The sequence below is a fragment of the Corvus moneduloides genome, chromosome 1 (genome assembly GCF_009650955.1).
Source record: "Corvus moneduloides isolate bCorMon1 chromosome 1, bCorMon1.pri, whole genome shotgun sequence".
In the NCBI taxonomy this organism is placed as follows: domain Eukaryota; kingdom Metazoa; phylum Chordata; class Aves; order Passeriformes; family Corvidae; genus Corvus; species Corvus moneduloides.
The window spans coordinates 104287495-104359583 of record NC_045476.1 but is presented as its reverse complement, the minus strand read 5'-3'; the positions used below and the strand labels follow the sequence as shown (position 1 = coordinate 104359583).

The 72089-nt window shown below is 38.3% G+C and overlaps 1 protein-coding gene and 1 long non-coding RNA gene across 3 annotated transcripts; both read right to left on the bottom strand.

The window, feature by feature from the left end:
* Positions 1-24368: 24368 nt before the first annotated feature.
* CBLN2 (cerebellin 2 precursor) lies at positions 24369-29862 on the bottom strand. 2 transcript variants are annotated; one of them, XM_032120963.1, is made up of 3 exons: positions 29542-29862; positions 27116-27235; positions 24369-26832 (listed from the first exon to the last, which is right to left on the bottom strand). In XM_032120963.1, exons 1-3 carry the CDS (start codon positions 29860-29862, stop codon positions 26635-26637), a joined length of 639 nt encoding a protein of 212 aa, XP_031976854.1. In that variant the 3' UTR covers positions 24369-26634. The 2 variants fall into 2 exon arrangements, with proteins under 2 accessions (XP_031976854.1, XP_031976860.1); XM_032120969.1 differs by lacking the exon at positions 27116-27235.
* Positions 29863-35163: 5301 nt separating this feature from the next.
* On the bottom strand, positions 35164-71098 carry LOC116449433. Its single transcript, XR_004242382.1, has 4 exons — positions 70900-71098; positions 43033-43142; positions 42558-42693; positions 35164-35417 (listed from the first exon to the last, which is right to left on the bottom strand). It is a non-coding gene; the product is annotated as an uncharacterized LOC116449433 (long non-coding RNA).
* Positions 71099-72089: the final 991 nt, after the last annotated feature.

The following is a 72089-nucleotide window of genomic DNA, read 5'->3' as shown; positions in this document are numbered from 1 at the left end:
CCCAAATACAGCAAATAAGCCTGAAGCAAACTTAACCAAGAGAGCTTTGTATCCCAACTTCTCACCTGATGATTGTTTTCCTTGTTCATCATACTTCTGAAGAATTTCACCTCTGCTCTTGATTTTAGAGTAGGAACATTTTAGAGTAGGAAAGACTCACTATTAGCATTTCCCTTACTTCCCAAAGAGAAAGAAGTGGAAAGGTCTGTATTAAAGTAACCAAACTCTTATAGAGGATACAAAGTGACTTAGATAAAGCCTGAAATCAGAAGAGTTTACTTAATTCCAATGGGAATCTGTAATAATAATCTTGCTCATATCCCCAACATTTTTTTAAATAAATGCCTTGCATGAAAAATTAATTCTCCTTTCTACCTGTCCCCTCAAATATGCAAGCATTTGATTTTTTGACTAAGATTTAGCTACATACTTTCTGATTGTTAAAAAAAAAAAACCAAACACAAACCCTGATTATGTGGCTCATAGCTTTTTATTTTGTAAATTGAGGACAGAGACACAAATGTGTCAGAGTGTATTACTGATTGAAGTCAGTAACTTCAAAATTCAGCAAGTAATTGATGGTAGATAGCATGTTAAAGAAGAGTCTACTCATAACAGATTTCAGCAAACACTAGTTATCATCTGGGAATGGGGTTGTATGTGTATTTGCCAAGACATAAACCCACAGACATATTTACTCATTCTGCACATGTGAATATTATAAATTATTCCAAAAACAATACAGACACTCCCCAAAATAACCACGAGGGATTTTGGGGAGACTTTTCTCTCTTACGTCTAACAGGATAATTGAAAAGTTTCATATTATTAAGTAAAGTTGTGTACCATTAAAATACTCCACAGTGTTTAATATTTTACAGCTTGTTTAGAATCTTAAAAAAAAAAAATAGAAAAAGAAAAAAAGCCTAACAACAAACACAAAAAAGCCCGACCCACAAAACCACACCCAAAACTACACAGTCTTTCTAGGCTCTTAATAAATGAGACAACCAGTATCAAACTCTCCTTGAAACTTGCAGAATGAAAACAATAGGATTTGGTCTTTTCTGTGTAGTTCAATACTAATGATGTGCTAAAGCCAGATTCATCTTGATATTTTTAATTTTGGAAGTACTTTCATAATGAGGTCAGGTAACCTTAAAGAGTGTGTCTTAAAACACAGTTTATATTCATATTGAACCCTTTGGAATATCAGGGATTTGGTTCTGTATTATATTTAATTCTACTCAGGCATGTATTTCTGTGTGCATGCATGGATGCTGCAGAATCTTCATGTCTTACCAGTTTGTGTCAGGAGATTCTTTCAGCCTACCTTTCTCCACACCTTTCCTAATTTCTCCCTTTCCCAAACTGAATCAACTTAGATAACTTTGAATAATGTTTGTTTAATTCCAGGGTATAATGAAGGGAGCAAGTTACCGCCATTGACTGAAGTATCTTCAACCCCACAATTCCTTATCCAATAGTAATATTCTAAGACTTTATTGAGATATTGAGAACACAGGTGACAGAAAGCTTTAGATAGTTGGCTTACTGTCTGCAGTCATTTGGTGAGATGTACTTTACTTTGTAACTGACCTGAGAGCCAAGATTTGTTCTCTCATGTTTCATATAATGATATTATTATTAAAGCTTAAGTAATAACTTTTCAAATTTGAGGGCACCCACCGGGTTAGATATAATTTTAAGTTCATTAGCATCCTATTCTCATTTTTTCCTGAACTTTAGCATTAACTTGAGAAAGTAATTTAGACTTAGTTAGCCTTGGTTCACTGCAAAATTACAATACTAATGCCAACCTCTCTTGACCATTCTAAGATTATACAATTCATATGAAACACGGGGAGACGTCATAATGAATTTCATTTTAAAAATGAAAAGTATTATTCCCTTGAATCATCACTGAAGAACAGTTTTCTTAAATACTCTTTAGTATTGACCTGGTAATAATCTTGATTACTCAAAAATTCAATCATAACCCCACAACAATATTTCTCTGCAAGCAGATGAGATTTTTCTAAGTTCTGTTTCAAAGAAAGTGACCTCCAACATGACCAGAAATATAAATAGAGGAGAAAAAATATAAACAAAGGAAAGGCTTGTTAATTTGGGAGAAAAAAAATCTTCAAACCTCCAAAATGTTTCAGCAAGCCTAAAACCTACTTTTTTTATATATTTCTGTTTACACGTAAAAATATATGCCAATTAGAAGTGCTCAGCCAAGATGAAGGCCAGCACACATGTGATTTTCCACTGGCAAAGAACATTAGAAGCACCTTCCACCCGCAGAGCGCCAGAAGCAGCAAAAGCAAAGACATGGTTGGACATAAGTAAAAACAATTTAGAAACAAGAAGCACAAGTTATTCTTTTGAGAGTGTCTAAGAGGAAGACCATCCTCTAGAATACTGAGATTTTAATTTGGGCTTTTGAGGTAATCTATTATTTGTTTCTCCCATTTACAATAGCTCTAAGTCCAAGTCCGGCACCTCCTTTTTTTTAGGGTTGAAAAATCTGGTTTGGTAATAACATGCAATGTTTGACACAATTTTGTGACTGTGCAAAGATGAAGCCTTTCATCTTTGAAGTCTTTGCACTGTCACAAAACGATACTGAGACAGTAGAAAGAAAAGGGGACAAAAAAAAAAAGAGGAAAAGTAAAACAAACAAGGAAAACATGGAAAAGAGCAAGGAAAGATGGAAATGGATTGGCTGAATAACAACAGAATGAGGAAGGGAATTTCAGTGCTTTAGAGTTAAAAAGATAGAAAAATATTGCTGTTATCATTGTGGGAACCTGTCAGTCAGAGATCAGAAATGTTTGTTGTTATGACTACAAAAGAGCAAGCATTCAGGCAGGAACTTCAGCACAATAAAATCTAGAGAGATGCTGTATTCAAAACAATCTGTAACATATAAAGGCTTAGGAAAGTTTGCAAACATGAAGAGCTAGATTTATTAATAAAGTATGTGAAAGTTTATTTCAAGTAATATATTACAATGAAAATATATTACTGATTAATTCTTGGCCTACATTTTGAAAATTAATATCTTGTTCTTTAGAACTCCAAAGTTTAATTAAATACCCTGATGAGTTTACAGTAGAGTTTTACATTACTTTTTTAGTGTTGAGGTAATAAACCACACTAGTTTTAAAAAGTGGAATGTATAAATAAAACATGGATCCAGAAAATAAAATTGTCCCCTTTAATGTCTAGAAGAAAGGCTTCAAAGATCAATATTTGAATCCTTTGAATAGTGACACAGTTGCCATCTGAGCAACGTAATATTGGAAGCCAGATTAACTTGTGCAAACTGATTCAGCATCTTCTAACTAATACAGGGTAAACAAGATTGAAGGGATTAAATCCTTTGTACATAAAATTCTCTCCTCCTCTACCAGCCATGCTTTAAAAAAGAAAAAATCATCTACTCAGTAAAGAAAGAGGTCTATCTATATGCATCTAACTAATCAAAGGTGAGTGAAGTCAGTTACACTAAGCTTTTGACAGGGACATCAGCTGGAAAAGACAATAGCATGTCTCAAACAGAAACAATAGCCCAGCTGGGATATGCTTTACCCTGCATTGGGAACAATTTTAGTTAACCAGTACATCTAAACCATCTGTATAATGAATAGTTGATGGCATATAAATGGAGATTGAGTGGACAGCTTGGTAAAATAAATTAGAGCTAGAGCATCTATAGTATTTTGTCTAATTTTGAAAAGATGACAGTGAAGTTGCTTTTGATCAAACTGTAAATGTAAATTCCCCTAGAGCTTTCTGGAGAAGGCAAAAGAAACTCCTTATGATCCAATCCATCACCCTGTTATCATAAATATCTATTGAAAAATTAAAATGTTAACTGTTACAAACATTCATCAGCAGAAGGTTAATACCTTCTTTCATTGATATTTCTCAATTTAATTATAAACTAAAAGTCTTATTAGGCATACCCAGCAGTAAACTGATAATACCACCTAAATGCTCAACAGCTGTCTCTAACTGGAAGCATAAAATTTTAATAGTCACTTTCTTCAGTATTTAAAGACTATATTGTTATCAACATATTTTTCATAAAGGAAGTCATGCACTTCTGTCAGTTATATTTATTACACCAAGGAACACTTTATTACAATAATGCAGATGTCTTCATTCCACAAACCCCAATGGTACTTAAAGCTAGGATTTTATTACTTGTGCCTGAGGCCAAACAAAGCTATAAACCTGCTACATTCTAATTCAAATACTGCTGGTGGGGTTTGCATTTTTGTTCCATAAATTACAGTACAATGTAATCAAATACATGCAGAAATGGTAGTCATAGAAACAGTCTTTCCAATTCACAAAATTTTAAGATAAATGAAAAAAACCACCCTGATTTATGAACAATTATTTTTACTCTGGTTTAACTTATTTCCCCTCAAGAGGAATATATGTTAATATTATTCCAGCAGTATGGGATATTGAATGCCCTTGAAGTGCCACTCTGAGCTGTTCACACTATTTACCATTATAACACCTACTCTGTTCCAGTCTAACAAGGTGCACCAACAGTTGCATCAGCTCTCTGTTTTGAACCACTGACCAAGTGTTTCATGCAGTAGCGATATATTCAGACATTAAATGGATCACAATTGATGTCTCTTGTGATATTGCTTTGTTTAAAATGAGAGCACATGTTGCACTTGGAAAGCCTTGCTAGTAAAAAGTATCACAAGAACAGAAAGCTCTCCAGTGCATTATGATACTTGAAGCCATAAGAATTTTTAAATCACAGGCAGTGGAACTCCCAGAGTATTACATAAAGTCCACAAGTTTTTATATCCCCACGACTTTTTATATCTAACAAGACTTTATCTTTTTCTTGAGAGTTCAGTTTAAGTTTGAAGTATTTGTTAGCACTCGTAAGTGAAAAATTTATAGCTTGCTTTACTGTCATGTTATTTCTAGAAATATTTTCGCAGTTTTTAATTCATTTGAACATACTTTTGAAAAATCTTATTATTTAATATTTATCTTGATAAGGCACCAGGGGGTCAGGACTTTTCTACACCTGTCATAGAGATACCAGTTGTTCTTCCTGTAAGTTATCAGGATGCCTAAACTGCTTTATAAACTTTCCTAGTCATGTTCACAGTTTCCAAAAGAATAGAAAAAAGGGGATATGGCCATGTTGATGGGGAGGACTTCTCTGACATGTTTTCTGTTACTAAAGCAACTGGGAATGGACAAAAGATGGAATGCAGAGGACAAGTACTCTTCAGAGTGCTTTATACAGTCAAGTTTTAACGTAGAAAAAAGGCAAACCAGATGTCAAGAGAGGGCATAAATCAATGTTTATTCCTAAATGCAGAAGTAGGTACTTTTGAGTAAAGTATCAGGTTTGCACATGATCTCAGAACAAGTGAACAGAGACAAGTTTCTAGCACTTAACTTTTTTCCAAAGCAGGAACTATTCTTCATTCATGTGTTCCAGTTTAGTGTTCCTGGAACTCTAAAATGCAGGCTTACAATAGAATCAACAGCTATTAATAAGAAACAGCATACAAACCGAGATAATCCATTCCCAAACACTAAACACTTCCTCAGAAGGGAATTTGACTTAGATTCAGCATATTATAAGAAAGAAAACATAGAACAGAGCATGTGCCACCTGTCAGTTAGAAGTTGTGCCAACTCTCTAAAGACAAATGTGCAGCAATTCTATACATACACACAAATGCTTAAAGTTACAGAACAAAAGCTGACAAGTCCCAAGAAATAACATGCATACACATGTGCAAAAATTCCCTTCTCCAGCTCTACAAAATAGGTTCAATGAGTTCACACAGCACAGCAGGGTCAGAGTAAGCAAAGTGGTTTCCTTTAAAGCATATAAGAAGGCATAGAATCTGGAATTCAGACTAGACAGAAATAAACATTCCACAGAATACTCTTAAATCCTAATCCCTGCTATCAGCCAGATCATCTGTTTCTCTGGATCACAGGTCTCCTCTAGTTCACATGCCCAGGTTTCCTTCTGAGAGAAACCAGAACACCAGTAGCTATAAATGAGATATGACTAGTTTTTATTTCTACGTGGAGCTGGAAATCAGCTAATACTACTAACCCCAGAGTTGAGGATTTTGGTCATCAATGCCATAGTTAAGAAATAGAAACCTCAGTTGAATCTTAATTTCTGAATTCCCCTTCAGGCATAGAACAGCTGACAAGTAAAGAATGTTACATGTAACATGTTAGGGATGCTTTGTCAACTTATTATAGAATAGGAAGTTAAAGATTAATCTTTCTGTGTTCTATTCTTGCCTTGGCAAGGTGCAGCAGCTAACAAATATTCCCAGATTGGGATCCTATGGTTTCTCATGTTAGTAATGCTGATAAGATTGCTAGTAGACCCTTTTGATCACTCTGACACTATTGTTCTTTGTGTACTATGATTTTCTCTTACATTTCCTTATTGCTCACCACTACCAGTACTATATATAAGGACACCAGGGATTATCTTCAGAACTGGAGGTAGTTAGGCAGTGTCTTAGATTCCCTTTTTTTTTTTTTTTTTTTCTTAGCTCCACGCATTTTTTCCAGCACATGCATTATTTTGTGCCAGCATTATGCCAAGGTATTTCTTAGAGTAAAAATTGCTTTTAGGTAATACGCCCTCCTGTGTAATGAGATTTTTATGAACATATCATTAGTTCTGAATCTAATATAGGCAGACTAAGTTATAATTCAGGAAGATAAGTTTATGTCCTTAAGGAAAGGAAAGAGTTTACAAAATTAACACTGGCTTACTAGCATTTGAAAACAGTTCTAATTATGCCAAATATTTTGAAAACATCAAAACTGTTGTTTTGTTTAAAAAAATCAAACATAAAGAAGAGAAATTCCTTGTCAATTCACTTTTTAATTTTCTGAAAAATAATTTCTGACTAAATACAAACTATTAAAAAGCATTTGGAAAAAATGTAGCAGGCAGAACACAATAATTCACCTTTCTAAGACTACAATCATTGTAAGTATTTGTATAGGAAACTATCATTACAAATATCATCATTCTTACCTTCCCCTGCTTCTAACTGCAGCATGCAAAACAATTTCATAGAAAAAGCCACACAGTAATAACATTGTCATAACAATTTCAAGTCTATTTAAATTTTTGTGGTTTTTTAGTTTTATTTTTTTTAATATCATTCTTTTTTTCTACTGAATCTCAAGGAGTCATTTATTCAGACTTATAACCTTTTGTCTGACTTTTTCATTGGGCCTTCCCCACAGCTTCATTATTTAGCTATTCACAGCTGCAATCTAGCTAGCTGAGAACAGCATTAACTCATTACTGGCCAGCAGCTCAGAGCAGGCTCCTGCCTGTTGTCACAAATGTATACTATCATCTTTTCTAGTGTTCTGGTGCGTTTAAGAGCAAATGCTGGTATCTCAATAACAAAAGCAGGTATTATGTATTCTTATGACTGTGCTGTGCATGCCTTTCAGATATAAGAACTTTATTATCTACAGTTTATTGATCAAGTGAAAAAAGTTGCAGTGGCTGGCAGCACCTTTTTGCTATTCGACCTTTTGGATTTGACAGTGGCACATTTTGATGATCTACTTCACTGCAGCTAACAAGCAGGAAAATATGACTACAATCAAATCCAACAACTTAGTCAAATTTAACAAAAATAGAAATTGGTACATATTTCCAGATATTGTTAAAAATTATATTTATGCTGCTTTTTGACAATAGGTGTTAAGTAACTTATGTTCTTATCATTTTCTGCATTAGGACATGCAGTATCCCTATGTATGTTATCCTTTGGCTGGCTTGGGGTTTTCCTCTTTATAAAGGACTACATATTTCACAGCTGACACAAGTTCACACTAGCATCCTGGCATAGAATAAGGGAGCACCAATCTCGTCTGGAAATTTGAACTGGTATATTAGCTGGTACCTATTCCTATATGAAATAGTGTTCCCTGTTGTTTTAATATTCAGTTCAAAGGCTGTGTAGCTCATGCAGGCTCTGCAGAGAGATGATGTACATTAAAGTTAATGTTGAGATTTGGGTATTTAAGAGCCAAAAGAATATATGTCTATATATCTGCATTTTGATTTTCAGTATTTCCCAAAGGCCTGCAAAACCAGACAATCTATAACCACACAAATACACAGCAAAACTTTTCTGAGAATCCTTACTGATAACATTGAAGAACATTCTTTCTATTCTTTGCAGTGTACCTCATCTGTATGTTACAGAATATATGAGATTTAATGAAGTCAAGTAATCAGAAAGGACAATGTCCTCTTTCACTATGTTAACTATCAGGTTTGTAATTTCCAAGGGCCCTACATTTTTTCTTGTAAGATTTTGTTTCTAGGATCTTCCTGTGGCAGTGCATGGCCCAAAATTTGGCTGCCACAGCTTAAGAAAGAGCAAACCACATTTCTCTTCTAGGATATGTTCTCAGTCACAACTGAATTTCCAGATACAAGCAAGAATAAAGTAAACAATAGATCAAAACTAGTTCCCCAAACAGACCATGATCCACAGTCATTTTTTGCTGTATCTGCCTAATCCAAAATGCCATTCAAAACAGAACAAAGGACACAACAAATTTCAGTTTCTCTCCTGAAATTTACTTCTGAAGAGGCTCTGCATGATTTGAATCTCATTTGATTCACACCAGCTGGTGCCACAAGTGAGCAAGCGTGCCTGACCTTCAGCCTCCTGCCCCCCAAGGCAAAATCCTTCCTGCTACAGTGTGCTTCATACAATTGTCAGTGTGGGTTACCTGTTACCTCTGCCAGGTAACCTCTTACACTGTATACTATTAGTTTAAAATGTCATCATCAAAAAAAAAAAAATCTCTTACCTATATTCACATATTACCCTAAACATTGGAGTTAACTACAGAAACCACTCCCACCATTACCATCAAAAAGTGTATCAGGCATGAGAATTAGGCTTCATGAGACAGGTTAAATTTTCATCAAGGCATACTCAATTTTACGTTCTGCTGTGGTTTGTTTTGTTGCTTTGGGTTTTTTCTTAAAAAGTTGTTTAGCAGCAAAATATAAAAATAATTAAGAAAACCAATGCCTTCGTGACTATTATAGATACTACTTTTAAAAGGACCCTTGCACAGAGATGCAATTCTTTCATTTAAGATGTTTTGGCAGTGATAACATGGAAATTAAGCATCCTTGAGTTATAAAGGCTTCAGTAGTCTGCAGAGCTACTTGCTCCATATTACCTGTATGGATTTACTTCAGAGAATTTCACAGGGTAAAATAGTTTCAGCTGAGATTTCAGCTCCTAGTCTGCCCCCAAGTCACCTCCAAACAGCACAACAAGCAATATCATTCTATGATACAGTTATGGTTTTAAAATAATGCAGTTCCTTTAGGCAAGGAATGTATCACAGATTTTGGTTAAAGTGGTTTTGGCATTTGACTTATAAAACTATACTGACTAGCTGGAGACTGTTTGAGAGTAAAAACTTCCTAAGAGAGTAGAACATTGCCCTTTTGAATTTATGAAAATAACACCGGGAAATAAAGATCTTAGACTTTTCATTAGTGTTATTTAGGAATACAACTGAGATCAAAATAGACACAGGTGCCTGTGGGATTGTCAATTCAATAAACTACATCATTCTTTTGGCACATTCTCTTAATAAGAAGACAGGAAAGAAAGTTTGAAAGAAATTTTAAATCTGAAAAAGACAAAGCCATATGGAAAAGGAATCTTTAAAATAATTCTCAATCTTTTCAAGCTGATGCTCAATTCAAAGATTTCTCTTTTGGTCCCCTTTGACAATGATCTAGTCAGTGAAGCAGGGTGGAAAAAGAGAACAAAACTGTGTTTGAAGGTTTTCTATGCAAATATGTGCCTATTTAGGAAAAGAGAGATTTTTTTTTCCCCCAGAAACTTGAAAATTCGTGGGGTTATCCTGCTGCTAAATTGATGTTGACAAACTCAGCACTAACATGCACAGGCTCATTTTCTCTGGTTTCAGGAGGCCCTAGAGAATGGAGTTAGGCAGAATCACTGTGGCCAATGGCTTCTGGGGAGGCGGAGTTGCCATTAGGACAAGATGTTTAAGGGATGCTGCAGAGAAGCTGTAACTCGACAATGGTGTCTATTTCTCTAAAGACCTCAGGTCATCCATGAGTTAGGAGAGACATATGCTTGCTAGAAGGAAAAACTTATCCCCTCACTGCATGACACAGTAAAAATTCAAGAGCTTAAAAAGCATCAGGTTTTTCTTCTTACTCTTTAGTCTGCTGGAGCAGTAGGCAGCTGACCTATGTACCAGCAGATCTGAAATCACTACTTATATTGAAGAGAACAAGACTTTATTCCAGCCAATGGAAACTCTTTTAGCAACTTCTTTTCATTTTACAAATAGGATTTAGATGGCTATTTTTTTTTCTTTTGAGAGAATTCTAATACCTTTTGGGTTCAAAGTGACATCTCTTGTCTTAGGAAAGGTTAGCATATTTCTTGCAAGAGTTCTCTCTTCCATTGCTTTGTGGTTTATACAATTGTTTGCAGAATGTGAGTATAAAGTAGATAGTAAATTCCCTTGTTTCCATTACTTTAATATATCTTCCAGTAAGCTAAAATGAAGCTCCTTAGACTAATTTAGGTATGAGATTACATAGTTTGGAATAAGTTTCAGAGAGATTAATTACGAATCTTGCATGTAGTGAATGCAGTCAAATGCAGTCAAAGGTAGCGGTACAATTTTCTTCTCTTACTATATAAAAAGTGATTTTCTGTGTATCTATTTACTAATTATAAACAGTAAGTCATCACACTCATGTTTTTGTGTTTAGTTTCTGACAGTAAAATCTCAGGTAAAACAAAACTGATTCTGAGCCAGTGTAAGCAAACGCAGCTACTCTGCACAGACTGAAACACTCTTAGTTTCATAAAAATGGTTACTGTGTCCTTGCTGTGAAATCTGAAATATCTGTGGACTTAGAGGTCTAGTAGACACCACAGCGCCATACATATGTTATAAACTGGTTTATTGATTCTGGGGACTGGACTCCTGACACCCTGTGTGAGAGAAAGTCACCTCTGTAGTACATCCAGGAGTCTGGATCATCTTGGAGGGTCTTAGGTCTTCAGTCTTCCTAAACAGAGCAGGAGTCTGGGGTCCCTTTGCCCATTTAGGTTCAACATTTTCAAAACACAGATTTCACTTACTCCCAAATATAAATTTTCTAAACATTTCTAAACTTTTCCTAAACTTCATTGTCGTTGAACATATTTCAATTCTCTTTGGAAATGCTTTAACTACAAGTAGAATATTTTTTTCAGATTTTTTGGAAAATAAGCCACTCTAAATGTCAATATTGTTTTATTTTTTTAAATTATAAAATATTTTTCATTTTCAAAAGAATTCACAAGTTATCTTTTACTCATCTAGAAGAAGTGAATTCCATTTTCTTACTGTTGAAAAGTGCTAGTAGGTTTTCTTCTTGTTTTGTTCTTTTTCCCTTTGTTGTGATAATTATATTTTTTCCCCATTGGAAAGAATCAATCCAGATCTCCCACAGACATTTTACTATTAATGAAAATTACCAAACTCCTCTTCTTTGGGGCTGTGTTTAAAGAGAAGGTGCTTTCTCCATAGATGCTGTCTCCATAGCCTCCCTGAAGTACTCAGGCTATACGAGTCGTCAGCAGCAAGATAACTGAGAATTCCTAGCTGCTCGTAGATTTAATATCACTACTTCCAGTGTGTGATCTGGAATACATTACTTAGCACTGCTCTCCCTGTAGCTGTGAGATTCCTCTCTATCCTGCTTTCCCAATGGACAAACAATAATATGCAGCCACCACACATTTTAATTGCCACAATAAACCATCCTTTGTTGTCCACATAGGTGCAGTCCAGCTCTAATCCAAGAGAAGTCTTCCTTCTCTCTCAAAGCCCCAGTAATATGGGGAATTACTGCTATTTATTGTGTATTCCTGAGCAGTATTCCGCATGGACTACCTAATGTGTGCCATTAAGATGTATGACCTTTAAAGAGATTCCTGACAAAACACCTTCTGAGAAATTATACTGTTTGTAAAAAACTTTGTGTTGCAACAAAAATCTCTATTTTAGACCTTATCAGGAATCCAAACGTCCTAATTTGTATATTCCATCATCGTAGAAAAATGTTCATCATGATTTAAGGAATGGATTATGAAGTCACAAGAACCAGTAATGGAGTCCTTTATGGTGCCATATATAGAGAAGTCCTCCACAATGTAAGGATACCACAGTAATTCTGATAAAGTTTAATACATGCAAAATTAAAATCTGAATAGAGATTCAGATTTCTGAATATTTGTTTATTCAGACTCTATAACATTTTGTCTAGCTGAATTTTACTGAGAGCAATTAAAATGGATTATGTCATGCGCAGTGGAGAAACTATTACTTCTGGAGCTTTACAGGTACATGTTTTCCATGGCTTCAGCTTGTTCGTGCATATCTCTGGAGCCAGCTGACGGCACTTGTGGTACTTGATCTATTTTTCTATACTTTCTCAGCCAGCAGAAATAAATCTCCCCACAGTTTCAGCATTCTAAGAAAACTAGAGCCCAAATTTAAGATGAGAATGCCCTGCAAACCTTTTTAGAGCTAAATCCCAACAGGCACAGGAATTTGCATATTAGTCAAGCAACAACAGTTTTAATCCCAGCACTGCCACCTACTGAAGAGATCATTATAATAATGTTTTTTTCTGAAAGATGCACTTTAATACATAGACAAATTATTATCTCAGGAATTGGATTACTGGATAAATGGAGTTCCCGACCCAATAAGATATACTATACAGTCTGGCAAGAGGATCAAATGACCTTAAAATATATATAAATCCAATTACAGGAATGGTGACATTTCAGCAATAGTGAACAGAAAAATACCAATTCACTGTGCCTAGGCCTGACTTGCTCCAATTAAAAGCAAATAAATCCCATCTGAACAGAATAATAACAGAATCCAATGCTGTTTCAAGTTAGTTGATATTAATCAATTAATTGTTTTAAAAGCACCCAAAATTAATAAATCAATGTTCCAAATTCTGGAAGGATGAATGCAAATTGTAGCCAAGAAATATTCCATGGGGGGAAAAAAAATCCCATTTCCCTAAATAAGAAAATCTAAACAATAACTTACGAGTGAATAAAGCTTGATCACTCATGGAAAGCCTCATCCCTGAGGTACCTGCCAATTCCCCATATTTTAATGACGGATAACTCACTGTAGACACCTTGTTCCCTTGCTGCATCTCCTCCTGCATGAAACACCTCTTTCTGATGTTGGTGAACAGGTTAGGCCACACCCCAGACAGATGCACCAGATGGTTTATTGTGATACCCAACACCTCCAAAATTTCTTCTTGAGGAAATGAGCTGCAATTTCCAGTGAAAAAATATGGGTAGCCAAGTGCTGGCAACAGAGGTGGGAAAGTGGTTTGTTCTGTGTGGGTTGAAACAAGCATTATAAAAACAACACCTGAGATTATTTTGGCATTTTTCCTAAACCCAAGAGTATGGCAGGACACTGAGGGGGCTGACGGCTCCCAGGGCCTGGAGGACTCCAGGATTGGGTGGGTACCCATGTGGTTCACCAGGAGCAGGCAGATGGGAGAAAGCAGGAGCACCTTTAGCCCCAAGAATAAGACACCTCCCTGGGGACAGGAACGGGACAAGGCAGGACCAGGACATGTACCTGCAGGTAGGCCTGGTTGGCAGGGTCCATGGCCAGGCAGGGTCAGGCTGTGGGGAGCTGGAGACCAGCCCTGCTGTGGCACTGCTGGGGCAGGAGCTGATGGCCCTGGGGCTGAGAGGGGGTCCTGAGCCGTGGGCAGGTGGAGGGGTCCCAAGGGGTGGGCAGGGGCAGGCAGTGCTGGCAGTGACTCAGTGCCATGGCAGGATGTTAGGATGGCTTTTAGTAAGCCCATCTTTCTTTAGAAGTGTTTATATTCACTGTGTTTTCTGATCACCAAATTCACAGATTATAACCCAAAAAGTTGTAAACCGCCCAAAAAAACTATGAAAAAGTGTTTAAATATATCATTCATTCTTTCATATGCCCCCCTCACCTCAAATTGAAAATTGAAATATTTCAACTAAATCTACAGGAGAAAAAAGTATAAAATCAAAATATGCATCATCTATTTTTCCATTGTTTTCAGTCAGCCTTTGGAAGCCAAAAGAATTGCAGCTAGCCAGATGGATCCCTGCCCTCGGCCAGGTCTGGACAAGCTGCAGCACAGAATGACCATCTCTCAAGAAGAGATGGTCTTACAAGGAGGTGTAGAGCACACCAGAGGGAAACAAGAGAAAAGGGGCACTCTAGCTGGCCCAAAACAAGTTGGATGGCGTCTTTTGATGGGTCAGGGAAAGAAACTTATTCTTAGGAAGCAATGTTCACTTGCCACTGGCATTGTTAGAAGGGAATTGCTTATGCTGGATATATTTTCAACAGCTGGTAGGACTAGTGAGACATTTGCAGAGAATGAGAGGAACTAGCATAAATGGAAAGGCTGTTAGATAAAAAAAAGTGGATACAAAAGCCCTTGAAATAAATAGAAACAAGAAAAGAAAAATAAGGAGGTGCTCAGAATTCTGTCCAGTCCATGCATTTTTGAGATAAACACACAAAACCTCACCTTTATTTTCTGAATTTATTTTTTTCTCCCAACTTGGAAACCATCAGTAGAAGCTATCTCCCTTTTGCCATGGGCCTCCACTGTCACATCAGACTGTATTTGACATCTCTATGTTTCTCCTGTCTTACCAGGTAGTTTTTATACTCTATGATTTCACAGCTTCTTTCCCTCTCTTTCTCTATACCTGCTTCTTACTGTAGTCTGACCAGATGCATTACAGGCCCAAAAACCCCATTTATTTGTTCCCTTGTTTTCTCTGGATTTTTTTTTTTTTCCCTCTTTCTCTACATTTTGTTATAACTTTTGCCTCAAGTCTCTCATTCTGTAAATCCTTCTTTTCCACTTTGGACAAAATTCTAGTCTCTGACTCTTGTGCCAGTATTTCAAGACCTGTCCCACATTTTACATCTAATTTCTCTCCCCCATGCCCTATCTATTATTATACTAAATCATTTTCAGCCCTAATAGCACCTTCCAAAAGGATCCCTGCTTTCATTCAGTTCTGTTTTCTTGCCTCCCATGTTCTTCAATTTGTCATTTCATATAATTTCTTGTCTCTTCTGTCATATGGTTATTCCCATTTCTTCACAATTGCCTGACTTTTAGGTGCTAGAAAGATTCATGATGGTAAAAATATCAGTGAAGAAAGCACATCATTGTTTCTATTGTCAGATTAGTTGGTGCTGAAGCACTGAGATACTGTCCAAATGTCAGAGAGTATAATCATAAATTTTTCTCTCCACTCAACAAGCCTCAAAGAATTAGTAGTGGGGATGCCAGCTCTATATCTTTGCCTCTTCACCTATTACCTGTTTCTAAGCAGATTTCAAGTGCATTCTGGATCCAGGATTTTGTAGAAATATTGCAGAGGCTCAGCCAACCCCTAGGTTATAAAACCTTGCTATATGCCTGTGTGAGTACTTATAGCCAGGGGAAAACAAAGCATTTCAAGAGGGGGTGACCCTAAAAAGTCTGAGTGGTGTCTCCTCAATATTTTCTGCTGATAGGGAAAGGCTCAGGTAGAATCAAAAGTGCACCTGCCTTTGTGGCTCATATCCCACCCAGGGTTTGTGCGCCTATGACCACTGGACCATCTCTAAGGAATAAGGAAGGGTTGTCTCCATCTGAAGAAGTGGGACAAGAGCATTTTTGCAAACAAGCTTGTTTGCAAAATGACAAAGCCTTTATACATGATTTGTCAAGATGAAGACCAAACCCCAAGAGAAGTGGCATCATAGGGAGAAAGGATTCTGGGAGACAGCACAATAAAAAAAGTTCTTCCACATTCCCTAAAAAGCATCAATACTGGGAACATATCCAAAGTGCCTAGACATGAATTTCTCCAGTATGAGGAAAAAACCAAAACAGAGGAGTTAGAAGTTGTGAGTAACATAAGCATGGTGGGATAGCTCACATTGCTGGAGTAGTGCAATGGGTGGGAACAGGTCCATTAAGAAGCACAGGTTGGGAACGACAGGAAGACAAACTGTGCTCTATACAAAAGAGCAGCTTGAACGTGTGGAGCTTTGCCATGAAATAGTTCACAAGCAAGCTCAGGGTTTACAGGTTGGGATCAAAGGGAGGATAGTAAGGAAGTTGTTGTGATGGGTTTCTGCTACAAGAACCCCTGATCAAGGGGTAAAATAAGATGCAGTCTTCTTTAGCTGACTGAAAGCAGCCTTGCAATCAGGAAAAAGATTAAAAATATTGATTTGACATGGAATTAGGAATTCTAAAACTCTGCTGCAATTGAAACTGACAGGGAATGTGAATGGCAAAAATAAAGACCTTTAAAGTAAACTGATGGGAAAACTAGAGGGGTCTTGTGATAAGGGTTTGCAGTGTTCAAAGCTTTGTTTGACAAGGCTTTTACTGATAAGGTATGCCCTTTGGCTTTTCAGGAGAGCCTGGAAGACTGAGGTACTGCCTATGGTAGGAAAAGATTAGTTAATGGTCAATCGAGCAAATAAATTGGTTTTACAACAGTTCATGAAACCACATGAAATAAATCTGATGTTAAGGAAGCTTAGCCAAAATCACCTTTCAGAACCTGGGTGATCCAGAGAGGGCCTTTGTGACTAGAGAATGGAAAGTGTCACATCATTATTCAAAGAGCGAGAAAGAGAATTTGAGACATTAGGGGCTGGTCAGCCTCACTGCAGTCTCCTGGAAGATTATGGAGAAATCTGCATATAGAAGTCATTCATAGGCACATGAATGATAAGATGATTGGGAAAAACCACAATGGATTTACAAAAGTAAAATAACACCTAATTGATTCCTCTCTCTGATAAATGAACTGGTGGTCAGGACATGTTATTTGCCTTGACTTTATCATGATTTTTGACATGGTTTTCAATTGTATCCTTGTAGCCAACCTAAAGAGATATGAACTGGATGCATAGACTACAAGAGGCTTGTAAAACTGATTGGACCACGGGATGCACGGAAAACTGGTTGGATTACTAGAATCAAAGGGTGGTAGGTTGCAGTTTGAAATTTACTTGCCAAATCATTACTAGAGGCTTTCCTCACAGGCAAGCAACAGGGCTGTTACCATTTCATATCTTCACTAGCTACCTGGATGACAGACAAAAACACATTCTCCTCAAGTCTATGGATGAAACCAAATGTAGAGGAACATGATAACATGTCTAACAACAGGGTTGCTGTGCAGTAAGGATTTAACTGACTGGGACTGACAGAAATTCAGGAAGTTCAACAAAAACAAATAGAAATTCCTAAACCTGGAATGAAATAACCACATGCAGCAGTATTGTCTGGGGTTCATGGGACAGAAATGTTTTGCAAAAAAAAGAAAAAAAAAAAAGAGATTTTGGGGTAAAAATGTTGAACACCTGTCAACAGAGCAGCTTTGCGGCAGTAAATGTTTATTGAATAGTGGGATATATTAGGAAGAGTAGATCGAGATCCTCTATATTTGGTATTTGTGACCCCATATAGAGTCTCTGCCCCAGTTTTGGTTTCCCAATACAGGAAAAAAAGTGACACTGGGGAGCAATTCCAATAGAGGAACATCGACAAACCCTAGGGAGATTTTTTTAATAGGTCATTAAATCTATTCTACTGTGCAGTTATATACAGCTGGGAACTTCTTTTCCAGTCCAGATTCATTCACCACATCTACTGTTCATAAGAAAACATACACGGATTTGTAATCTTTGTTCCTGCAATAAAGTTCTCTCAAGATACTGAATCTGTACTTGGCCATGCCATTTAAATGTCATCTGAAGTTGTCTTTCACTGCAGCTGGCTGCCATGGGCATTGATACGGTACAGCCTATATCCAACAGAAGTCCTGAGCCTGGCTCTTTCAAAACGTGATGTGGACACTTTAAGCCTTACGTGATGGGTTGGCCTTGGCTGGATGCCAGGTGCCCACTAAGCCGCTCTATCCTTTTCCCTTCTCAGGTGGTAAGGGGAGAGAAAATGAGGTGGAAGAAAACCTCACAGGTTGAGATAAGGCCATTTACTAAAACAAAAGCCAAAGGCTGTGTTCACAAGCAAAAAAAAACCAACAAAGAGTTTATTCTCTACTTCCCATCACAAGCAATGTCCAGTCACCTCCCAGGAACAGATCTTCAGCATGCCCAGCAGTTACTCTGGAAGCCAAATGTTGCAAATAACAAATGCCCCTTTATTCCTCCTCCTTTTTTTTTTCTTCTATATCTGAGCTGATGCTACATGCTTTGGAATATCCCTTTAGTCAGTTTGGGTCAGCTGTCCTGGTTGTGCGCTCTCCCAAGATCTTGCCCAACCCCAGCCTTCTGCTGGTGGGGCAGAATGCTGGAGAGAGAGCTGATGCTGTGCCAGTGCTGCTCAGCAGTAGCCAAAACATTGGTGTGTTATCAACACCTTTCTAGATACCGGTGCAAAGCACTGCACTGTGAGGGCTGCTATGAGGAAATGAACTCCATCTCAGATAGACCCAAAACAGCCTTATTTTCAGGAAATCTGGTAGTCAGTGGTATGGTAAGAAAGCTGGTCGCTTATGGGTTTAACATGTTAAAGTGCACTTGCAAATCAACTTTCAATTATTTAGTTTAGACATAACCTACGAAGCTCTGAAAAAAATTAGTGCACACATAAAAAGCAAGTAACAGGCAAATGCCTTAGAGAGGATGGGAACATGGCAGAAAATATGCAAGGCTCTTTTTACTCTCAGTAGAAACTGAATCATGCTTTATAGTGCATGTGGATTCCATTTTTGTTTTCAGGAGGTAAGCTACTTCTTGACTGAGGGTAAGGGAAATATACAAAAATGTTTATAAAACATTTATCTCACTTTTTATAACATGTCCAGTCATCTGATTTGTGCTAACTGCAATCTGATCTCTGAGTTTCATAGCTCTGTAAAGACAATTTTAAAAAATTTTCTCAGGAACAGCTTAGATATTTGTTATATAATGCATCATTCCATGCTAGAGTGGAGTACACTGTGTAAGGTATCTGCATTGAGCCACTGTCCTTAATAAAGTTTGGTACAATCACTAATTGCATGGGCATCTTTAAACCCACCTAAATTGCATATGTATTTTAATGTAATTTTTTTTTACTTGCATCAAAGCTAGAACTCTGGGAAAGTGTTTTACGTACAAATGCCTGTCACTTATAGCTGTGGTTCACACATGTACATGCATATGTGTCCCTGTGTGCTTTTGAGGCTTGTATTTGTGCAAAAAATAATTATAACTCTTCTGCATTTTAGGAGGGTTTCTTCCCTTCCTACAGACTGTTCTTTGTCACAAGGTGTTTGTGTTAAAGGATTACACAGGGACTTGAAAATCTCATTTGTTATTTTTAACTTATTCTGCAACACCTATACAAGAGGGTCTAAAATTTTCAAAGAGGCTGTGAAAGGGAAGATTCCCAATATCCCAGGATTTTTTAAAAAAAGAGAGATACCAAGTCACTTGGTTGCACAAATCATTCTCTCAGAGAGCACAGACTGAATGGGATCGAAACGTTAAGCAAAAATCACAGGTTCATATACATATCCCCCACTATTTATTTGTTTATTTATAGTTATATTTTTCCTCAATCCTATTGGGTTCTTCTATTCAAGAATTCTGGCTGCAGAACAGAGGGATTAGATAATTTGTGAGCAGTCAACTAAAGCTGTCATCATTTTGTATGAACAAGTCTTCACACAGTTGGAAAAGCATTATTTTAAGAAATGCTCAAAAAATTCAACATCAGAAGCCTTTCAAATATGCATGAAAGGGTAACAGAGGGCAAGAGAAGAGAAATTAACATGTCTTAGGGAGGCGAGTGTAGTGGGAGTCTTCTTTTCTCTGCTGGATATTTTTAGCACAGTTCATGTGGTATAAGAAAACAATACAGCCATTGCAAAGAAGCAGAATAATGGATGCTTTCCTTACCCGGGCAACATAATTAGGTAAGACTGGATTTACTTGACAGTCAGGGTTAAAGGACAGTTTCATCTAGAGAGATTGTAAGTTCTTATGAGAACACACAGCTCTACAGAAAAATTTGGACAGGGAAGAAGCCAGCTGTTAGAAACTCCAGCTATATCAATTTAAACTGCATCCTAAAATACTCCCAGCCATACTATTACAAAGAGGGCTGAGAAAACTCTGCTGTCGGTAACAATAAATAAGAACTTGAAAGATTCTTTTTTAAATAATTTCTTCCATATTTTCATTGCTTCAAAAACTTTAGGAGCAATATATGTTCTGTGCTAAGTTATTTCTCCTAGTGAAAAAAGTTGGAAAACCCTTTATCCACTTTATCTCTGTATTCTTAGTTCTGATATGTGCCAATGCAATGCATCTCCCTAGAGGAAAATTAACACAATCAAAATTAAGTCAGCATATAAGAATTATTGTTGCTAAACTAAGTATAGGGACATGTTTGATTTCAGTTGTAATGTGTATCAAAGGTTTCCCACTTTGTGTCAATAGAAGGACAAACTGAACCTCCAGCTGTGGTCTCTCTGTATGTTTTTTGAGGCAATTGCCACAGAGCACTACAGTTTTACTCATCACAAAAGCTTTCTACAGAACCTGAGGTAATTAAGCCTTTTATTAATAATTGTATGTTTCGCTTTACTCTAATATTACCTAAACTGTGGCAGCCCCCAGACACTAAAATGTATACTGCTATTTGCTATTACTCTGTGTACTCTTAGGTGTAAGCAAAGACAAACAGTTTTAGGTATAGAATGACAACAAATAAAATAAAAATTAATTTGTTGTGGCAATATTTCAGAGAAACTGCATACAAAAGAAACAGCTCTCTCAATCCATTTCTAACTAAAAATGTGTTTTTACATGAATGTGTATATATATATGTGTGTGTGCACTTTTGTGTATATTGACACACTGAGAACTAAAAGCATTTTAAAGAATTAGTTTCAATTAATTTAAATATATCAGCAGAAAATGAGAATGCCTCATGATAACTACTAATTACTAATTGATGAACTTAGGTTTTGGTTGAATATATAACATTGAATATATCAACATGCTGAGCAAGTCTTTTAATACAGCTGTTCTCACAAAACAGTTTAAATTAATTTTTAGATTCCCTTAGCAAAAGTAGTATTTTATTATTCCAATGGAAGTACTATCAGTCAGAAAGATTATTTTAAAACCTTAACTTGAATATTTTCTGAGTTTTGGAGCATTTGTCATTAAGACCTGGATTTCTGTTGATGCAGAGTTTCTTTTTGTTTTTGCTGCAGATTTCAAAGTCATTATTTGCTTCTCCATATTTTGCTATGCCATTATTGATGCCATCTGTTGTGTGTGATCTGCAGGGAACCAGCAAGTTAGGCAACTTTATTATGCTGATGAATAGCAGAGAGGATTCACTAGATAGGTTAAGCTATATGACCTAAGAAGCAGGATATTTTAAATATACTTGGTATGTGAAGTGTATTTTCATTATGACACTCAAATAGCATAAAGTACAATTAGTGGTCTTTAGATTTTATTGATAATAGAAAATAAGAAAAGGTAGATCATGATTATATTGGATAAGACCGTAGACATGACTGGTTTGGGGATCAATTTAAAACATGTATTCAAAATATATTTGTGGACTTTTATTTATATTATCAGAAGTATGATTAGTGTTGAAATTCCTCAACACCCAAGAATAGTTGTGTTAACTAAGGGTTTGCACTGTTTAGTGTCACTGATTTTTAAATAAACATAATAGTAGATCATGACCAAATCCAAATCATTCAATTCAAGCTCAATGTTACTGATGTTTTTCGTAAGCTTCTCTCACTTGTTTTGGAAACAGTAGACATTTTGGTGTACTTACAAGGTACAGGTATCCTGATATATTTTTTGTTAGAGCAGGGACATGTACAACAGCAACACCGTAGATTGCAACAGGGATTATGATGCGAAAACAATTAAAGAAACTTCCAAGTACATCAGGAGTAGGCTTATACAAAGTAATTTATGTAAATAAATTGATCGAGTAACATTCAGAGTTGGTGTAAATTTAATGTTAAGAGGCACTCAAGTAAAGCCCATTCATTAGAGGAATGGACTTTACTGAAGTGAGTGAAACAAGCAAGATCAGCCTCTTATCTGAAACGACAATGTATTTATTACACTATGGAACACTTGAATTTTACTGATACTTGATTATATAATCAGCTGATCCAAATGCTTGTCTATCATCTGCCCAGCCACCTAGTCTGTGTCTAACTACAATTGCGATGGATATCAAAAATTCTCTGGAGTTTATAAACTCCAAATGTGATTTAATTAATAGGTGGCCAGGAATCATAAAGTTCTGTTTCAGCATTCTGACAGGTGAAATCATGTCAAATAAAAGAAGCCGCTCCACTGAGAAAATGTGCATTTTACAATGGATCATAATTTACCACCATGATTAAAAATGGGCATGACTCCTCACCATACATCATCCTGGAACAACTGTTCAAGACAGTGAGTGGTTCCAAATCTAGAAACTAGGCAATGACTCAAAGACATTCCTTGGCCCTTCAACAACATATTAAAAGAGGTGAATTGATTGTATTTCTCTAGTTATGTGTAACTGTTTAATGACAAGTCATTACCCACGAAAATGAAGTATATTAATGACACTGATTTTTGAGTGCTCATTAACACTAGAAAGTTATCCTAGATCGAAGCAGACTATTAATTATAAGAGCTATTTTTAAACAATGCTACCTGTGACTCTGCCTATTCCAGAAACCAATGTCATGTTACAAGGACATGAAACCACCTTCAGCTATTTCTGAATAACTCCATCAGTAAACAAGCCCTTTTAGCCTATCTTCTACTTTGACAGATTGTCCAAGAAACAAATTTGGTCAATAAAAACAAAATGTTCTTTTTAAAAGTTTAAAAAGTCACAGCCGACAAACACAGTGTAACTTCTAAACAACTCCTTAGTTTCACGTCCTGTCTCTCTCCTCCTCCCACAGATCCAGCTTGCAAGATGCTGACCAGTAATGAGATACACTGCACATCCATCACACCCACTGTCTCAGGACAAGGTGAGAGCACACAGGCTCTCTGGCAAGACGGTGTTCAAACTATGGATGTAAAACTCAGAGGAAGGCAACGATATGACAAGAATTTATCATTCCTAATACAGCTCCTGGCTTCTACCTCGCCGTAAGTAGGCTGAAGAAATACTAAAACAGTGAACACCAAAAACACCTGGGTACAGATTGTTCCCTGGAAGGGAAGCAGTCAAACAGACAGCGGTTTCATAGGAATATCTTACGACTGTTACACGGCAGCTTGTGAGAAGGCTTGAAAGTTGTTGGAAGGAGCCTTGTGCTATTGCTCCCACAGGAACCAGAGTCGTTATGGTGCCACTGGCCTGCTTCACTACCATGTGTTTTACAGTTCCTAACTCTCGTGGTGCTCCTCATTAAATTTACACCAACTCTGAGTGTTACCCAATCAATTTATTTATGTAAATTAATTTCTATAAGCCTACTCTTGAGGTACTGGAAGGCTCCTTTAATTGTTCTCACATCATATTTCCTGCAATCTACAATGCTGCAGTTGTACATTTTTTCCCCTCCAGCATAAAATATATAATGAATCCACACCTTACGAATATATCAAAATTTCTACCATTTCCAAAAGCAAGTAGATTGCACTTTCTCAAACCCAGATGCAAAATTAAAAGGGAAAAGGGAATAAATATTGCAAAGAAAATAAAAGAAAAAGAGGAATCATGATTGTAATAAGTGTACAATAAGAATTTACTCCACATTTTCCATTTATTTTAACTGTTTGTATAAGAGTCCTAACTCTATAGCTTAGCATGAAAGACACAAGAGTAGCAGAGGGAAAGAGGCATTATATGAGATGACTTCTTTAAATTCAGAAGATTGGTTATCATATAAACATATTTATAAAAGAAGCATGGTCAGGATTACTGAGTTTGAATACATGAAATGAGATATTCAGATCATGCAGCTTCAATGGCATAAGAAACTTTCAAGATAAGTTCCAAGGAAAACATTGTCATTGGCCTCATTTAGCTTAGGAGAGAGCCAGAACTAAGATGTCATTGCCTTATTCAAGCCAAGTGAACTGAAATAAATAAGAACACTGGATGTGATTATGGTAGGCAGAATTTTTAAATAAAACTAATTCTTATTTTAAAGTATTTTTACTGAGTATTTTTATTTTAAATTAAAAATATAGTAGAAACTAAAAACTTGGGACCTTGAACCCTCCTCAGTTTCTGTTTCCTTGAGTGGCATAATCAAGTTGTAAACCAATTAAGACAACTACCATTAAGACAACTGTATTTATTGTATTTTAATAGAAAAAGGTTGCTGCTGACTCAGGTTTTATTTCATGTACTTGAATGTAGCCCTGTGATATTTTGCAACTAGAAACATTGCAGTCATGCCAAAGCACAAAGGGGAACTAGAAAATGCAACCCATTTAAAAAACCAACAACCTGAAAACAATTCATTCAGTAACTGGCAAAGCAAACAAACCACATCAATGGTGAAAATGCACAAAAATATTAAATATTAAATATTAAATTGGCTTATGTTTTAATCATCTGAGGTATATAAGCAACACAGATAGGTTTTTTTAAGAATATATGACTTTAATTTTGTCCCTTTAATGATAAATTTACAATGAAAATGACATGTCCACCATAATTTTGAAATACAATGTAGTTACCACTGATTTCCTGCAAATGCCTTTGTGTTATATTTGCTTGAGGCAGAGGAGTGAATTTGACAAAAATAAATTCTTTTGCACATCCATCCTTGGAGGATTAGTAGCAAAATGAAATATTTAAAATTAAATAAATGAAGATAAAAATTCTATGAAATAAACATTCATTCTGGATCTCCTCTAATAAGATTCTCCTCAGCATACTGTCTAGTACACTACTCTTAAAAAAAAAAAAAAAAAACCAAGCAAACCAAAAAACCAAACTTAAAAAATTCAAGAAACAAGATCTGTTTATTGAGAATGAGGCAAAAGGATACAACTGGCATTGGCCTGATATTTTACCTCCTGTTGATTGGGATAATAATTTTCCCAACCTTGAATATCGATGTCAGTCAACCCCTAGAACTGTGATGTCATTTATGTTGGGAAGAGCACACACAGCTAATATATTAGCATGGCACCTGTGCCAACCTCTGGAGCATTTGCTGATCCTCTAAGGTCCCTCTCCCCAAGGCTGCCAAAGATGCTTGTGTCTATTCCTCTGGTACTTGCCATGGACAGCTTAAGTGGAAATGGTTTTATTTAATTTGGAAGAGGAAGAGCTTGCTCCGCCATCACTCTGTGCTCCCACAATGTGTACTCAAGCATTAGTGGACAAATATATCAAATAAATATCAGATAAAAGCACCCAAAATATGGTAATGCAAAGAAAGGATATATTTTAGGGTATGGTCAGAGAAGATACTCAAAGCCTCCACTGTTGCTTCTAGAAATGTCAGGACAATTCAGAAATGTCAGTTCCTTTATATTTTCCAGATTGTAATTGAAGGATCATGTAGCTCTCTCGCTCTTTCTCTCTCTTTCTCTCTCTTTCTCTCTCTTTCCCTCTCTCTAAATAGGTCTATAAAGATCAGCTGGAAAGTGCAGACAGAATTGTTCACTGGTTAGCTTACATAGAGCTACAGGGTATATATGTGCTTTGTTTTGTCATATTGATCAATCTAGCTTACATTTTTAGCACACACAAACAAAAATCAGGAAAAATAAAAAATTGATGAAAAACACGAACAACACAAATAAGGTTCCAATCGTGCAAATTTTGCTTCACTGGATAAAGCACTTCTTGACACAGTAATGTCCAGAATCCCCCTCCCCCAGAAAAATACAGGACTGAGACTGAAGCCATTCTTTTTTTTTCTTTTTTTTTCTTTTCTTTTCTTTTTTTTTTTTCTTTTTTCCTTAAGGCTATACAACACAAAGAAATAAAGCATGGAAAGAACACCTCATTGGGCTGAACACTCCATTCTTCTGGCTCTGGAGTGAGCCTTTGACAAAGTGATTCTGTGGTCCGAGTTATTTGTTTCATTGGGACAACAACAAGAGAAAGAAAAAGAGGAAAAAACGAAAGAGAGGAAAAAAATAAAAAGAATAAGAAAGTCAATGATCCCAACAATAAAATCCAAAATTGACTTTACAATCACAGGTACAAATTGCTCAGGTCGATAATTTCATTTCTCCTAAAGATCACTGTCGTCTAAAACTAATTAGAGGCGCAGGTTCCAAGGAATTGTCAATATTCAAAGCAAATGTTGGAGTTTAGAAGGTTATCATTCTTCTACCGTGACAGTCTGACGGGGTGACTGAAAATATTTTCATGTGCTGCCAAGTTCAGGGTGTCATTAACAATTGAATCCTTGCTCTGGCTCATGGATCTGTCTCCTATTTGGCCTTCTTTTATAGTGGAAAGACTAAGAAGCCGGAAAAGGTTGAATATTTCCACCCTCCCATGAGGTTACCCCTTTCCAGTTTGAGATGCACTTTGTCTTCTCTTTCCATGAGGAGCAAGACCCCATTGCTGGCTGCTTCTCTGGTGACGTCCTGATCCCCTGCAAAAGCTGAAATCACTGGGTAGCCGTTTTGCATTAAACTTACCTAAAAAGTGCAAAGAGACAGAATCTGAGTTTTCTCAATACTCTCAATGATTTTTTTGCCCTGTGCACATCATCAAATTTTTGTACAGGTTAGAATCTAGGTTGAATTAAGCCAAGGCAATGGGCAATGAGTGATTTCTGTCATGTATACAGACCCCTTTGACAATAACCCACAGTCTCATTCTTCAATTGCTGTTTTTGCAAATATGAGTGCAGAAATGAGCATTTGAAGAAAAAAAAAAAAAGAAAAGGAAAGACAGCATCTTCTTTAGATTAGAACCCACCTGGATGGTTTGTCTGTTATAGACCTTGACCACGTGGAAACTGAAACTATATATCCCTTTTCTTGGTGCTACAAATATACTGGAAGTAAGATCAAAATGGTTGCCAATATTAACTAATACCTGGAATGTAAACAAATAAAACAGAACAAAGAAAAGGAGAGAGAGAAAGAGAGAAATCAGAGAAATCAGACTAACCTTAGAAAAGCACCAGCGAAAATCTCACATGAGCTCAATGACCAACATAAAGCATAGTCAAAATGGCATTTGAAGCACAATTAAAAGTGCACGGCAGGGGAATGGAGTCAAGTTACAGAGGCATTTAACAGGCATCAGTGTTAATAAAGCAATTTAGTTATGCAATAATGATCTCCAAAACCGGTTAGATGAAGTGCAAATGTCCACAGTATGCTGTCAATAAAGGTGGCAGAAGGGGGAGGGGGAGGAATGTGAAATGGAGGGAAGGAGGGAGGGGAAAAAAGGTAGGAAAAAATCCCAAAAGTCATTAGCTCATAATGAAAATGTATTTTTTTTTGGCTAACACAACTGAAATCAGAGCTGGCCTCGAGTTTGATAGGGTACAGAACTAAACTGCACTGCAGAGGGGCAAAGGAGAAGAGCGGATGCTCAGCAACAGCAACATTGCCAGCTCATGTCTCTCTGTCCCTCTGGAGGGCTGTGCCACTTGGCCCACATCTCAGAAGGCTGGGGTGGGCCTGGTCTCCTTCCTGGCAATACCCTTAATTTGTCACATATTTCAATGTTTTTTCAAACCAAACCAAACCAAACCAAACCAACCAACCAACCAACCACAGAACAAACAAAACAAACAAACAAACAAAACTAAACCAAACCAAAACCAAACCAAACCAAACCAAAACAAGAAAAAAAAAGGGGGGGGGCGGGGGGAAGAGCTGAGCCCTCCGGCAGATGTGCAAAGCCTCGTTCGGAAGCGGCAGCCGCACCCTGCCGGTCCCGCCGATCTGACAGGGATCTGGCCTCGGCTCATCCGCTCGCGCCTTGTCCAGGGTCCTGTGACGGGCAGCAGGATTTGGCTGGAAAGGCACGGGCGGCGGGAAGAGAAGAATCTGCGGGTCGGTGGCGATGCCGTCCGGCGAGCGGGTGCGCCCGAGCCGGCTGCTCCGCCGTGCCCTACCCGGGGCACACCCGTCACGCTCAGTTTGCGGGCTAAAGCTCTGCTTTAGTGAAGAAAAATACAAAGCAGGAGAAAACAAAAACACCATAGCCCCCCACCCCGCAAATCCCGAGCCTTTCTTCCCAAACAGCCAAAGTCTCTAGTTTCCTAAAAAAGGAACAAACAAGCAAAACAAAACAAAACAAACAAACAAAAAAAAACCCCCCAAAAAAACCCAACCAACCCTTATTGTGAGAGCACCGAGAAAATGCCTTCACACTCCTAGGAACTGCACATTGCCGGGTAAAGCATCTAAAATATACTACATATTTATCAAGTTGGGGTTTTGATTTTTTGTTGTTTTGGTTTTTTACTGATCCGATTTTATGAGATGTTGTATGTGACGAATAGCTGTGCAAACTCGTTAGGAGGGACAGGTAGACAGATAAATGACAGCCAGACAGACAGGTAAAAAACACAAACAAACAATCCAAAAACCAACCAAACAAACAAGCCCAGAGAAAACTATCTGGCATGCTAATTTTGGCTGACTGCAATACTACTTCAGGAGTCAAAAGTGGTAGGAAAAAAGGAAATTTCACCGCAAAAATAAAGTGGATGGATAGGGTATGGTCTCCGGGAGGCAAGCGGTGCTACGAGGCAGGGGCAGGACAAGCAGGCCGGGCTGTTCGCTGCTCTGCCCGGCGTATGCTGTGCGGGATAACACCATTCCGATACAGCCCACCGGGGACACCGTTTGCCTCTCCTGATAACGCGGGAAGCATCCTCTTCTTCCTCATCCCTCCCTCCCTCCCTCCCTCTGTGAGATGCTGTAACATTGCCAAATGCGCTCCGAATAAGCAGATCCAGCAACTCCTCAGCGGTAAATCTGAATTTGCACCGAAGGAGGGATGAGCACCCGTCCCCGGGTCGTTCCTGGCAGGCAAAGGCAATTCTTGGCTGCAAGGCGCCCCCGCACGCGTCCGAGGCACAGAGTCTCACGTTAAGGCCCTTTCCATACTAGCGAGTGTGACTGGACAAGAAGCCAGCGTGTTCCCCGCCCGGTACTACCCTGGAAAAGCCCCGCGGCCACCTGAAAGAACTTTCCAAATTCTTTCTGGGGAGTTGAGACGTAAAGATGCTATTGACCGGGTGGGTGGGGATTAAAAGAAGGAACGGGAACCAGAAGGAGAATACGCGCGCAGCCAGGGGGAGGCAGGGGCGGGGGATGCCTGCGCAGGGGCCGGCCGGCGCGGGGAAAGGGGTAGGGAAAGCGAAGCAGGCGGTGGCTGACCTGGTCGAAGTAGATGGTCATGGTGCGGTTGCTCATCTCGGAGGGCTCGTGGTTGGTGCTGCGGGTGGCCGAGAAGGCCACCTTGGCGCTGCCCGAGCGCACCGAGATCCCCAGGGAGGAGGTGATGGCACCGTCGGCCGAGGGGCTGGAATCGCAGACCACCAGGCACTTCCCCTCCAGGACGATGGGCTCCGTGTCGTTCTGCGCCCGCACCGGGCACCCGGCGGGCAGCAGCAGCAGCAGCAGCGGTAGCGCCGCCGCCAGGCAGCAGAAGCAGCCGCCCGCCGGCTCCGGCAGCGCCCCCCGCCGCCGCCGCCCCATGCCCAGCGCCGGACCGCCGCCGCCGCCGCTCCGGATCGCCGCCGACATGCGGGCGCCCCGCGCCGCCGCCGCGGGCGGGCGGCCGCGGGGAGGCGGACGGGGCTGCGCTCCTGCTGCCGCCGCGGCGCCCTGCGGCCAGCGCTCTGCGGGACGGCGGCTGGGCAGCGGCGGCTGCGGCCGCGCCTTCCTCCCCTTCTTCTCCTCCGCCTCCTCCTCCTCTGCGCGGGGCGAAGGAGCCTCCTCAGAGGGCGGGCGGCACGCAGCAGCCTGCCAAGGGGAAAGGCGGCGGTGAAGCACAGCAGCGGGCAGGCAGGAGCCGGCACCACGCCGCCCGGCGGGCTGCCCCTCCCCGCCCCGGGCGTCCCAGCGAGTACAACAGGTCTGGGAGACACCTGGCTGCTCTATGTCACCTCTTTCTCCGGTTCCCCAGCAGGCTGGGGTCCCGCAGCCCCTGCCGTACTCCGAGGGGGGAGGAGGGGACGGCGCGGCAGATTACATCCCCAAACCCGCGGCGGAGCATCCTGCGGGCGCCTCTGGCAGTCCCTTTCCCTCCCCACCACCAACGGGGGCTCCAAAACCCGACTCCACTTCTTCCCACAGCCCCACTTTTTACTACATCTGCGAGCCTGGTTTGTATCCGTCTCCTAACGCCCCAGACACTACGGAAGAAGATTTTATTCTTGTTATAAGTAACGCGCCTTCTCTCCCCTCGATGGAGCTGCCCCGTTATCTGTAGCGTTCGCGGGTGGCCAGGGCGCCCCGACCCCCATGCTCCCGCCCCGGCGCTGCCCCGGCCGGCTTCTGGAAGCTGCTGCCGCCCTTCTCTCCGCCTGGGGGTTGCTGCCCTCGGGCACTGATTTATACTTCCCAACATTCTGTCCCTCAGGCCAGGCTACCACCACTGCTGACTACCCCGGCGACTCTCTAAACTCGTGAGAAGGAAGCAGCCGGCTCAGGTATGCCCCGGTTCCCACCCCGGCATGCACACATATCGCAGAAGTCAAAGCCTCACCCGGCTTCTCCCTCGGAAGTTGCATCTCAGTTTTCCCCGTTCACCAGAATACCCGGAGATCTCGCTCCTGGGAGATCGCTCCTACGCCTCTCCAGAGGCATCTCTACCGCTGCCCTAACCCCACATCTTATTTTTGCTATCATTTAAAAATTATATTTTGCAAAAAAGAACAGCCGGCGGGGAGGAGAACGGCCTTTTTACCTGGGAGGTCCATGACCGGAGAGGAGGACTGGCTAGGTAGCTCGTCCGTGAACTTGTATAGCTTAGAGAAAATGAGCTGAGATTGCGCTGGCAGGAAGAAAAGGAAACAGGAGTCGCCTCTTTCTCTCCCGCCCATTGCCAATAATCATCCCCCTCCCGCCAGCCGCTACCACCACCACCCCACTTCCTCCCTCCTCCCCTCTTCTCCGGCACACGCGCGCACACACACACACACACGCACAGGCAGCCGGCAGGGTTTCAGACACCGGGACCGGAGCGGAGTGCGGCCACGGCACCGCCGGCGATCCCGCACCCCAGTCCTTGCTCTGGCCAGGCACCCCCGCGCCCTGGAGCCGCACCCCGACACATCGCGAGCAGCCGCGACAAGCCGCGATGTTCCCACTGAGACGGCCTCTCCGGTGTCACTGGAGTCAGGGAAGAGCCGTGCCCTGTCGCCCCCCCCATTATTTCTACTCGAACCCGTCGTGCTAAGACGCCCCTGTTCCAACATGCCACCGACACGTTAGCGCTCACCGGCGGCCGCTGCGGCCGAACCACACAGCATCACTCACTGGGAGCTGTTTGGAATTCACAGACTTTAATTCTGAGAGTAATAATCACTGAAAAGGACATGTTGTTTGGGGCACTTCGGGGCGTGAGGCTGCGCCCCGCACACCGCAAGGCCCCATTCCCACGCTCGCACCCCCACACCTCGGCGCCCAAAGCTCGGCGGCGGCTCCCCCTTTATTAAAATATTTATTCCCCGGGGTGTACCAGCTTCCCGGCCCGTTCCCAGACCCGCTCCCGAACCGGGACCCGCTCCCTGACACACTTGAGGACTGGGACTTGCTCCCCGACCTGGTCCTGAATTGAACCCGTTCCCAAGCCGCTCCCGGTCCAGCCCTTCTCCCAGCCCCTCTCCCACCCCGCTCCCGGCCCCGCTCCCACCCCGCTCCCGGCCCCGCTCCCACCCCGCTCCCGGCCCCTCCCGCGGCTCCGCTCCAAGAGCGGTCGCGAGGCGCCACCTGGCGGCGGCGCGGGTCGGGCCGCGGGGCCGCCGGGGCAGCCAGGGACGGTGGGAGCAGGGAGGGTGGCACCTCGGCAGGAGAGGGAGGGAAAATCCCAAAGGGCAGAGCGTTCGGCTGAGGAAGTGAGTGGCAGCCCACCTCTGCGTGCGCTGGGCTTGTGGGTCTTGTGGGTCGCCCCTGCCTTGCGGAGCGGTATCAGTGATGTCTGTCACAGTCAAGGTTATCATCAGATGTTGCCGGCTGCAAATGTTTCATGCTCCTCAGCTCGTGGGGCTGCTGCTGAGACGTCATCAGCAATGCGGGAGAGGGTAAGGCAGAGCACTGGCAACGAAGTTTTGAGAAACACCGTTGCATTTTGATGCATTTCTCTCCATTGCAAACTGGGTTTCTCATTGCATATGGCGTTTTCCTAGAGATTCTGAAACTTAGACTTCAGCATCTGAAAGAAATTTATCAGGAAACTGTGTATACATCTAAGGGGTAGATCCTGACACAGAGAAAATTTGCAATGTATGTCAACAGTAAAATTACAATCTCTTATATGAATGAGCACTTCTCTGTTTCCGTCTTCTGCTTTAAGCAGAAGCAAGGAACCCCTGAGGGTGTCTGCCTGGTGATTTGCACCGAGAAATTAATCATGCCCTGAAATTACAGCTAAGCAGTGTGCAGGGAATTCCTAACCTATAGCTCCTTATTTCAAATGAGAAATTTATGCTACGCCTGAAATACTCATGTTTAATGGTCTTTTTTCTGAGTTCAAGCACGGAGGGATGAGAGTAGAAAGCTGAAAAGTGTCGTGCATTGAAATTATCAGAAATCAGAGCAGGAACAAGTCTATGGCTGTAAGGCAGCACCTATTCTGCAAGACGGTGAAAAGGACCACAGAAATTCCTTCAGAAGATATCAGCACTCAATCTTACATGTGTCTGGTACACTAGGGAGCTGCTATTATTTCTCTTTAGATCACACTACTCATTATGACTGTGTTGTATAAACAAGGAATGAAAGCAGAGCCAAAGGATTTGTACCTTTTTCTATATGAGTTAGAATATAAGGCCCAGTGTTGAGGGAATGATGGCATGTTATCAGTTCTGCCTGCAGCTTTCAAGGAAGATGAGCATAAGAACTAAAGGGAACTGAAAAGCCATTAAATCCAATGTGCACCCACAGGAAAAAAAAGATTAAATCTTGCCTTTTTTAATACAAGAAATTAATCCCACATGTACAGAAACTCTCTTCTTAGGCAACTAGTAAAAGACTTATAAGTAAAAATCAGTGCAGCACATATGGAGGGAGGGGGAATAACAATAGAATATTTACTTCTAATAAAATTTCTAATTATATGACATTTACAGTGTTTATTAGAAAACAGTTCTGTACATTACTTCTAATTAAATATTGTCCTTAATGGAATAAAACTGCAGCTAGGTAGCTGGTGGAATTACTTAAGCATCTTTTTTTTTCTTTTTTTTTTTCTTTTTTTTTTTTTTGTGAGTTGGAAGGCTGAAAATACAGAATTTGAAATTATTAATGTGGGAAAATGCACCTCAGTTATGGAATGACTTCAGAAAGTGTAGCTTCTAAAGTAAATTAGCAGGTAAGTTATTGGTAAAGTTCTCTTTCTTGAGTTCAAAAAATTGGTTGTAGTTGGAAAAGAATAGTGAGTAATCAAGCTCATGTCCTTTTTCATCACTTTTCCAAGAATACAAACATTTCTACCAGGGACGTGTTGAACTTGATGGTGTGGAACTTACACAAGAAATAAAACTGCTTTTTTCTTTGGAACCTTTACTAAGCTAGCCCTCACCTTGAACTCATTTAATTCAGCAGCTTCAAGGGGAAAAGCTTTTTGTCTTATCTACTAAATCAAGTTATCAACAGAAAGATATTTTGATCAGTAGCTCCCAAGTGTTTCCATACATTATTTACAATAATGCCAAACAAAATAAGACACTCCTTTCCAAAAGAAAATGTGGTATGTCTTTTCCTGAAATTATTTCACAGACATTTGCATGTATTATATCATTGTTACATATACAAAAACAGAGAAAGAAGAAATGTTCATTTCATGTGAAACATTCTTTTGTCTACCTGTAATATTAGAACATGTTTGTAGCAGGGACACAAAAACACTTCCATGATCAGCCAAGGTGCCTATTTCTGAGTCCTCATTTATTAAATAGGTTACTATTTAAATGGCTGAACTTTGTCTTCATGGATTACTTGGCCTTCAAAAAACAATTTTACTGTAAATTGTAACAAATGGGATTTAACACATCTGATTATTTTTTCTTACAAGCACACCTTTGAAATATAATCTGATGGTAGAGAAAGTGCAGTGTTCTGTACCTACCCAGTGATGACCTCCCTATTAACCATAAGTCGTTGGTAAACCAGCTGAAGTATACCTACCCTCTGTGAGAGAAATCCTTGTGTTACATTCAACCATCATCATGACTAAAAGAACATTTTGTAAATTCAAATCAGTGTTCTCTATTCTATCAGGACTTCAGGGCTTATTACCTTACAGCTGCCAGCTATGGCCAGGAATATATAACTCTCTGTTGATAATATGCACGACATCCTCAAGTATAAGAAATATAGAGAAAAATTACATAATAAATTAGAATTCATTCACAGAGATACTTAATCTTAATTTCTAGTCCCTGAGTCTTAGTGTCTCACACATCAACAAAGGCAGTTAGATTTTTTCCCTGCATAAGAAAATTCACCATAAATTTTTATCAGGTGACAGTTCTCAAGTGCAAAGGTTTTCCCTTCATTGGAAGGTGGGGAAGGACTATAGATGAATTTTACCCATTCTCATAAAGAACATCATGTCTGATAGGATTTCAGGAATATCTGCGTAAGATTTTACACATTGAAAGAAGTAAGTGTAATTTCTCAAGAACATTTGGTTCATATAAAAATATCAGAACAACCCTAACATCATGTTCTGACTCTGTCATCAGCCTCTGTGACCAAAACATTTTCAAGTCATTTAGGTCTGCTTGGGAAAATTTCTAGATGGAGATGTCATATCATTAAACAAAAAATGGTGCAAACAGCATTTTTTTCCTAAATATATACCAGTCAGAAATATTCAGACAATGTGCATCAGTCACCAATGTGTTCTTCAGGTTCAACACTTACCCACACCCCAGTTTTCAAGGTTTGGTGCATCCTCAGAACAAACAATTTACAGCGATGAGGAGCAGCTCTGCTATTCTCTGGATTCCTTCTTCACAGAGCTTTTAAGTAGATAAATGACGACAGCAACCCAGTGTGCCTTCCAAAGACTGCACATTTTTTGTCTAAAATAGAAAAGACATTTGTGAGAAATGTTTACCACAACAACAGCCAGGCATGCGGCTTGCTAAGCACAAATAATTACATTTTCTTTTATATGTAGCACTCAGCATTGCTTGTGTGTCTTGGTTTTGGACACTTTTAATTCATAAAAACTCACAACTTGAGTGTGGGTAAATAAAACCCCCATATTTTAAAAAAAAGTAGCTCCTAGCTAACAGAATTAAAGACTTTATTTATTCTCTTTCACCTGCAAAAATGTATATGGCCACCCAATATCCCCTTTCTGAGCTTCCCAGCTGAGTTCAGAGACTGAAGAGTTTACATGAAATTTATAGTGAAAACATTGCTATAAACACGGCACAATCACAAGTTTAATTAGAGGAGATCCCTTAGGGCTCATAGCCAACATATATAAGCTTCAAAGAAGTTAATATATGTTAGATAATAGATATCTGTATCTATCTACCTATCTTACAGTATCTAACAGATATTAGCTATCTCATTATATATATATATGTATGTATTAGATAGAGTAGGTGTATATATTAGGTACATAGAGATACTATGTGTTAGTAATGTGTGAGAGTTGGGAAGAACTGATGGTGCTAAACTATATTTTTGTATTGATTTTCTTGCTGCGGGTGAGATGTTGCTACACAATGTCACACAAATGTGAAATTCAAGGGATGCAGACTGTTTATTTTCAGAAGAGAAAATCTTGAAACAGGACTTTGAAATACAACAAAGAAATGCCACAGCCTTCAACTGCTTTACTTAGTTCATTGCTTCACTAGTTCATTCAACTAGATTTCAAAGAAGGCCCTCCAGTTCTAATTGGAAAACAAAGTTATACTGAATCACGTGTTTTTAATGATGCATGATAAATTGTATTAGCAGAGAAGGCTTTGACATTTCTGGAAACAATCCAAAAAAATAAAAATACATGGCATAGATAGAAGATCACATTATTAATGATTTCATTTAGTTAGTTCTGAGTTTAGCATTTCAGAATTCAAATCAGGTTTGAAAGCAATACTGTAGAAGTCAGTCTCATTAATGACATACATGGAAGGAAATCTATGACTATCATTCATATATTTTTTATTGCTTCTTTTTTTTATTCTGCTTTAAAGACTCATCCTTTTATTTTGAGAAAGCAACTGCTCTGCAAACAGGCTTCTGTACATTGTTCCAAGTTACACAATCACAAAGCAGGAATACAAAAGAATCTACTTGCTATAGAAATCTTAGCCACTATACAGAGTTGTAATCATCCTGATAGGGAGAAAAAACAGTCAAGTTCAGTCCTTTTAAAATTAATTTTTCTTCTGAAATAAATATATCTGCGTAGCAACCAAGAGACTCTAGCTTTAGAGAGTTGAAACAGATGTATTTGGTCACTTTTATATGCTAATTCCAACTCAGCACATGGCTGCTGAGAACTCTGATGACATTTGAGAGACCCAAAAGATTTGAGTCTTAGTTTCCTTCAGTGAAACTAATGAAGAAGATCTCTGGTTGTTGTTAAGTCACTCGTGTATTTCTTCTAGGTTTTATTTGTGTTAGTTTTTTTCACTTTCCCTCCATCAGAGCTCATTAGACTAATATATTGCTGAGATTTTTTGTCGTATACTTTTGTTGTGGATCTGTCTGTGGATCTGTCTATAGAACTTCTTTTATTTGAAATGGGAAACACTGGAATTCCTCAACCAAAGAACACCTAAAATCTGATCCCAACTTACAAAAGTGGTGTTTCATCTAAGGTGGGTGTAGAGAAAATCCCAAGTAGTCCTTGGCTGTTGAAATGTTGTCTAGGATGCAGGAAGATTTACATCCATCTAAGGAGTTCACATCCTTGATCTGAGTTCCAGACACCTCACTTCAGTCTCAGCTCTCTACTGCTACAGGTTTCAGCTCTACCATTTATGACAAAATTTCACACCACTTTAGCGTTTAGTCTGTGGAGACTGCTGTTCTTGCCTCATTTGAGAGAGTTCTGAATAGCAATCTTTGTCTCCTTTGAAAGGGCCCGGAAACTTATAGCCAGTGCAGATCCCGTCACCGTGCATCAGTACGGCATTAAGTTCTTCTCTTCCAAAATCTAAGGCTTTTATCAAAAAGAAGGTTTTAGCTGCTACAACTGCAGTGATAGCCTCACAAACCAGGGCAATGCATGCAATGGCAGCTCTCCAGTACTTTTAAACAATTGCATTATGAGGTATGACTGATCCCATTCACCTCAGTGGCTGCTAAACTGGGTGTCCCTGAAAACACTAGTGACATCACTTCTTCTTTTACTCCTCCCCAAAGCAAGTAGAAAAGGAGATCTGTTCAACACTTGCACAATCTGCTCTGAAGGAAAGCTCATTTGGGCTGGATAAGGGCATCTGAGAACACCAGTATTTGTCTCTCTTTACAATCAGGAACTCAAAGCCAGAATCCAGTTAATGTCTTAAATTCTCAAGGGAACAGAGAGGGGAAGCCACTGATACAAAGCTGACATATTCAAAGTCAAAGATCTTGAGAGCCAAGCCCAGGGGCCTAGGGAGGGCATGAGAAAGAGTATCTGGGATAGTTATCAGTTTTCCTTTTAACAGCTTCATTGGAAGAATTGAAAATTAATTTTCTGTGCTGAGCTGAACTTTGGGCATATGTTACTGTTTAGACATACCTTGTTCTCCTAAGAGGTATTGCAGCAGGTGAGAGATATGTTTATGCATAGTAAGTTGCTGAACTATTTTGAAGGATCTTTACATATGTTTGTACCATACCTCTGGGAAACCTCGTAAACCTCTGATCACATCATTTGATTTAGGTGGAACTCTCAGGGTAGTAGGCTCAGGTAATCTTTCACTGTAAACCCTCATACGGCCTGACTCACACCTGTCCCAAACACTGAACACCCAATATGCTCTATTGCATGTGACTGCATAGAAAAATAGTGGTGCCTTGAAGTCACAGACAAAAAGAGATGACACCAAAGCAGTCATTCCCATCACCTTGTAGTCTTCCTTCCAGGGAATAGTTGAAATACTCAGTATAGAATGAAAATGTACTAAATTTCAGACATTTACATTAGGGACTTTAAGGCAGACATAGTATTTCCAATTCTAATACTGAGGCCTTCACAAGGGATTTCACATCTGAAGCTTTTTCATTGCATCAGACTGAATGACACTAAATCCAATTTAAAATAAATGATGAACCAGAGTTCTGATACACCTTTGCCAAATGTAAAGAATAATATGTGTTGTAAAAATAAAATAAAAGTCACATTGCAAATAATTCCTTTACATAGCAATTTTTATATATATATATAATATACACTATATATATATATTAGAGAAGTTAATGTGCAGAAAGCCTGAACTGAAAGTCTCAGGCCTACAAGGACTTAGCCTGTATTTTACTCGAGGCATGTGAGAGTCCCACTGTGCTTTGCTCTTTATGTACATAAACCTTTGTAGGCATGGAGCCACAGCACAGGGGGCAAAAGATACCAAAAGCACTTCATAGAATTTCTTTTCATGACTTTGTGCTTGTGATTCTCTCGAACCAGTATCATTATTACTTTATTGTGTTTTGTCATTGTGGTGACACAAAGGATTTTAGTGCAGCTCTGTAGAGACTGTTGTGCCACGGACGCAGGTTTCAGTGTCAGTTCTGTTCTGTTAAAAGGCAGAAACAGATTCTGCCGGTGAGATTTGCAATGGCCACCAGGCATCTGGCATCTCTGTAACTGTCCCTTCTCAAGACCAAGAAAAATTCTGCGATAAATTTTACAGCTCTGATTAAACACTGCATGTGCCAATGACAGATGTGTTTAAGCTACTTATCTTTTTAAGCTACAGTGCTTTTATCTGTGTAGAACTTTTCACCAAAAGGGGATAGGGGCAATGAATTTAAGCTGAAAAAGGGCAGGTTTAGGTTAGATATAAGGAAGAAATTCTTTACTGTGAGGGTGATGAGGCACTGGAGCAGGTTACCCAGAGAAGCTGTGGATACCCCATCCCTGTGAAAGTGTTCAAGGCCAGGTTGGGCAGAGCTCTGAGTACACCAGTGTAGTGAAAGGTGTCCCTGTCTATGGAAGGGGGCCTGGAATTAGGTGGTCTTTGAAGTCCCATCCAATCCAAACCATTCTGTGATCCTATGATTCTATGACAGTGGGCAGGGTTTCTTATGGAAGAGAACCGATAATGATGTACTTATCTAAGGGAGTGTCTCTCTATGCACTGTCTGTACATACAGAATAGATATTTAAATAATTCTTTTCTCTCCTAGGCTTTCTTTTTTTCTGTTTCCTAACGTGTTGTCTTGGGGTGACTTTATGATGTGTATCCCATATCTCTGCCCTATGCCCTAAAATCAATTTTTGTGCCTTTCTATGCCTTTAAACTGAGCCTGAGAGGGGGGAGGAAAAACTGAGGAAAACTTTTTCAAAGCAGTTTGCAGCTTGTTCAAGGTCACGCAGAGAGAGAGACTTTATTTTTTTTTTCCCAGCTGCAGCAGGAGAGCAAGAGGGGAGGGAAGGCACCCGGCTTGCTTTTCTTTCCAGGCAGCTTTCAGCAGTTTTTTTTTCCTCAGCTCCTTTTCCTCCAGAGAGTTGAACTTATGTTTTCCTGGGACTTCATTTTTTTCCCTTTTCTCTCTGCTGGACTGTTTCATCATCAGAATACATTGGGAGGACTTTCCACCAAGGCCTTGGCCCTGGAGGTGGGCCCACCACCCTGTCCCAGCTCCAAGGAGGGAGATCTATGAAAGTACTCTGAATTTTCCCCCAGGTTTCTCTCAGCAGAGCAGGAGGTTTTATCATTTAGCATCATTATCCTTTTCCTGTGTGTTTGTTAAATAAATAGTTTTTATCTCTTTCACTTTCCTTCTAGGAAAACTTATTTTTTCCCAAACCTGGTGGGGGAAGGGTTGTTGTAGCCTGCCTTCTCTCAGAGGATATATTTCTAAATTTGGCTAAACTGGAACACGTCTTGATATTTTATAGTTTACAATATATAGGACTTAACATTGAATTTAAGGTTACACCAAAACTATGTCCAGGCCAAGTTTAAGCCCATGCTTATATAAAAATCTGCTTCACATCCACACAGTCTAGTTACTAGTTTTTAAGGACTTGGCTGCACACTAGTAGTTAGGCCTAGAAACACACTAGTCAGAGCAAAGTCAGCTGCCTGTGCTGGGCACTGGAAGATGGTACTGCCAAACTGGTGAGTCACAGCTGGGAGTCAGGGATTTCACCTCTTAAGAGCAATCTTGAGGAAACAAGAACTCAACAAACTATGTGTCCCAAAAAGCAATATGTAAGTAATTGATTCCTATCACTTTAAACTGTCCAAAAGCAAACTGAAACATCAGAATAACCCAAAGTAATGTATCTCTGTCAATCTTTTTAAGGAAATAATTCTTGATCTTGAACTCACTCGAATAATCACAGTAGAGTTGATGTCTTTGTGCTTTGTGTAACTTACTTAAGAACAAACAGTAAATGCTATAAATGACATGTAAACATTACTTCCCAGTGATATTTGGGCTGAAGAAAAACTCCTCTATTTCCTCCCCATAATTTTTTTCCCCACATATGGGCTAGAATTATATGGAAATTCATGCGAATGAACATTGATTTTCAAATATGAAAATATTGTGTCCATTTTTGCACTGTTTCCACCTGAAACACAATTGCTGCCAGTCATCTCTCCTCTCCAACTGCTTCATTCTGACAGTTTGCATCATCCTGCTTTTATAGATTTTCCCCAGGTATAATCAGGTGAATGACCTCAGAATGCCATAAATGTTCTTTGCTAGTTTCCCATGGCTTCTCAGAGGAAAAAAAAAAAGGAAGGTAAATTATATTGTTATGCTCTCATTTTATAAAAGTAAGCTTAGAAACACACAGTTGAATTCCAGTTCTACCAGAAGCCTAAACAAAGTCTTTCTGACTCATGATGACATCTTCAATCAATATTTTCCTAAGCAATCAACATAAAATGTAAACTGGATAACTGCAGTGTCGGTGTGCAAGAAGCAGGCTTCCTGAAGAGGAGCAACAGGCTTGTATCAAAAGGCATGCAAAGATGAAAAGAATATGGCCTAAGTTCAAATTCAGTTCATCAGTTCACCACATGCCGAACATCAAGCAACCCAGTAGACTGAAAAAAGCTAAAAAGCTGACTGAGTGGAGCTGGGCTGCTCAAGCTTGACTTTGTTCATACACTCTTTGATATATTTTAGAGCTCACTGGGGTCCTTGGGCCATAGCTTATATTCATCCACCCATCCATCCTTCCATCCATCCTATAGCTGGCACCACTACAAACCTTAAACCATGAGGACTGAATTGTCACACTCTGGAACTGACCCTGTATGAAATAGATCCCCCCTTCCCATGTGTGCTCACACATACTGTTCTTCAGTAAAAGCAACATGTTCTCTAATCTCTTTTCACTGCATCATCCTACAAATAGAACAAGACTACTGGGAAAAATATAGTTCACTGGGGTTGCAAAGTTAGCCTTGGTGTTTGGAGCAGAAGAATATTTGCATATATTTTTTTAGTTAAGAGTTTCTGGGAGTGCACTGGTTTTCAGCATTTCTACACTTTTTTATAGTAAAAAGGCCATCCATCCTATGCAATGGAAAATAAAAAATACTTGAAGAAACCTTGGAAGATTTCTTGATTTTTTTTCATTGATTCATCTGTTGTAGTCTTATAACTTTACTGTTTCTCATCCCATTTATAATGCACTATATATCTAAGCACAGTGGAGCATTTCTATGTCTGTCTTACAAGCAGCCTGTGACACAGGATAAAATTCATCTTCGTGGTTCCCTGAATCTGGATACAGCTAATGGTCCACACAGCTAATAGATTAAATCCTCTTTTGGGAGATCCATGCTCCTATGCAGAAAAAAGTCATTAGGCAGATAATTATGATAGATTTGCAACTGCTGGAAACTTCATGACAAACTCCAGTGGTGTATTAATGAGGCTTAACTACCTTATCAGTGGGATAAAATTCCATAGCATGATACTGATATTTGTGTTTGAGTTTTAAGATAATGAAGATCAAGTTTTGTGCAGAAAACCACAACATTAGGCTTTTTAAACAAATTGTTGTAGGTGACAATATTTACCTTCAGATCCTCCACAAAGCAAAATTTCTTCCAAATTTTTCAGTACCTTTCAAGTGGACAGAACATGAAAATCTCACTCTTTCAGATTCTCCAGTATTTTAGAATCCAGAATATACTGAATGTTGAAGGGAAGAGGCTGTGTTGAAAAAAACCCAACAAACAGAAAAACATAACAAATATGTTTGGGTCATGCAGAAGTCTAGAAAGAGAGTCTTCTGAAAGGTGATTATGCACTGAATCATCACTCCTTCAGTAGTTCACATTTTTTGTGTTGTCAGAAAGAATGTTGATTCATATGGGTATAGACAATTTATACAAATGTTAAACAAACCTTTTTATACAATCACTTGAAATTTTCTCTTGGAATGAAACTGAATTTCAGAATTTTTTAGAGCTTTTTATGCCATTAAAATAAGGTTTCCAAAGAGGACACATGTCAATAAGCCTTTTCTAGGTCAAAACCTATTAAACTTACCTTTCTCTTTCAGAAAATTTGTCAAATTTACTGAAGGCAGAAGCATATTTCACTCCATATAAGCCAGTTTATCCATGGATTGCACTGAAATCTCTAGTCCTCCTTTGGAGCTGGCCAGTTCCACATGCATGATGAAAAAAACATGGAACACAAGGAAAAATTAATTGAATAATTCATACCTAAATTCAAGCCCTGCTCAGAGTAGTAAAGGCATCCCTCACTGTAATTGTAACATTTCAAAAAATGAAACACTCCAGTGGTTTGGAATAGAAATTGGAAGCTGGAATTCTTTCTTACTTAGAAAATTAGTTATATCCTTATATCTAACTAATCCTTAGAAATTTCCCCCAATCATCACACATTGTTACATATCTAATCATTAATTTTGAGACTCATGAGGGGTGTCTAAAAATTAAAGCTAATCAAAGTGCAAGCAGTAACGTCTAATATGTAAATCTCACACTGGTCCACTGTGGTTCTCTTTAAGATTTCTTTTACAAGTGACGAGTTACAAGTGACACAGAGCTTTTCTTGCTTCAGAGCACATAACCTTAGTATTGTCATTCTCCCAAGACCTAATGGATATTTCAGAGAAATGGATGACTGGATATTTCAAGAGAGTGATCATGAAGTTTCAACCGATTCTGAGGATTATTGTTATCTTGGGGTTTGGACTAGATGACTGTAAATGTCCCTTCCAGCCCAAACCATTCTGTGATTCTAAGATCTTCAGACTCAGAGCTGACTCATGTACAAAGGCATCATTCTCACTTCTTGGTCTCCAGTTAGATTCTCTTAAGTAGTTTTCAGGCTGAAGTCAGCCATCTTAAAATAGCTTTCTCCATCTCTTTCCTGTGTAAAGAAGATATCTTTTTCCTCTGCAGAACCTATTTTCCTAAAAACACAGATCACATGAAGCAGAAAAGTATGGTCCCTTTTTCAGAGGAAATGTTTACAATAAAGGACTATTCCAAAGCATTAACTACTCAAATGCATTTCTGCAGATAAATTGAGTTAAAGATAAAAGAAAATTTTCTCTTAAAATTAGATACTTTACATGAATAACCACATTGCAGAGAAATGCCTTTTTCATTCCATAATACAATTTTATATGTGCGTACACAGTAAGTAGCTGGAATATGTGGGGTTCTCAAAAACCCAAAGTGAAAAAATAGAAGGCAAAATGAACAATTACGATGACGACTCAATGCAATTTAGGACAGAAGTGATGTTGTGTAAACTAAATAAGATACAGATAACAAACTATTTATTTACAGATGTATGCAGAGTTTTGCAGTACTTAATACTGTGGATTGTGTCTGTATTTGGTTTTGGTTAGTCTATACTTCTTGCATAGATGTGAGAGGATGGTAGTCATACAAAAGTGAGTGTATTTGCTGTTAACAATTCTCTCAGCTTTTTTAAGGAGAATAGAATAGTAATGGAATTTTTAAAAAGGTAAGAAAAAGACAATTTTTTTCCAAATTCTAGGTAAGGTGTGTTTCCTTGCATTGTATTTACTCCTTTTCTTTTATAAAACTACATTCTATCCTCAGTGTATGCTGGCCTTGGTAACAAGAGGTGTTGCATTCTGAACAAAAAGACCTGGTAAACTTAAATTAAGAGGTGAATTAAATGCTTGTGAAAGTACCATCTGCCAGCCTAAGAGCTGGAAGGATTATTCCTCTGTATATAATTCTACCAAGATTCAAGTACCAGCAGCATTTCCTGCAAATGTCTTACAGTGAAGTCACTAGCTTGGCTTGGAGAGGTCCCAACTCCAGGGGTCAAACCAGGTTACTAAGATCTGAATTTGAACACACTGGACCCAAACAAATGCCACTGAAATTAAACAAGTTAAACAATGGAAATGGAAATAAAGTAAGGTACTCATATGTGTCTATTTTAACCTTGCCATATGAAAGATTGGAGTACTTGTACTGAAGTGGATTAAGCTGTGGTGTTTTCCTTTTAATAAATAAACAACAACTGGTTTTACAAGAATAGCATTTTTTTATTTGAAGAAATAGAGTAACAGTCAAACTCAAAAGTGTAAATTAGCTACACATTCTCATCCTGATCAACTTCTTATCTGGAATCAATATCAATGATAAGCATTATCACTTTTACTACAAGAACATAAAAAAAAATCTTTTATTAAAACCCAAATTTCTGCTTAGGTTATGTGCTGAAGCTTCTCAAAACACAGAACAGAGGATCCATGATTGACTGTAGGAACCCAGAGTGCCGAGAATATTTCTCTGCCTGTTTTTAAGGGCTCTTACCCCCTGAACAACACTGTTTTAGCTTCAAACCTTGGAAAAAATTACCAACAATCAGACAACAACTAGAAAATACAGTGGTGTGAATTAGGTGCTAGACTACTATGTAAGATTGTCACAGGGTGAAAAATTTAGAGGTTTTGGGCTTCTCTTTGTAGTACACAGATAAGAGTAAAAAATATGAAAATGGAGGATTGTTGTTCTCTAAACCTTCTTCTCCTTCTTCTACTACTCCATATTCTGCAGTAAAAGTAGTTTGGAATGATTGGATAGAAAATTCCGCAGTTCCTAGTCGTGTTACTGAATAATTGGTAGGAAAGTGAAAATAATTTACATTTTTAGTAACTATTGGTTAAAATATTTTTAAAAGGCTGTGTAAATCTTGATAATTGTCTTTACTCCTACTTTTCTTCCTTCTATGCTGTACCTGGGTCACGCTAGTGGCTCTGTTCCTCTGATAAGACTTAATAAACAACTATCTGAAAGCATTGAAACTCAAGGAAAAGTTTCAGCTTATCTTTGAAACTCCTTGCAAGGACTTTCAGTAAATTCTTTCCCACCAGGAGGGACTTAATTTATGGCACGGTATAGTGTCAATTGACATATCCATTGCAAACTTTGAAAAGCATGTTAAACTTTCAAACTTTTATTTTCCCTGGTCAGACTTAGGTTCTTTGGGTCTCTGTATGACAATTTATAAATTTAAACAACTTTTAATTATTTTAGCCTAAAATAATATTACATTTCTTTCACAAATATGTAATAAATATTTTAATTCTCCCTTCCCCATAGCTTCTGATTACCTAGAAAATGCTTAGGTAGTAAACAAATAGTTTGAATGTAGAGTTTGAGGCAAGGGTCTTGTAGGATTATGAATCAGAGGTTAATTTGGCTTTTTTTCTCTTTTGTGGCGTCACATGTTCTGCCAAATTTGCCAACAGTAATACAGACATCCATGGAAACAACCCACTGTTCTAATCTCCTATTTGGAGCTTTGATACCTTACATATACTTCAAGCCTCATAAAAACCAAGCCCATCTTGGACTTTGGGGGAATAAAGTATCTCAAGAAGTATGCCAAAGTTTGGTTTGGGTTTTCTCTGTTCTTTGCATATGTTTTGTTTTTCTTTTTCTTTTTTTTTTTGGAGAGTATACTTATGAAAAATAAACTCTAGAATTCTCACTTAGGCACAAATAAACTTGGCATGTGTTTAAAATTTTAATAAAATACGTAGGGGCCTTTCCTTTCTCAGTGCCTTAGGACCAGCAAGTAAAAAGTTGAAATTTCCTCCTATCTCGTGAACAGTTTTTTGAAAGAACTAACGAAGAGCTTTTTTATTAAAAGTATTTATGCAAGGTATGTGAGTCTGTCTCCCCATATATGGTGAGGAGGTATATGGAGGTATATGTCCTTAACAGTGTAATTTGAAAAGAAGGCTAGGCAGTACATTATGTCTTCTGTATAGAAGTGGCTTATGTCATATAAATGGCTGTTAAAAATTAAGAAGTTATTTAGGTTTCTGGTACAGCTTAAGCAAATTCCTCACTATAATTAGGAAGTTAGAAGAAATCTTTCCAGAGAAAGACAGGAATATATAGCAACTCCTCTGATGGTAATTAAACTTTAAAACATTCATCTTAAGAATTGTGCTAGTAATAAAGATGATTCTCAGAACTAGAATTTCTTTCTGTGGGATGTAATAACATTGGAACTTCCTCTTAATATAATTCCAAATCTCATTAGACTATGGTGACATTAAAAGTCCTTCAGAAGATGACCAAAAAAATAAAAAAAGAGAAAAAATCCAACAGTCCGGAACACAAACTAGAAGCATGTTTTGAGATTTCCTGCACTCAAGAGCAGAACCAATTAGATACCTATTGCATATTTATTAGGGTGTCTCACCATCTACAAACCCAACACGTCACAACCTGCATCAATGAAAGGAGGATTGAAAGTATGTCCAGTCAAACTCGAAATGCTTGTGTGGTGCAGCTTCAGTGAGACTCGGGAGTGCACTGGTAGGTTAATATGATTTGGTGGCTTAGCTGACTTGGTCTGGCTGTGGCTACACGCCCTCTGTATGTTCCTCATGAGGGAATCTTGAGGAACAAGATGCTCATGTTGAGACTTACACAACAGAATGAGAATATTTACTTGGGCATGAGTATAAGAAAAACCTGCAAAAACATTGATTGCAGTGGAAATTGCAGCCATTCTGATGTAGACACTGACATATTCTTCTTTCAGTTTCTGTAGCCCTTCTGTCTCTGACACTTAGTTTTGTTTCTAAACATCCCTCCACCCCAACCAAGTAGTTAACACCATATGGCTTCAATTCTACTATGTCAGTATTTTGTAAAGATAGTACAAAAGAAATATCATGAAAATAGTTTTGTCATTCTCTAAATGGATGTTTAAATCCTTTTGTTACTGAACAGTGTTTTTACTGTTTAAATTTCAAATTCTAGAGATGACACTTCCTTGTGAATGGACAGAAATAGCTGCATTTATCTGAACTTGAGATTTCTAATTTCTACCAACTTACCTGTTTAAAGACAAGATCATCAGGAGCTTAAGATTTTCTTTGTCTTGAAATGCATTGAGTTATTTAAATAGTGTATAAAAAGTTACTGTAAAGTCCTACAAAATTGAGTACACTTAAAATGAAAACTCTTGACCTAGTGATGACATATTCAAGGAGAATTGACTTCTAATTCTGCAAATACACTTTATCTTTGGATTTGTGGATGGAGAGCTTCACCATGATGATTTCAAAAATGTTATCATTGTCCAAACTCTCTAATAGAAGAATACAGAAAAGGTACTCTGACTGAGATGGCCATTATTCTTTACTTGTATCCTTAACTTTTCCCCTCAGATTTGCTTTTCTTTCATTTATAATTTAATTATGACACTTCATAATTGCAATATTGTGATTGATTTTTGATTTGAATGTTCTTTGTAGAGCAAATACATGTGCAAAACCAGAAATCTCAAGAGGCATTAAGAGAAGAGACAATGAGAATTGGTCTACTATTTATTGTGCTCTAGATCTGTACAAGTTAGTTATTTCTGAAATAAATTTATGTATATTCAGTAATTGAAAACATCCCTTCCTTTTGTAGGAATGATCCTTTGAAGCTAACTGAAGTGTAGTTTGTACATTAAGGAAGTTATTTTGAGGGAGGAAACTTCATTATATTCCAGATCAGTAAGAATTCAGGGACAGCAGCTCTAATTTAACAAATATATTTGACTTTTCTGGGGAAAATAAAGTGAGAAAGGGAGGTAGTTGGCATTATTTTGTTTAGACTTCTAAAGCCCATTTTACATGGCATGACAGATAAAAGCAATTTTGAAAATAAAGTCGGTTGGGGTTATAGAAGGAATAACAAAGTAAATTGGAATGTGGCTAGAGGAAAAAAGCAAAAATCTATGATTTAAGCAGTAAACCTGGGCTAAAAGATAGTAATTTTTTCAGTTCATTACACCATATTTTTTGTGTTTGTTGTGCAGCTCCTGCCTTTTCTAGCAGTAGATTATAGGTGTGTGTAAATTATATTAATTTCTTTTTAACTCCCACAAACAGTATGTAATTATACATTAGCAACCTAATTCTAGAGTCTGGTGAACCCGGGTAATCAAATTCAACATAAGCTAATTAGGTGTTGAGTGTGAAGTTATTTGATCTCCTTTACAAATTCTTATTTTAATGCATTTCTATAATATTGATGAAGAAAATAATCATAATATTTTACCTTCTTACTGCTCATCTTTATCTGCTTGTGTTAAAATTGTGTTAATAATTGTGTAATAACAATTGTTAAATCCTTTCCTGCTGCTAGTCACTGTCTCAGTTTAAAGCTGTACAATCAACTTGTGTTATATTAGTGTTGAACAAAGTCTATACAAATTCGTGTTTCACATGTCCAGAAAAAATGTACCTTTCTGTAAATAAGAAGGAGGCTGGAACAGGAGCTGCAGAAAAATCCCTTTTCTTTAATAAAATCCTACTTCAGCACAGCTGTTCTATTGTTTTTAGATATACCTACAACCTAGATAAACATATTCCTAATTTTGCTCTTTTGACAAATTGGTTCCAGTCTGCCTTCTTTGAAGGAAGACTGTGGCTGACTCTTTACTTGACTAAACTAATTTAGAGCATAAAGCATTTCAGCCCCAAACCAAACCAATACACTGTGGGAACAGAGGGTGGAAGAATGAAAATGAGGTTATATTGGATGTTGTTTCTTTGTGCTAATAGTGCATCTTCAGATAGGTAAATAGTAGCAGTTACAAGTGGAAATGTAGTCAAAGGTTCAAGCCAGGTGCTTTCTTCCTCAGTCATATAATTGTAAAATATCTTGAGCTGGAAGGGACCCATAAGGATCATTGTGTCTGTTTCCTGTTTATTACATACTGTAATAAGCATGGCATTTCAAATATCTTTTGCAACAGTATGATTAGACAATGTTGGGAATTATTTGGGAAAAAAATGTTATTTAAAAGAAAAGTGTAAATATTAAGTGACTGTTTAATTCAGATTTAGAGTATTGACTGAGAATCAAGTGCTTATGACGGATAGTCCAAGGACACTCTGAGTAAACATAAAGCACTGTAACTCAACATGACTTCTTTGGCTTTTTTATTACTAAGTCTGGAGGACTTGGCACTATATATTTCTACAACAGGAACATCAGATTTTAGATCTATTAACAGCAAGTAAATTATTTATCAACTTACAGGATATCAGGAGTTATTTGGCAGTTGGCAGGCATCAGTGAGCCATAGATTAACAGAACACCACTACTGTGTAAAATATCTTCTAAGCAATCTATTTCAGACCAGAATTTTTTAATAGATACCCTTATTTTAATTTTTACTCAGGACATAAAAGCCCCTTAAGCTGCTTTTCTCACTTGCTATTTCTCTGTCTATAGGCATAATACCATGTTTTAAGGTGATTGAAAGGAGAGACTGAAAACGTTGCCAGTTGTTTCTGAAAGCAACATTACATACGGCTACTTAGCAGAGGAAGGTATGCACTGTATGTGAAAATCAGCAAGAAAACATGGGCACATTCTGGAACAGTTTTGTGATCTTGCTACAACGGGAGAAAAAGTGGCAATAATAGAAAGACACGGTTGAAGATAGAAAGATGCAGTTGAAGATAGAAAGAGCCCTTTTCTTCAGAATGATCTAACTGGGAAGCACATCCTGAGCTGCATCAAAAGCAGCATGGCCAGCAGGACAAGGGAGGTGATTCTGCTCAGCCCTAGCACTACCTATCACCTGAAGAAGCACCACGTCCAGCTCTGGGGTCCTCAGCACAAGAAAGACATGGGCCTGTTGGAGCAGGTTCAGAGTAGGCCACAGAAATGACCAAAGGGCTGGAGAACCTCTTCTACGGAGACAGGCTGAGATAGTTAAGGTTGTTCAGCCTGTAGAAGAGAAGGTTGTGGGGAGACCTCCTTTGTGGCCTTCCAGTTCTTAAAGGGGGCTCATAAAAGGAGGGAGAGCAACTTTTTATAGGGGCAGATTTGTACAGGACAAGGGATAATGGCATTTATATGAAAGAGGGTAAGTTTAGATCATATATAGAAACAAATTCTTTAGTGTGAGGGAGGTGAGGCATTGGAACAAGTTGCCCAGAGAAGCTGTTGATGCCCCATGCCTGGAAACACTCCAATTCAGATTGGATGGGGACTGAGCATCCTGATCTAGTGTTTGGCATCCCTGTTCATTGTGGGGTGTTTGAACTAGACGAACTTCCAGGTCCTTTCCAACCCTGGCCGTTCTATGTCTCTCACTGGGGGGACCACTCTCATCCCAGAGGAGTGGCTTGTTTCCCAAAGGGCTTGTTCCAGGAAAAATTTAGCAGATAAAAAATTTTCTTCTGCTAAAAGATTTTCCTGTTCTCCCATTTCTGATGCTCTGTGCTTTTACTCCATATCATGCAACTGTGAACAAAGCATCATTTTGTTGCCTTCTCTAGTTGCAGCTGCTTCTCTGCAGAATAACTGAAAACACCGAAGCTTTTGCAGCTTCTGATGCTTTCTGAAATGCCTCGAACTTTCTAAGCTACCTGTCATTTCAGTATCTCTGATATTCCTCAGATTTTATCATGTCATATTGGATCAAGAGCTTAGAAAAAACCAACAAACCTTAGGCATTTTCCTTTTCAGATGTGTTTCAATGGAAAAGAAAGGCTTCAGTGGAAGGCAATTTATCCCAAGATAGGAGCTTGCAAAAATTCTCCTGTAAACTTCAAAATAGGCTCTCTCCCTACCTAGGATCCCAGGAGAAGCCAGGTGAGGGGGACAGAGGATGATAAGTAGGCCACTTTATTTAGGTGAACTCCAGTTACAGTTTATTAAGTTAGAAATGCTTAGTAGTGTGTTTTCAGTTACTTAAAATACTTGTATATTTACATTTTTTCCATGAAAACATTAAAAGGGCGAATCACCTGTGAATAACAAGTTCTGAGTGAGAAGTGAATCTCTTGAACTACCACTGAATTTAGAAGAGAATATCGCAGAAGTTGTTCATACAATTTTCCCAATTAAAATTACAGTTGTGAGCCAACCATATTTTTCCACAGGAAAATGTCACATATAGCAAAACAAACTTTGGAAATGCCAAAATTATTTTTCTTTAAATTGACTTTTAAAAAACAAACACAAGAATGTTGATTTAGTATAAAATTTTATGTTAAAAAATTAATAATAATGTCCCAAACCCACCACCTACCAAAATGTTTCAAACAAGTAATAACAGTTATTAAAAATGGTGATTAACTATTAAATATCTTATTAGTGATACTTTAAAAGTTAAAACAAACAACAAAACCAACCAAAAACCCCAAACAATCTCCACCCCCCTCAAAAAACCCAAATAACAAACCAACAAAAATACCCCCAAAAAACCCCAAACTATCCCCAAACCTTAAAAAAAACGGGGAAAACCAGACCAGTCAATATCTGCATACAATGAACAAGGGATACTCAAATAGTATAAGATACATTAATAAAAAGGGTAAACCCTGAGAACTTGTCAGCATGGAAGATAGATTGGGTTAATTAGCCCTACAGCGATGGCCACTCCTACCAGATGATGGACATCAATTATGTGCTGTGATTGACCTCATAATATACTATTCTTCATCTACAAAGAGAACTAGCAAATAACTAGTCCTCAGAGACAAGCAGAACCAGTTTGAGAAGTACTTATTGACATACAATTCTCATTAAAAAATCCAGTGATTTTGATAAAATTTGTGTCATTTCATACCACTCCCATTCATGCACTGACCATGCAGTTTCTGTCACCCATCCCAATACACGAAAATCTTGATATTTTTAAGGTAAGCTGAGTGATCTTTTCAAGTCAAATAAGTCTTTTGATAATTCTCAGGGCAGGACAATTACACCAAAAAATGCCATGCTAAAGGAAAAATGGTGAGAACCAGAGAATATGAGTTCACTTACATAATAAGCTAAAGATTTAGGTTAATATGCTGGAAAAATAGCATGGAACTAATTTAATGAGAAGCATCAAGCTAATCTGTATGTAGAAACCTAGCTGTTTTTAGAGTCCTCCTCCTAAAATGCTGTTAATATGTAAAAAAAATATTTCTGATCATGGACAAGTCACTCTCCTTCTTGCATTCAAAACTTTTTTTCCCTGCATTTCACAGTATATCAGCTAGCCAGTTTTACAACACATAATGTTTGCTGTTATAGAGACTATACAGACACATCACCACTCCAGGGTATAAAACGGTTCATAAATGTTTGAAAAAGTGTTCCTGCCCCACTGGTTTTCAGAATACATCACTGCTTCACACACAAAACCACCATCCATTTCGCATGACCCTACAGTACCTGACTGCTAAGAGGCTGAACACCACATGCAAACACATAACCTTAGTTTGGCAAGCTTGTTTCAAAGCTCTATTTGCATGAATAAAATCTGTGTTGGTTTTGGAGTTAGGATTTTTTTTCATCTCAAAGTATGCACATCCAGCAGGTGTATTATGAATTGGTATTTAAAAAAAAAAAACAGCCCTTGAAGCAGGCATCTGGGAATCTGATACATAAACAAAAGAATAAAGCTATTTCTGATTTTTTTTTGTGGTAGCAAATGATATTACATAAAAATCCTACTGTCAATTTTAAGTCATAATTTTTAGATTTTTTCCCTTTTTTTTTTTTTTTTTTTTTTTTTAGTTTTCTGTACCCTACTATTATCATAAAAAGTGTCTCGGATTATGGCAATAAGAAGAGGTAAGGAGGAAAAAGCCATGGTTCTGTAGGAAGAAATGCATGTGCTTAGTAGGCATCATACAGAGTCGTTTTCAACACTTTACACTCATCGGATCTCCTTTGTTGTCCCTCCACATAACACAGAAGACTCAGAAGTTAGAATAACACTTGTAAAGCAGCCATACTGGTAAAGGAAGCATATACATCTATATGAATCCTTATCCAAATGCATACATTAGATTTAAGTTATCAGTGGCTGTGGCTTGATTTCCTAGTAGCTGTTGGATGGCATTCAATGTGTTCCTAGAAAGCATCTTCCAGAATAGATTCATCTGAAAGAAATATAGCTCATGGTCTTCCAAACTGCTCCACCTCCAGAAAAAAAGCAGTTCAAAAAGCACAGCTTTTAAAACAGCCTAAGCACAGCTCTCCCAGCTAAAATGTTAATGTAGGTGAACCCAGCAGATGTAAGACACTCTAAGTGTCACTACAGTATCACTTTCAGGGAAAACATATGATTTTCACAGAATATCCTGATTTGGAAGGGAACCACAAGGATCATCAAAATCCAACTCCAGGCCCTGCACAGGATACCCTAAGAATCACAGCATGTGCCTGAGAGAATTGTCCAAACACTTCTTGAACTCTGTCAGGCTTGGTGCTCTGACCACTGCTCTGGGGAGCCTGTTCCACTGTCCAAACATTCACTAGAATATAGACCTTTTTCTCATATCCATGCTAAACCTCACCTGACACAGCTTCAGGCCGTGCACTCGGGTGCTGTCACTGGTCACCAGAGAGAAGAGATCAGTGGCTGCCCCTCTTCCCCTTGTGGGGATGTTGAAGACTGCAGTGAGGTCTCCCCTGAGTCTCCTCCAGGCTGAACAGACCAAGTGAGCTCAGCCACTCCTCATACAGCTTCCTCTCAAAGCCCTTCACCATCCCTGTGGCTCTCCTTTGGATGCTGTCTAATAGCTTAATGTCTCTTTTACAGTGTGACGACCAAAACTGCACACAGGACTTGAGGTGAAAACAAAATCTATTGCAGACGGAATAGTCTGTGTTGGAGTTTAGTACTTTGTAAGAGCTTAATGCTTTTCAAAATGTTGCTGCTTATGTTTTTTAGTTCAACAATTAAGATAGTTGTACCAAGAAATACCATTCTGTATTTATTTCAGTGTTTTTGAATATATTTCTATTTCTGCTCTTCATAAATATCCACAAGTAATATCAAAGGAAATCTATAATATGAAACCAGGGGATATTTTATGCTTCAAGAAACATGTGAAAATAATCCTATAACCACCTGTGCCTTATTTTCCTGTGCAAAACTTCTGCTCTGTTAGACTATAACAAGCAGAACACAGATATCATGCCTGAAAGCAGTTTTTTCCCCTGTGAAGGTGCAAGGAGATGACCCAGGACTTTTTCTTCAATGTTTTGAAATGAGGTATCATTTGCATAACTAAAATATTTCTGCCTAAATACTGTTCTGAAAAAGCATTTTGGACGACATTGAGAAAGTTCTTCAATATTTTATCTCTGGGAATGAAATTCTGACTCCACCAAAGTCAAACCTTACACTCGCAATATCAAGGTTGAAGATGAACTATTATTTTTCAAAAGTTCATATTAGAAGAGAAACATATATTTCCCATATATATGCTAAGGATCTATCTGTAACATGCTCCTGGAATGCTTAAAAATACTAAATCATGTTCTTGACCAAATGCAAATCTTGTCATAACTGAATGACTACTCTTTCTATTGCAAAACAAAAAAACCTGAGCATATAAAGTCTATTATATCTTGCCCATGGAAACACATATCTCTAAACATATTCACAGTCTATGAGTAATATTCAGATGTAATATAAAAACCCCCAGCGATCAGCAATGATATATTTCTTCAAAACATGTAACAACATGGAATGGTAGAACCAGAAAATCTTTCTCCAACACCAATTTCTCTTCAGCAATAACCTTGCAATTTACCTACAACTCTGAGGTGTATGCCACTGAGTGTTTAAATTTTGATGAAGTTATTGTTCCTGGAAAGGAAAAATTCACCTGAGAACTTTTCTCTCACACTTCATTTTTATGTCAGAATCCACTCAATTTTGAGGGAGAAAAAGAATTGTCATTCAAGTAAAAGAGACAAAAAGCCAAGGTAGGCTTTAGTGCTAATAGTTCTAACTGGAGGAGCCACATGGTACTGGAGTACAAGAGGGGCTAACAAGAGGTGTGTGTACATTCCATAAAAGTGTTTGAGAAGCAGTAAGTATTCCAGCCTTTACAGTCCAACTAGGACATTCCTACATAATACAATTTTATTGCAGAATATGAATCAGACATTCAAGTACAAACAGAGAGCAATGAACCACATTAAAAAGGGAAATGTATAGTTATGCACTAGCAATCTTTAACAATCTCAATAAATTATGTCTATTAAAGTATATTACGCTCTAAATAATTATCATATTTGGAGCTATATGCCAGGAAGCGAAGAACACCATAGCTAAAATTGTTTCAGTTCACCTGTTTGTTTTTTTATTTTTAGAGTATACATAAGTATAGCAGTAAAAAGCATGAAAATTTAAGATTTCTAAGATTAATCTAGTTGCTCCTTATTTTATGGTGGCTTTACAAACAATCTGTCTACAAAGAGATTGTTTATATATTAAAATAAGAAAGAAACATCTTAATATTTCCTTGGTGGGCTTTTTGTGCCACTAAATTCTGAAAGCCTGTGGCATTTTAAAACAACTCAAATGATGCCAGAAAAAAACCCAAACCAACAAACACAACAAACTTCTTACTGAAGTACAGAGCTATACTTCTGTTGTATTGTTGTGGAGGTTGTTGATGACTTTACACAATCATATCTTTCATTTCTGAGCATTACAGATTTTGACAGGACTTGTTGATGTTTTGTCTGGAATAAATATGAATTTATGGTTTAAAATATGCTTATCACAATAAGCAAACACATCCACAGTGAAATTTCCATGTCGTGATATAAGTTTGACACAATGGTAAGTCAACTCCCTGTCTGAGGGGTTATTATTATTTTAACATCTTCAGCGAGAATGTCAATTTTTCCATAAGGAAATCATGCAGTTATGAAATGTCAAGACTTCAAGTTTCATCTAAATTATGATAATTTCTCTTCCACCCAGTCTCGAAATAGGTTATTTTTTCTAGACAGGCAGTTGTGTTGCAAATGTCATTTGACTTGCTTTTTGCCTAAAAAAAAAAAATTAAAAAAATCCCCAAACCCAACTCCTCAACAAATAAACAAACAAAAACCCCCAACGTTCCAAACAGATAAGAAAATCCTTGAACAAACCAAAACGACTTTTAGGGATTATGTGATATAAGACAAACCACTGTTCATAGCACATGAAACCTGGAGCAAGGGCCAGCTCAAACTAACTTTTGGTTTCATGGGAAGGGGCTGGGAAAGCAAGAGTGGCACATCAGTTGGAATGTGCTGAAAACAAAAACCCCTACAGAAACTGGGGGAAGAGGAACTATAGCATGGTGACTGCAAGAAAGATGGAGATTTTTTTATCAGAGATAGATAGAAAAGAAAATCTGAACTATGGAGCTGATAAACTGCCTTCTGGTATTTGTCCTTGAGGGGTTCAAAGAAATGGTATATTCTCTCTGCATCTTCTGCCTAAATAAACAAATCTGTATTAATAAAATACCCAGATGTTATCTTCTAACACAAGACTATCTTCCTGATTTTGAATATTATTTAAGTAGTCACACAGAAGGGAAAATATGTTTTAGCATGCAATTACTGAATAATTTAGGTTGCAGTGACCTCTGGAGGTTATTAGGTTCTACTTTCTTATCACAGCAGGGAAAATTTAGATCAGGCAACTAATCATCTGTACTGTACTGTGTCATATTAAATAATTTTCCTAATATATAATTGGAATTTTACATGTTATAGATTGTGTGTCTTGCTTCTCATCCTGTTACTGAGCCCTTCTAGGATCAGTCTATATCTTCTATCAGGATATATTTGAAGACAGCAACTAGATCTCCCCTTAGCCTTCTCTTTTTAGGATTGAACAAAACCAGCTCTCTCAGCCTCTTCTTGTACTTCTTGTGCTGTTCCGCCTTGACATCCTCAGACCTTTCTGATGGGTCCGCTCCAGCAAAGTCCAACATTGTCTTTTTTCATCTGCAGAGCCCCAGACAAGGCATAGGGCTCCAGATACAGTCTCCTAAGCATTGGCTAGAGGAGAATAATTAATTCTAGCCTGCTCGTTAAATTCTTGCCAATACAGCCCAGAATGCACCTGGAAAATATGTCACCACAAGGACACCCTGCTGACTCATGTTTAGCTTGTGGACCACCTGAGTGCCCAAGATCTTTTCTGCAGAGCTGCTCTATGCCCCAGTCTATATGGTGGTATGGGTAGGTGTTGGATTTTCCTACACACTTTTCAGGTGTAGGATTTTTCATCTCCTTTTGTTGAACTTGAGATTATTGTCTGCCCACTTTCTCATTTGAGATCCCTCTGAACAGCAGCTCTGCGCTCCAAAGTACTGAATGCTCTACCCAGTTTGGTTCAGTAGCAAAGTGAAAAATGCCTCTTGTAACCAATTTCCACATGGACTTAGTAGCTTTGATCCCAACTTTTTCAGCCCCAGGCTTCTGAAAGTTTTCCATCAAGCTTCTTATTTATGTATTTCACCCACATCTCCTCAATTTGCCCATAAGTATGCTATGGAAGAATATGTCAAAATCCTTGAAGAAATCAAAGTCAGCATCCAGAGCTCTCCCCTTGTATAGCGCCAGTAATCTCTTCAGCAGAAGGCAATCATGTTGGCCAAGCACAATTGTGCTTGGGAAATTTGTTCTGAGTTTTCCACTTATCCTTGCTCTTTTGAGCCTGGCTACAGCTTCAGTAACTGGATACTGCACATGACCAGGAACTACTTCTAAATTGTTTCCTTCAAGCAAAATGGTATATGGAGCTACTTTTTTCCCTTTCTTTTTTTTTTTACTATCTTTTTTAAAAAATAAAATCTGAACATTAATGGAGTGAAAAGCTCACTATCTTGTTAGAGCTTTGTGTTACCAATAATGTGAAAAAGTTCAGCTTAAACTTTTCTCTGTCCTCAAGCACTCTTAGCATTGCTATCCTAGGAATGATTCTTTTTCTATGAAAGTCATTATTTCTGAGACCCATTTAGCATTTTCTATCTCCAGTGAAAGGAAGGTGTATCAGGCAAACCCTACCAGCTTGCACTCTAAATCAAAAGGCAAGGTAGGACATATTATTATGAACATGCATTGAGCCTGAAGGGTCCTGAAAAGTACAACTCAGATTTTTCTTTTTCCTTCCAATTAAATTTGTGTGCTTCCTGTCTATCTGGCAATAGTGCATATTTTATCTGACAGCGGGTTTTTTTGAGAAAACCACAGGGAAATCCCAGGCTGGAATTTTGATTTCTTCTGTTTGTAATGGACTCTGGTAAACTACCCTGCCATATAATTAATTAAGCTGTCAATAAATATTGCAGCCACTAGAGAAAGATATTCTGTCAGTACTTTCCCCAGATGAAAGGCATATTAGAAACATTTCCACATCTGTCTGAAAAAGGTGAAAATTGGAAATAACTATTTCAGCACTTTGCCCTCCTGCATGATTATTGACAATTAAAGCTCTTCATTTTTTCTAAACCTACTTGAGACTTTTGGTATTGTCTCAGAGGCAGATCAGTAACTATGAAGAAAATTAAATTAATTGCTAGATAAAATTCATTCTGAACAGTATGAATTGCCTGAAAGCTATAGTGGGAAGGGGAAAATATTTTTATGGAAGTCTTGATCAAGGGTTTTGCATTTAGATTTGTTTTTACCTTGGAGAAAGGTCAGGAAAAGACCAGACAAGCTGAAACATAGCAATAAGAATGACATTACATACTGTATAGCCTTTAGCTCAATATCATGTGTTTCTATATTGAAGTGACCACCTTAGCAGCAATAAAAAAAGAACAAATCTGATTAAACAAACCAACAAACAAATAAAAGAATAAAGTAGGATAGATAAAATAAGAAAGATGAAGGTGGGAGCCTGATTCCTTATAAAAAATATATTGGTTGGAGGGGACCATGCAATCAAAATAAATCAAGATTTGTAGACGTCCTAAAAAGACAGAGCACATAAAAGGTAGCAAACAAAGTCCAAGCAGCATAGCAATTGACAGAACTGACAAAAGTAATTAACACATAATTGTCTGTCTTGGTAGTTCAACATTTGGAATATTGAACATAGGCTGTAGGGAGAAAATAAACAAAAAAGAGGCCTGCTGTTTAGCATTGTTAATTGTCCTGGTTTAACCCCAGCCAGCAGCCAAACGCCATGCAGACACTTGCTCACTCCCCCACCAGTGGGACTGGGGAGAAAATCAAAAGGGTAAAAGCTGGAAAACTCATGTATTGAGATAAAGAGAGTGTCATAGGCAAAGAAAAAGCCAAAAGCTATGCACACAAGCAAAGCAAAACAAGGAATTAAGTCACTGCTTTCCATGGGCAGGCAGGTGTTCAGCCATCTCCAGGAGAGCAGGGTCCCACTGCATGTAATGGTGACTTGGGAAGACAAACGCCATCACTCCAAGCATCCCCTGCTTCCTCCTTCTTTCCTCCGCTTTATAAGATGAGGATGATGTCATATGGTCTGGAATATCCCTTTGGTAACTTGGGGTCACCTGCCCTGGCTCTGTGTCATCCCAAATTCCTATGCATCCCTAACTAACGCAGTTTTGGGCTCGTTGCACGAGCTCTGGCGTGCCCTCGATCAGAGACAGTCTGGCTGCGTTACTTCTGCGCGTTGCAGAAGCGACTTCGGCATCAGGAAAAGAGCTGCTGGCTGGGCTAGCTAGCTGGCTTCTCAGCAGAGGGAACACGGCAGGAGCCGATGGGATCAGCTCACTTTAGCTCAGAGACAAAGGAAGAGAGAGGACGTTCTGGGCTGGCTCCTAGCAGGTTTATTGTCAGAAGTCTCGCAACCAGAACATGGCAATGATCTTAAGCTGGGACCCTGCCGAGAGGCTTTTTCCTCCGTTTTATAGGGGGCTTGAAAACTGCGGGGAAAGGGGAAAACAACCAGTGAGTTACAAGCCAGGGGGAGGATATAATTCAACAAGAACCAGTGGGGGAAACCGGGAGGCAGAAGATACAACAAAGAACCAATGACAAAAGGAGTAACCGAGAAATTTCCCGAACAAGAGGAAGCAGCTTGTACTCGGGCACAGCCCTGGGGGGATGCAACTTAAGTTTCTGAGCCGCCCCTCGACCCACCCTCCGAGTCTGTGTCTTGGGGAAACTCAATCCAGGGGAGGGGCTGGGATTGATTGGCATCTCGCTGCCGCAGCCCCGCAGTGGGCTGGGTCATAGCAACACCTGACTTCCTCACCAGTACAGCAGTACAAAAAGCAGAAGATGCTTTGTCTCTGTGTAAGCTCTGCTCAGCAATAACAAAAACGTCTCTATATTATCACTGTGTTCAGCACAACCATAAACAAAACACAGCCCCTTACAAGCCACTGTGAAGAAAATTAACTCTATCCCAGCCAAAACCAGCACAATGATAGACCTAATTTCTAAAAAAGTACACAGTACATAGTACAGTGTGTACTAGGACACATAATAAATACCTACATCTCAGAGATGCTGCTTTAACCTCTCTCTGCCCTAGAACTGACTCAAGAATCTCCTGCTGGAGTGAAATTGTCTTTAGACAATGTAACATAAATGAAACAAAACATCCAGTGTTATTACTGCAATGTTATTAAGAAAGGGTGAAATCAGTCTTGCTATTTCCAACACTTATGATGGGATGATGTTGTCTAACCTGTAACATCAACAGAGCCCATATAGACCCAAATATGTAGAATCAGTGCAATAGAAATATTTCATTTGTTTCTCTCATAAATATTAGAAGCATTAAAATTCTCTCATTTACACTGCTTAAAAATAAGATACTGAAAGTCTTTCCCTTGGTAGGCATTCCACATATATTGATGCATAATATATTTAGTCACTGCAAGATTACAAAGCCTTTCAAAGCGTCTAATTTAGCAACAGCAAAGGAAATTAGAAATAGATTTTTACATTAAGAATCTAAAGAAATCAGCAAGATACTTTAAGTGAATCCTTCTACAGGAACCTTATTGATTACCAGAAAGTCTTTGGCCATACCATTCTAAGAATCAGGCTAGTAATGCTTGAAGTGCATTTTCTGGCACATCTAAGCGTATTATGAAATTTGCTTGAGAAGGCACAAAATAAAAACGAACAACTCTTCCCTCCATGCACACAAACCCCACATAAAAGCCTGACTCAAAACAGATATTTAGATACTTCAAATGTTAAAATTAATTTACCTTTAGTTTTGCTTGTATTAAAATCTCCTCAGACTCACAGTTAACAATGCAAGCATCTAGCTCATGCACAGGAAAAGCAATATGAAGTCCAGTGTCAGGAAAGAAAAGGGAAAGGAGCCCATGTGTACTGCATGACCATGGTATTTGAAGCTAAAACATTTTTTGTACCTTCTTCTGTACTTTATTGGTTGAATTTACATTGAAGAAAGGAGGAAAAGTAAAAAAAAAAAAAAAAAAAAGACGACTTCTGAAGAGTTCAGAAAATAAAAAAGTTTAACTAGCTTTAGTTTATTGTAGTAGAATTTGGACAGAACACCATTATGGGCAACAAGTAGTCATTATTACTGTCTGCAAATTAATGTCACAGTGCATAGTAAATATGTAGTGAAGCAAATAAATTACTATAAATGATTGCTTGACCTGCCTTTTTTTCTCTACAGAGTTCTAATACATGAGTTTTACCCTTAGTTTGAGATTAGTCCATAAGAAGTACTAGCAATTTAATTTGAATCTTCTGTGGATTGTAAAGGAGTAAGGGAGATCATAAGGCAATAAAAATCATTCAGAGATAACAGAAATGCACCATATTAATTATTTTCTTAAACACACTCACTTTAGAGCTGATTTATTTGTTCAGTAATATCTTGCAAAATAAGGACTTATCATAAAGCTTGCATATTTTCAAAAGCTTAGTTAAAACAGCAACACAGTTTAGAATTTGCTGCATGCACAATGCACAGAATGCTTCACTCTTAGAAAATATCAGCCCTGAAGTTCAATGGAAAATGGGTCAGTGCGTGAGTATGTATCACACAAGCCAAAAAAGCTGACAGATCATTTTGGCTAATAGATGCTCTTACAGACCACATGACCAATGAGGGCAGAACAACATTCCTGTTTATAATCATCTGATAAGGCATTTTTTCGGAATATGGAACAATGCCTAGCTGTTCTTTGACTTAGAATAAACCAGGTTCTGGTTTTCTTCAGAAAAAATTGGTTCCTATAATCAGTATTTAAAGAAAACAGCCACAGGGCTTGTAAATTTGGAAAAAACTGACAAAAGCATCTGCTGTGTTCTGTTGTATCTCATAATGTAAGGTCTAATTTGTTTGGGGTATGCTAACTCACTAGCAGAAAAAAAGGAGCGAGTTAATTTGATGCAGGACTTTAAAGCACTTCCAAGTGTGTGTATGGAGCCCTGCTTTGAAGTTCAAAAAATGCAATAATAATTTAAAATCACAACAATCCAAACTACTCTTCAGTTCAAATTTTGAATGTAAGATATCATATCTCTGAGTTATTTTTACTATTCCATAAATGCCCCAACAAATATTCCTGTATATTAAATGAAACATAAATAAAATCAATAGATTTTTACATTATTAATTTAAAATACTTATCAAAAATTGAGAGTCAATTCTATAAATAACCAGGGCAGAGAGTTCATATTCCTTAACTTATGAATTATATATGTACCACTGTAGAGCTTAGAGGAGAAATATAGAGTGGACAACACAAGTATCATTATTTTCAAGACTAAGCTACTGAGAAAACCCGAGAGACTGACATCCATGAATATCTCTAACACATCCTCGTAACAATATCACATTTTGTTGGGTTAGCCCTCACATGTTGCGGTGGCTAAGTCCACTTTACACCCCTCAAGTTGCCTTAAAAGTGGTCTCTCCTTACAACACTGTGCTAGAAAGTTCTCCCTTTGTCTAGATTCTGCTGGTCACTGGCCTTCTCCCCTTCCCATCCCTTTTCCCATTGGCCCCTGTTATGTCATTCAACCTTGCCTCTGCCCCCTAGCCCTCAGACTATTGGTTTTGGATGCTCTGCCCGCCTTTGGAAGTTTTCCAGGGTAAAACGGGAACGGGCTTTCGGTTGTTGTTCTTTCTTGCCTCTGTTGCCTTCGGGGTGTTGCCATTAAACACCTCGGAATTGCGTGCAGAGAGCCCCTCTCGCCTCTCTGTCTCCGGTTCGTGCTTAGACCGTGTGTGTGAGCGGCTGTTCGCCACCACCTGTGAAGGTGAGATCGTGTGCACGCGTAGGTGCTGGCAGAGTGCTGCCTGAGCGGTCCACGAGGGACCCTGTAGGGACAAACGTGGCACTGATCCACCGAAGCCCTCACTTCTTTACTCACACTTTGTGGATAACAACAAAGACTTGATTTGATATCTTCAGAAGAAATACTATGAAGTAGGTGGCATCTTGCACCTTTCATGCCTGAACCCTTCAATGCAATATTCACAGAATAGACATAATAAAGGATAAAGCTGTACGCTGGAAAAGGCTGAAGGGGGTTTGCTCTCATTGTCTTCCGGTGTACCATTTTTAAAGGTGTGGAAAGCAAGAAACCAGAATTTCTAGCTCGTAATACCTCTCCCTCTGTTTTCAATGGGAGTTTATAGGCTGAATACTGTGGTCCTCGATGGAAGCACGAACATAAGAAGCACATCAAGGTCTGGCACAATTTAGAGGGGTTTGAAGAAATCTCTTCCATATGCTTTACTCTTCTGTCTTCAGAAAGTACTAAGGGGTCACTGGAATGCAGTTTAATAAGACCCCTAATTACCATGAGTAATATGGACAATTTATTTTCCTCTGTCTCTTCTCCTATTTCTTATTCTCTTATCCAAAGCACTAAAATTCAACAGTGATTATAAACTTAACACTAACACATTGTAGCTGAAAGCAGCACAGACTTAAATAATGATAATTTACACACTAAATTAGGCAAAGAACAAAAAAAGAAACAAAAGCAAAACCAAAACATTAATGTCTATGTCATTCTGGCATGAAGATGGAAGGAGTCTGAGTTGGAATAATGTTTTATTTTGTCCTGGGGAAAATTAAGGTCAGCACATCAATGCTCAGTTTCTAAACTCCATACTACATCTCTGGCAAAAAAAAAATAAAGAAAAACTTTAAAACCAACATAATTAATTCTAACTACCAACATTTAAAAGCAATTGTGTTAAAGACTGCAAAGTGTTTATTTCTTTTGCTATGTATGTTAATAAAACAAAGCTTTCCTACACTGACATTGATAATCTGCAATTTATCTTCTTTTTATAGCTCTTTCAGAGACTTCTGTTTTGATCATGGGAGGAAATTTTTTTAAATGGCAGAAGTACAATGGGACTTTAGACAATTATATGACAAGGTTCATTAACTGTGCCAAACAAATGTTTACATACTACTCATTGAAGAAAGAAAATGCTAACTGCATGCTGCAAGAAATTAAAGAAAACAGTCTAACACAACTGCTAAAGGCTGCCAGAGTACAAGCTTCCCAGCTATCACAACTATTTCTGGAGTATCAGACCTTATGCAAGGTCACAATGTTCAACTCATTTCACACTCGCTTCAATGGTAGACTTCTTTACTCCTCCAAGAAATTGTCTTCAATATTTTCTCATAATAAGTAATACGTGTCTCTTAAGTCTGAAGTTGAAATGGAAATTGTATTTAGAATAAGCCTGAGTGAACAAGTGAAACCATCACACTCAGTTTTGACACATGGAGAATTTTATTTAGGAATTGTTCAAATCTTTAAGGCCTATAATGTTAAATGGATATTTATGATGTCTTTAAATGTCAGGAATATTCAGTCAAGTCAGATGCTGGTGTCTGAAGGTGCTACCTATCAGATTTAAAAGTCTACAGAGAAAAACAAGCAAAATATCTCAGCCTCAGTTTTAGTCCCTTTTTAGATTTATCATGCTTCCAATTATTTTTGGATCCCATAGATTTCATTTTGGGGAACAACAGGAAAAGAGGTAATAATCAGACTCTAATTAAAATGCTGGGAGCACAAAGAGCAACAGTAACTTAAAAAAGCCATTCCTGTATGAAAACTTTCATACTGTCAGAGGTGGTCTTCAAAGACTTCAAGCCCGAATTCAGAAAAGTAGATCTACAAAAGAGAACTACAAAGCTATTGTCATTTGGTTCTGAATGACTGAAATTGCAAAGAACATTTTCTTTGGTCAGCTCAGAGGAGAGAAAAAGGAAAGAAAACAAACACAATATTCAGAGTAGGAATAAGGAAAAAGTACAGCGGTGCATGAAGCTCTTGTGGAATCACCAGTGAAATACTCCATACTGTTCTGAGTTCATAGGGAGCTCAAGCTGGGACAGGAGAAGGGAGGGAAAGCAGGGTGCAGACAACCTAATTTACAAGAGGTTTAATCTCTATCTAGATGGACAGAACCTGCAGATGAGATAATAATCCTTGCTGAGATTTTCATTCAGAAACATTTACAGTATTGCAATACAAATATAAAATGTTAACAGTTTGAATTAACAAACCTTTGGACAGCTAGTTTTTTAATAATAAAACATTTTCTGCATTATACTTCTCATACCTTAACTAAAACCTCACATCTGTAAATTCCTGTTCCATTACAGGGACTTAATTACACAGAAAACATGACTACAGTGAGTGCTGTAGCAGAACATTTTCTTCAACCCGTGTTTTGCAGTCACACATCAAGATATTAAGAATATTGAATAGAATGAAACTTTCACATTATGGTAGCCACTTGACCATTAAATGTGTTTTAAAGGCCCTCTCCAGCATGCAAATTAAGCAAAAATAATACTATTGAGCAGCATAGCCTTTTCTTGAGACAATTTCAAGAAACAGGCAGGCTCTTAAAATGAATTAAACCAACTTTATATACTGAATTAAAGAAACTAAATTTTACACATAAAAAAGGGAAAAAAATGCCAAGCAAAAACATAAATGCTTTTGAAAGCATAAGAAGCTTTTCTGTAACTTCCAGAGTTCAAGCCACAGCTGACCCTATAGCTTTCAGAAACATTGGAGAACCACTTCTGAGCTATGAGACACCTTTACAGTGAAAAGGAAGGCAGGAATATTATTCTACCATGCAATAAAACATTTTCTTACAAATTCCAAAGTGATGTCCTTTTATTGAGAGAAAAAAGTCTTATTCCAAAAAGAAAGTATGGACTCTTTAAGAGTTGAACACTGAAAATTAACAGGGTTAAGAGAAGAGGTATTTCTTTAAGTTGAAAAAACCAGCAACAAGAATATCCAATGGATCCCCAAGCTCTAAATTACATTTTTTATAGCACACAATGCCATATGTTTTAGAAGAGAATGATAGTGATTAGCTTAAAAAAAATATTGTTAATTAGCTAAGTAAAACTGAAATAGAGTCAAGACACTTCAACAGAAGTCATCTGCCTGAGAACTCAATGATACCAAATTGAAAAACCAATTGAAAAGACAAAATATAAATAAATCAAGTTTCAACATGTAAGACTAAGGGACTTTTCAGGTGTTTTCTAACTATAACAGGGAGCTAATGGCACTTGTTGTGTGTACTTGCTGTACTTTGATAACTGTATCCTCTTTCATCTAAAATTTATCTAGAATTCACTGTATTTTGCACAACTTTTACTTGAGACTACAACCTCAATACTCCAGTGGTTCTGGAGGTCTATTACACCCTTTTGCTAATGTTTCAGCAGTATTCCTTAGCACAAAAAAAAACCTCTCAAAGGTGTTCCTCCCCATCTACCATCCTTTTTTTTCGGAACAAGTATATCCTCACCAGATATTTACGTTGGTACATTCTTTAAGGCATGAAAGTCATTGTGGCTCACCTCTATTGGATTTAATTAATAGCTGGAAAATCATGCACAAAATTAGTTGTGATTCAGTATTGAAACATATCTGTATCTCTAAGTTTGGTTGCTTGGAAATTATTAGTCCTTCCGTCCCAATGACAAGTAAGTTCAATCAGACAGGATTTGTGAAAAGGGATAAAGAGAATAAGACCACATCAAGCAGAAAAACTCAAATATGATTAGCTGATAGAATCATTCCCTAATAACCCTGACCTTCACTCTCCTGTTGTGCATGACTGGAGAAGTAGACACACAGGGCTCCTTCCCACTACCAAGTTCTTGCCCACTTAAATATTTATTGCCCATATTCTGACAGCCCAGTTGCAGAGAACCTACTATAACTGGCTTTTCCTTGAAGGCTGTATGGTTTCGGGAATTTTACTACCATGCTGAAGGTCAAAAGAAAGCTCTGCAGAGGAACTTTTAACCCAGATGGCCATTAAGGGTGGCTCACACATGCACAGGATTGTGTCATTCCTGATTTGCCCGTTATGATCTGCCATGTGTTATGATCTTTTTGTTGGCTACCCCTCTGGCTGTTTGTTCTGTCTCAAACATTATATCAGTTTATTTTTTGTTTCTTTTTCTCCCTCTAAGCATAAAAAGTCAGTGGCATCTAGTAACTCATGCTGCATTCTCACTAGGATTTTTCTTTTGATCGTATGTTGGTCACTTACTTTTTGCTCACATCCTAATCCATTTTAAGAATCTAGAGGCTTTTATTTTATAGCAAGACTAGACCCCAAACCCAACACCAGAACCAAAAACCCTCCCCTGTAACACAAAACAAACAAAACTCAACACCTATTTTATAAATGGTTGGGAGTTTCATACTCAGTTTCTTTCTAGTTAATTTCAGATTTTGATCCCTGGAAGTTGTTTCCGTTTATTGAAGTTCATTTTTTTTCTAGGGATGGGAAACCTTTGCGTATCTTTTCATTGAAGTATATATTTTTCTATTAAAAAATGAGAAAGCTTCTATTTCCAAAAGTGGAAATTTTCTATTACACGAGGAAAGCCACGCATCCTCTATTTTCTCTCAGAGACAATCTGGCACTCTATATCTGTACAATAAATGAGATTTGCAAAACATGTGTCCCTTCAAAATCTTGGGCAGCCCTGAGACTGGTATACAGGCAAATAAACAGCAAATCACACTTACCTACAGAGAACCACAGCATCAACTGAACTAATCCATTCGCCGTTTATTTTCAGTACTATCACATCTGTTTGGACAGTACTTAGAGAAGTCTAGCTTCTCAGAATCACAGCTCCCTCAGCAGCTCCTTCTAATTCTTGCTTTCTAGACCCTTCACCAGCTTTTCTGCCTTCTCTGGACTCGCTCCAGTACCTCAATGTTCTTTTTGAAGTGAAGGGTCCAGAGCTTATCGCGATACTCGAGGTGTGACACCACTGGTGCAGAATACTGGGGCGTGATCACTGCCCTGCTCCTGCTGGCCACACTATTCCTGATACAGGCCAGGATGCCATTGGCCTTGATGGCCACCTGGGCACGCTGCTGGATCATGTTCAGTAGGCTGTCAACCAACACTTGCAGGTCCCTTTCCACTGGGCCGTTTTCCAGTCATTCCTGCCTCAGCCTGTAGTGCTGCAGGGGGTGGTTGTGACCCAAGTGCAGGACCTGAACCTTCGCCTTATTGAACCTCATACCATTGTCCTCAGCCCATTGATCCAGGTTGTCAACATCTCAAATTTAATTCGCTAAAGGCAAATATTCCCTGCCCCCTCTGCTCCCAAAATTCTAAGTATATGAAAAAAACCGAAGAGAAAGCCAGAACATCTGCTTTAAGTGGGGAATTACCATCATAGTTATAGATTGTCATATAGAGAGAAATTCAGGAACAGAGATTTATTCAGGAAGATCTTTCTCTATTCCTTTTTACTTTTTCCTCCCCCAAAAGCTAAGCTGTTCCCCACAATAAAAAATAACAGAAATCAGGACTAAGAGAACAAAACTCACCCAGAAGCTGTATCTATATTGCCCATTAATTTAATTCAAACTTCAAAATTTTGTAGCCTACAATAAAGTGGTACAGTTTAAACAAAATTAGATTGGTGTCTAAACACTGAATCATTTATGAGCACATTACATAAATATATTTACATTTTGTGCTACATTTTTTGCATTTGGCCTAAAATGCATCTCTGGAGTTTGAAACTTTAAATTATCCTTTCTTTAAATCAAGGTCTTTGGATAATTAAAGTTACTTTTACATAAAACAAAAATTCTGAAATCTTTCTAACTTATTTCTGGATGTAATTGCAATTTTTGTGGTTTTATTTTATTGCTTTGCTTTGAAATAAATAGCAAAAAAATTGGCAAAGAAAACCATTTAACATTTAATCTTTATGCCTATTTTTCCTTCATGCAAACTTTTGATTAAGTACCTTCAGATAGATTTAACTCTGTAAATTTAAATGAATATGTTTTATTCAGAACTACCTAAATACATGGAGAGGAATATTAATAAAATATGATATTCTCTATCCACTTGTCATTTGTGCCTGAGCACATATAGATAGAGGTTCTTGGAAAATTATGCTTGGTTTGCACAGTAGAATTACTGTAGATCTTCGAAGTTTACATTTTTTATATATATTTATATATATATATATACACTCACACATTTATTTATTTATTAATAAAGGAATATCTTAATTACAAGGAAGTAAATGTAGTTGTATACAGAACACTATCTTGAGTTTTAAGACAAGTCAACAGATAATTCAAATACACAAATAAGAGTACACTAGGGGTTTTTTGCAACTGATATAAATATCAGTTATTTAGTTTCAAGTGCTGATGGACATTAGAAAAAAGTAGATGAAAAGTCTAGTCCATGATATGAGCTGGATGTATGCTGACAATGTAATTGACAGTTGATATGTAACATCAACAGGAGCAATTTCATGGACATTTTAATGAAAAGAAGGAAGTGGATGTGAAAGCTACATAGACAAAACACAGACAAAGTTCAGATACGCAGAGAGAAAGATCATAAACAACAATTGTCCTAAGAGCCTGTGGTGGACTTCTGAGCTCTCTCAGAAGTTCTCATGTCCAGATCATTTTATATAGAGGGCTCCCTATAAGAGAAAAGTTCTGAAAGCACTGTTTTATTAGACTATAAATCAAGACAGCAAATTTTAACAAAAAAAGTTCATAGTGATTTGGGCAACCACAATGTGGATAAAAGGGTTTATACCCAACTCACCCATTGCCTCATATGTCTTTGCAAGTGTATCTTGCTTCCAGGCTTGGTTTGAGTTGGTTTGAGTCACTCAGTAACCTTCTGTGCTGCAGCAAAGTCTGCACAGCTCAGAAGGTGAGTTTTTAGAAGCTCTTCCTTCTGAATCAAAATTGACATCTCCCTTCTCCTCTCAGCAGTCTTGCAGTCTCGCTGTTTAAACTGCCTTTCCTCTAGCTCTTCCCAACATTCCTTGCAGTTTCTTTTCTCTTCTGTATTTGACCAGGATCAGTAGTCACAGATGGCAAGATCAATCTCACTTTCAAGTGGTTCTGCCTGACACAGTATTTAAGGAATGAACATAATCTAAATATGTATAAAGAGGGAAAAGACACATATTACCTCTCCTGATGGCCTACTAAGTTGTACTTTTTATATTAAAATGGCATCATATAACAAGATAACAAATAATGATCAGATACTGCCATTCACCAATATCCATATTTTCCATAAACACCAAAGGAATTTCATTAACACTGGAGGATGGCATGCTTTTCCATGTGTAATCCCACCCACGACTGAACTGACAATCTCCTTAAATCAGTCTGCAACTCCTCCATACAACATTTTGAACACTCTTGTCAGGTCAGAAGCCATGGGTGATCTACTTAAAATCACTTTCCATCCCCCAAAAGATCTTCATGAACTCTTATATACCCCACTGACATTAAAGATCCTTTTGGAATTTCCCTCAGGTCTCTCATGTGGCCTCTTTGTCTCAAAGACAAGACTTTGTGTGATGTGAATGAACCTACACTCAGTGCCTCGGGAATGCCATGCAAAGCCAGACAGGCAATTTTGTGCCAAAATCTGTGTGATTCATTCTGTCACATTCCTAGTAGCCTAAAAAAATTTACATCATACCAAAGACAACAAAAAAAAGCTGAAAATTAATAATTTTCATGTGTAATAGAAACAGAACATAACATATAAAAACGGTCACCATTTTAGTTGCAAAATATGCAGATTCTGGAATCCTGTACCTAGTGAATATGAAGATTCAGGACAGTCAGGTGAGTCACTACTTTTGCAGATATTGTCTCCTATATGTTTCCTGATAACATTCCCAAGCACATGAACTCCAGATCTGATAGGGATTTAGGAGGAAATGAGGGATGGGTCAGATTACAAAGTCTGCCATACAACCACTGTAGTGA

What these genes read in the sequence shown, in the direction of transcription:
- CBLN2 (XM_032120963.1), bottom strand. Translation starts at nt 29,862, where the DNA reads ATGGGGCGGCGGCGGCGGGGGGCGCTGCCGGAGCCGGCGGGCGGCTGC. An exon ending in TGACCATCTACTTCGACCAG is followed by an intron (nt 27,236 to 29,541) that starts GTCAGCCACCGC and finishes TTTACATTCCAG; the next exon opens with GTATTAGTTAATATTGGCAA. An exon ending in ATAACAGACAAACCATCCAG is followed by an intron (nt 26,833 to 27,115) that starts GTGGGTTCTAAT and finishes TGCACTTTTTAG; the next exon opens with GTAAGTTTAATGCAAAACGG.